Source organism: Sapajus apella, unplaced genomic scaffold (genome assembly GCF_009761245.1).
Source record: "Sapajus apella isolate SASKATOON/1434 unplaced genomic scaffold, GSC_monkey_1.0 scaffold152, whole genome shotgun sequence".
NCBI lineage: Eukaryota > Metazoa > Chordata > Mammalia > Primates > Cebidae > Sapajus > Sapajus apella.
The window spans coordinates 2,095,715-2,164,504 of record NW_022437092.1 but is presented as its reverse complement, the minus strand read 5'-3'; the positions used below and the strand labels follow the sequence as shown (position 1 = coordinate 2,164,504).

The following is a 68,790-nucleotide window of genomic DNA, read 5'->3' as shown; positions in this document are numbered from 1 at the left end:
CCAGACCTGTGAAGGCTGCAGCGGGCAGCCATCCACTTTGGAGGAAGCAGTCAGCCTAGGCTTCCCTGAATGGCTGATACTGGTGTGAAATTGAGAAAGACAAGCTAGGAAATTGCAAAGTGAAAGCTGGGCATGGTGGCTCACGCCTGTGATCCCAGTGCTTTGGGAGCCTGAGGCAGGAGGGGCACTTGAGGCCAAGAATGGTCACTTGAGACCAGCCTGGGCAACATAGCAAGACCCTATCTCTGAAAAAAAAAAAAATTAGCCAGGTATAGTGGTACGAGCCTGTACTCCCAGCCACTTGGGTGATTGAGACAGGAGGATCAGTTGAGCCCAGGAGTTCCTGCTTGGGTAACAGAGCAAGACCCTGTTTCCATAATTTAAAGCAAAAAGAAGAAGGAGGAAAGAAAATGAAATAAAATTGCTAGGTAAAGAGCAAAAAGGTGTCTGATAGAAGGAAGAGCAGGGGCAAAGGCCTAAGATGGGCAAGAAAAACTTGGCACTTTCTGGGACCTCCTTGCTCCTCTGAAAATGAGGCCTGTTCCCACCTCCAGGCTTTGCATTGGTTATTCCCTCTGCCTGAAATGCTTTTCCTTTCATTTTCCTTCCTTCCCTTCCCTCCCCTCCTTCCCTCTCTCTCTCCCTCCCTTCCTCTTCTTTCTCTCTTTTTTTCTCTCTTTCTTGCTTTCGTTCTCTTTTTTCTTTTCTTTTTTTTTTTTTTTTGAGATGGAGTCTGGCTCTGTCGCCCAGGCTAGAGTGCAGTGGCGCGCCCTCGGCTCACTGCAACCATCCACCTTCTGGGTTCAAGTGATTCTCCTGCGTCAGCCTCCCAAGTAGGTGGGATTACAGGCACCTGCCACCACGCCCAGCTAATTTTTGTATTTGTAGTAGAGACGGGGTTTCACTGTGTTGGCGAGGCTGGCCTTGAACTTCTGACCTCGTGATCCACCCGTCTCGGCCTCCTAAAGTGCTGGGATTACAAGCGTGAGCCAACACACCCGGCCTTCTTTTCTTTTTCTTTTTTCTTTTTTTTTTTTTGAGACAGGGTCTCACTCTCTCACCCAGGCTGGAGTGCAGTGGCGTGATCATAACTCACTGCAGCCTGAAACTCCTGGGCCCAAGTGATCCTCCTGCCTCCTGAGTAGCTTCCTGAGTAGCTGGTACTGCAGGTACACACAATCACACCTGACTGGTATTTTGTTGTTGTTGAGACAGGGTCTTGCTATGTTGCCCAGGCTGGTTATGAACTTCTAGGCTCAAGCAACGCCCCCTGCCTGAGCCTCCAAAATGCTGGCATTACAGGCGTGTAGCACCTCGCCTGGCCTGCTCTTCTTTTTCTTTTCTTTTTTTTTTTTAAGACGGGGTTTCACCATGTTGGTCAGGCTGGTCTTGAACTCCTGACCTCAGGTTATCCGCCTGCCTTGGCCTCCAAAGTGCTTGGATTACAGGCGTGAGCCACCATGCCCGGCCTGCTCTCCTGGCATTCTCTTTTTTTTTTTTTTTTTTTTTTTTTGAGACGGAGTTTCGCTCTTGTTACCCAGGCTGGAGTGCAATGGCGCGATCTCGGCTCACCGCAACCTCCGCCTCCTGGGTTCAGGCAATTCTCCTGCCTCAACCTCCTGAGTAGCTGGGATTACAGGCACGCGCCACCATGCCCAGCTAATTTTTGTATTTTTAGTAGAGACGGGGTTTCACCATGTTGACCAGGAAGGTCTCGATCTCTTAACCTCGTGATCCACCCGCCTCGGCCTCCCAAAGTGCTGGGATTACAGGCGTGACACCGCGCCCGGCCAATCCTGGCATTCTCTCTTCCTCACTTCATTTCCACCTTTGCTCAAAGGTCGCCTCCTTAGAGAAGTCTTCCCTGACTGCACCACCACGGAAAACAAGCCCAAGCCCCACCTCATCCCTACCAAACACCACTCCTCACATGGCTTGATTTTTCTTCCTTGCACATTTAAATGAATTTTTTTCTACTATTTTGTTTCTTGCTGTCTCCCAGGAGGATGTCAGCTCTCCAAGGACAGGGATCTATTTTGTTCACGGCTGGGTCCCTGGCTCCTAAAACAGGGTCTAGCACATAGTAGTTGTTCAATAAACAGCCACATGGTGAATGGATGAACAAACCCCGCATCAGAAGTCAAGGCTACAGTTTTTAGGGCTGATGAAACTGGAGCGGGGGCTGGTTCCAGATGCTGCAACCTTGGCTTCCTGCAATCTCCACCTCGTGGGTTCAAGTGATTCTCCTGCCTCAGGCTCCTGAGTTGCTGGGATTACAGGCATTCGCCACTACACCTGGCTAATTTTTGTATTTTTAGTAGAGACGGGATGTCACCATGTTGGTCAGGCTTGTCTTTTCTTTCTTTCCTTCTTTTTTCTTTTTCTTTTTTTCTTTCTTTCCTGCCTCTCCTTCTTTCTTTCCTTTTTTTTTTTTTTTTTTTTTTTTTTGATACACTCCTTCTCTGTCGCCCAGGCTGCTGTGCAGTGATGTAATCTTGGCTCACTGCAACCTTTGTCTCCTGGGTTCAGGCAATTCTCATGACTCAGCCTCTCGAGTAGTTGAGATTACAGGTGCCTGCAACCACGCCTGACTAATCTTTCCATTTTTAGTAGAGATGGGGTTTCGCCATGTTGTTTAGGCTGATCTCTAACTCCTGACCTCAAGTGATCCACCAGCCTCGGCCTCCCAAAATGTTGGGATTACAGGTGTGAGCCACCACACGCACCCCTCTTTTAGAGACGGTCTCACCCTGTTCCCCAGGCTGGAGCGCAGTGGCATGAACATGGCTCACTGCAGCCTCGACCTCCTGGGCTCAAGGAGGCTCACATTTCAACATGAGATTTGGAAGAGACAAAATCCAAAGTATATTAAATTCCGCGATGTTCATACAATGAAGAAATTGCCTCAGGAGACATTCCTCATCATGTCCCTGTCATTATGTGACCCCATGACTGTAATTTTTTTTTTAAGTCCCCCTCCCCGACTGTAATTCTTGTAAAGTTGAGTGCAGTAATTTTTCACTAAAACTGTTTTTCTTTAGGATGTTGTTTCTGTACTGACAGTAATGGAATTGGAGTGAAGCACAGGTGACTTCAACTTTACGACGTGTTATTTATTCATTTATTTTGGATAACTGGATCTTGCTCTGTCACTCAGGCTGGAGTGCAGTAGTGCAATCATAGCTTACTTCAGCCTCAAACTCCTGGGCTCAAGCAATCCTCCTGCCTCAGCCTCCCCAGTAGCTGGAAGTACAGGTGTCAGCCAACCATGCTTGGCTAATTTTTATATTTTATTTGTTTATATATTCAAAAAAATTTTCTTTTTTAGAGACGGGGTTTCACCATGTTAGCCAGGCTGGTATCAAACTCCTGACCTCAGGTGATCCGCATGCCTCAGCCTCCCGAAATGCTGGGATTACTGGCATAAGCCACTGTGCCCGGCCTTATTTATTTATTTTTTTTGTAGACATGAGGTCTCACTATGTTGCCTAGGCTGGTCTTGAACTCCTGGCCTCAAGCGATCCTCCCGCCATGGCCTCCCAAGTCGATAAGACTACAGTAGCCTGGCTGGTCTTTTGCTTTTTAGCCTTTCAGGTGGGCTAGTTTAAAATTTTTTGTATCTTTCAGGTTGGGCACAGTGGCTCAGGCCTATAATCTCAGCACTTTGGGAAGCCGAGGCAGGATCACCTGAGGTCAGGAGTTCAAGACCAGCATAGCCAACATGGTGAAACCCCATCTTTATTAAAAATACAAAAATTAGCTAGGTATAGTGGTGTGTGCCTGTAATCCCAGCTACTTGGGAGGCTGAGGCAGAAGAATTGCTTAAACCTGGAAGATGGAGGTTGCAGTGAGCCGAGAGTGGGACACTGAACTCCAGGCTAGGTGTTGTAGACTCCCTTTTATTTATTTATTTATTTATTTATTTATTTATTGAGACGGAGTTTCGCTCATTATCCAGGCTGGAGTGCAATGGCCCGATCTCGGCTCACCGCAACCTCCGCCTCCTGGGTTCAGGCAATTCTCCTGCCTCAGCCTCCTGAGTAGCTGGGATTACAGGCACGCACCACCATGCCCAGCTAATTTTTTGTATTTTTAGTAGAGACTGGGTTTCACCATGTTGACCAGGATGGTCTCGATCTCTTGACCTCGTGATCCACCCGCCTCGGCCTCCCAAAGTGCTGGGATTACAGGCTTGAGCCACCGCGCCCGGCCCTCTTTTTTTATTTCTTAGGCCAAGAAAGTGGTGAATAGACTCCCTTTCAAAAAAAAAAAAAAAAAAAATACCTCGGCAGCTGGGTGTGGTGGCTCACACCTGTAATCCCAGCACTTTGGGAAGCTGAGGAGGGTGGATTACCTGAGGTCAGGAATTCAAGACCAGCCTGACCAACATGGTGAAACCCCATCTCTACTAAAAATACAAAACTAGCTGGGAGTGTTGGTGGGGGAGGTGCCCCTGTAATCCCAGCTACAGTACTTGGGAGGGTGCGGCAGAAGAATTGCTTGAACCTGGGAGGTGGAGGTTGTAGTAAGCCAAGATTGGGCCGTTACAATCCAGTCTGGGCAACAAGAGAGAAACCCCATCTCAAAAATAAAAATTAAAATTAAAAATAAGCTGGGTATGGTGGCTCATACCTGTAATCCCAGCACTTTGGGAGGCCAAGTTGGGCGAATCACCTGAGGTCAGAAGTTCAAGACCAGCCTGGCCAACATGGTGAAACCCCAACTCTACTAAAAATAAAAAAATAAAAATTAGCCAGGTGTGGTGGCTCACACCTGTAATCCCAGCTACTCAGGAGGCTGAGGCAGAATTGCTCGAACCCCGGATGCAGAGGTTGTAGTGAGCCAAGATCGTGCCAGTGCCGTTCACCCTGGGTGACAGAGTGACTCTTGGTCTCAAAATAAATAAGAAGAAAAAGTAGGCCAGGCGTGGTGGCTCACGCCTGTAATCCCAGCACTTTGGGAGGCCGAGGCGGGTGGATCTCCTGAGGTCAGGAGTTCAAGACCAGCCTGGCCAACATTGTGAAATCCTGTCTCACATATATGTATTTAAAAAAAAAAAAAAAAAAAAGTAAAGTTTTTTATAACTTTCAGTGTGCAGGAAGAAGTGAAAAATGATTTTTTAAAAATATCTTAAACTATTCTGAAGTGAATCAAGCCAGCATGACGAATATTAACATTTGTTAATCTTGGGTGTGGGTGTACATTAGGAGGCTCTAATCTGTTCTGTATTTAACATTTGCTTTTATTTTGTTGAAGAAAACAGAAGCTCCTCCTGGTGTCATGGATGAGAGGTGAACTGGGGGTGTTTTCATGTTTTCTCAGACCTCTCAAATGGACTTAACTCGTTTTCACAGTCTCTTCTATTTATTTATTTTTTATTATTTTTGAGGCAGAGTCTTGCTCTGTCGCCAGGCTAGAGTGCAGTGGCGCCATCTCTGATCACTGCAACCTCTGCATCCTGGGTCCAAGCAATTCTGCCTCAGCCTTCCGAGTAGCTGGGATTACAGGCGCCCACCACCACGCCCAGCTAATTTTTTGTATTTTTAGTAGAGACAGGATTTCATCATATTGGCCAGGATAGTCTCTGTCTCTTGACCTCGTGATCCACCCACCTCAGCCTCCTAAAGTGCTGGGATTACAGGGGTGAGCCACTGCGCCCGGCCTATTTATTTTGTAGACAGAGTCTCACTCTGTCGCCCAAGCTGGAGTACAGTGGCACGTTCTTGGCTCACTACAACCTCCACCTCCCGGGTTCAAGCAATTCTTCTGTCTTAGCCTCTCGAATAGCTGAGATTACAGCTGTCTGCCACCACACCCAGCTAATATTTGCATTTTTAGTAGAGACGGGATTTCACCATGTTGGCCAGGCCATTCTCGAACTCCTGATCTCAAGTGATCTACCTGCCCGCCTCAGCCTCCCAAAGTGCTGGGATTACAGGCATGAGTCATCACACCCAGCCCGAGAGTCTCTTCTATAACTCAGCACAGATGATCTATGAGACTCCAAAACTGCCTCCACCTGCTTCCCTGGGGCATTTCTTCTCTCCCTCAGGGCTGGTTTTCCCCAGGCTCCCACATTGGCTAGGCTTGATCTCTGTCTCCACCTTCCAACAGTGCATTCCAACAGAGGGAGATGGCCTGGGCTTGGGTCCCTGCCAGCTGTATGATCTTGAGCCTGGGATTAACATGCCCTGAGTTTCACTTCACACACCTGGCCACAAATGTGTTAATGCCTTCATGTCATCTGCTTCACTTAAGGATTAAATGTTTTTAATTTGATTATTTTTTTGTAGTGCTTGGATTACAGGCGTGAGCCACTACGCCCGGCCAATTTTTGTATTTTTAGTAGAGATGGGGTTTCTTTCTTTTTTTTTTTTTTTTTGAGATGCAGTCTCGCTCTCGCCCAGGCTGGAGTGCAATGGTGTGATCTCAGCTCACTCCAACCTCTGGCTCCCAGGATCAAGTGATTTTCCTGCCTCAGCCTCCCTAGTTGCTGGGATTAAAGGCATGCACCACCACAGCTGGCTAATTTTTGTATTTTTAGTAAAGACAGGGCTTCTCCATGTTGGTCAGGCTGGTCTTGAACTGTTGACCTCACGTAATCTGCCTGCCTTGGCCTCCCAAAGTACTGGGATTACAGATGTGAGCCCCTGCGCCCCGCCACTTGTTTATCTTTTAATTTCTTCTTTCAGATGGGTCTTGCTGTGTTGCCCAAGGTGGTCTGGAATTCCTGGTCTCAAGGAATCTTTCTGCTTCAGCTTCCGGAGTAGCCCCAAATAACCGACAGTTTTTTTTTTTTTTTTTTATTTTTGAGATGGAGTCTCGCTTTGTTTCCGAGGCTAGAGTGCAGTAGCGCAATCTCAGCTGACAGCAACCTCTGCGTCCAGGTTCAAGCAATTCTCCTGCCTCAGCCCCCCAAGTAGCTGGGATGACAGGTGTCCACCACCATGCCTGGCTAATTTTTTGTATTTTTAGTAGAGACGAGGTTCCACCATGTTGGCCAGACTGGTGTAAAACCCCTGACCTCAAGTGATCCGCTCACCTCAGCCTCCCAAAGTGCTAGGATTACAGGCAGGAGCCACCAACAATAGTTTTTTTGAGACGGAGTTTCGCTCTTGTTACCCAGGCTGGAGTGCAATGGCGCGATCTCGGCTCACTGCAACCTCCGCCTCCTGGGTTCAGGCAATTCTCCTACCTCAGCCTCCTTAGTTTTTTAAAAATTAAAATTAATGCAACAAATCCAAATGAAGACAGGATTCTTGATTTCCCCTTTTTGCCTCAGGCACCAATAAGGCTCAGTCCACCCTTGTCCTTTTTTTTTTTTTTTTTTGAGATGGAGTTTCACTCTTGTCATTCAGTTTGGAGTGCAGTTGCGAGATCTCCACTCACCACAGCCTCCACCTGCCAGGTTCCAGTGATTCTCCTGCCTCAGCCTCCTTGGTAGCTGGGACTATAGGCATGTGCCACCACATCCAGCTAATTTTTTGTATTTTTAAATACAAAATAACACGGTTGTTAGCCAGGATGGTCTTGATCTCCTGACCTGGTAATCTGCCTGCCTTGGCCTCCCAAAGTGCTGGGATTATAGGTGTGAGCCACTGCACCTGGTCTTTTTTTTTTTTTTTTTTGAGACAGAGTCTGGCTCTGTTGCCCAGGCTGGACTGTAGTGGCGTGATCTCAGCTCACTGCAACCTCTACCTCCCCGGTTCAAGTAGTACTTCCCAGATTCTCCTGCCTCAGCCTCCTCAGTAGCTGGGATTACAGGTGCCCACCACCATGTCTGGCTAAATTTTGTATTTTTAGTAGAGACAGTTTCACCATGTTGGCGAGGCCAGTCTCAAACTCCTGACCTCAGGTGATCCACCCACCTCAGCCCCAAAAAGTGCTGGGATTACAGGTGGGAGCCACTACGCCCGGCCTGCAAAACCCCATCTTTACAAAATTTTTAAAAATTAGCTGGGCATGATAGGTGACAGAACGACACTCGGAAGGAAGGAAGGGAGGGAGGAAGACAGGAGGGAGGAACTGAGGAATGGGAAGAAGGGAGCATGGTAGGAAAAGAAATCTGTCAGGAATGACCTGTTCCACCTCACGTTTCAGGTGACCTATGGTCTACCATGCTACTCCTAGGTATTTAAAGAAATGAAAATTTATCTTCCCTAAAATACTTGTACAGTACAAGGTTTATTAACAGTGGCCAAAGACCAGAAACAAACAATTGGCCAAGAACAGATGAGTGAAACTGTATTGGCCACATTGTAATATGGCCACACAATGGAATATTACTCAGCAATAAAAAGAATGAGCTGTTGATATCCCCACACCATAGACAACTCTCAAAACCACTTTGTTGGGCTGGGCGCAGTGGCTCATGCCTGTAATCGCGGCACTTTGGGAAGCCGAGGCAGGCGGATCACAAGGTCAGGAGTTCGAGACCAGCCTGGCCAACAGGGTGAAACCCCGTCTCTATTCAAAATATGAAAATTAGCAGGGTGTGGTGGCAGGCGCCTGTAGTCCCAGGTATTCAGGAGGCTGAGGCAGGAGAATTGCTTGAACCCGGGAGGTAGAGGTTATAGTGAGCTGAGATTGTGCCATTGCACTCCAGCCTGGAGGACAGAGTGAGACTCCGTCTTAAAACAAACAAAAAAACCCACAATACTTTGTTGGGGCCAGGCATGGTGGCTGATGTAATTCCAGCACTTCGGGAGGCTGAAGTGGGCGGAGCACATGAAGCCAGGAGTTCAAGACCACCCAGGCCAACATGGCGAAATCTCATCTCGACTAAAAATATGAAAATTAGCCAGGCGTGGTGGCGAGCGATTTTAGTCCCAGCTACTCAGGAGGCTGAGGCAGGAGAATCACTTGAACCCGGGAGGCGGAGGTTGCGGTGAGCTGAGACTGTGCCACTGCGCTCCAGTCTTGGTAACAGAGCGAGACTCTGTCTCAAAAAAAAAAAAAAAAAAAAAAATTGTTGAGCAAAAGTCAGACACAAAAGACAACTCTACTTAGGTGAAATTGAAGGAGACAAAGTATCCTGTGGTGATAAAATACAAATAGTACAAAATGTCCTCTCCGCTTGAGTCATTCCAAGCTCCCTGTTCTTTTCAGAGCTTTCACTATGGAAGACCACCAGGCCGCAGATTGAAAGCAACTCCGACAGTTCCAGTTTCGGCTGCCAGCGCCAAAGCCGCGCTTCGAAAGGGTGGGGAACACGCCGTGGGGCAATCATCTGGTCTTCAGTAAATATGGCGGCACCCATAGAGCGCCACACCCAGATCACAAGACCGCGCGCAATCTGCGCTCGTCTCAGTCGGCTCACTGTGGCGCGCCTACTTTTAGATTGACCAATGAACGCGAGGCGTAAGGCATGCCCTCTTTCTTTTCCTCTCCACCAATAATCTCCCGGTCCCTTCCACGGGACCCAATCACCGCTTCGGTCTCTCTTGAATGAGAAGGCAGCGGCCCAGTGAGCAGAGCTGTAGCCTGACGCAAGAGGCAGGAAGCGCGGCAGCTCGTGCCTGAGCGCCCGGCGGATAACCGAAGTCGGAAGACTCCCCTAGCAGCACGCGAAGAACGGCGAGCCGGGTGAGCGGCGGATCCCGGGCGCGGGGCCGCGGTGTGGAGCCGTCTCACTTGAGAACGGGAGGACGAGGGGAGACGTTGGGAGCTAAGGAGAGGAGGAGAAGGGGTCGCGAGACGAGGGGGTCGGGGCGGTTGGGTGTCTGGCGCTGTGTAGTGGCCGTTGGGCACCGGGGCGCATGTGCAGGGGCTGGGGCCTGCCGTTGGTGCTCGAGTTTCGGGGCCCGCTTCCGGGAGAGGCTGTTATGGCCGCCTGCGCTCTGAGCTCTGTTTAAAGTCTGCCACTCCTTCCGAATAGACCCCGCGGCGGCCTGGGGCTGCTGGGAGAGGGACGAGGGGGAGACGTCGGGATCTGGGGCCTGGTGGGAGAAGTCTGAGCTTCCAGATGTCAGGGGTTTCTTTGGGTCCGAGGAACTTCCCCCTTTCCCAGCCTACCTTCTTCTTCTATTTTTACGGGATTCGAGATGCTGAGATTTAGGACAAATAAGACTTCCTTTTGGAAGTAGGAGTCCCCAGTAAGGAATAAACTCCGGGGTGGAAAGCCTGCCTGGGGACACTTAAGGGTAAATGGGTACATGTGGCGTGTCTGGATTGTCAGTTCCTTGCTGTCACATTTCAAGTTCACCCGCCTCTGGCGCCTCAGCGGTCATGGCCATCCACTTCGGCGGGGAAAACCCCTCCACATCCTTTCCTGGTCTAATCTGTTTTGAGCTTTAGATCCTGTCCTTCCCGCTTTTTCGAAAATTTTGTATTTTAACAAACTTAATTTGTCCCAATTTCTTTCTCTCTCTCTTTTTTGAGACAGAGCCTTGCTCTGGCCAGGCTGGTCTCGAATTCCTGACCTCAAGTGATCCAGCCGCCTCACCTTTCAAAGCGCTGCGATTATAGGCGTGAGTCACCACGCCCAGCCCCAGTTTCTTTTTTTAAATTTCTTTTTCTTGAGAAAAGGTCTCCCTCTGTCACCCAGGCTGGAATGCCATGGCGCCATCACGGGCAGCCTGGATCTCCTGTCTCAAGCGATCCTCTTGGCACAGCCTCCCAAGTAGCTGGGACTACAGGCCCGTGCCACCACACCAGCTTAACTTTTTTAAACATTGTTTTTGCATAGACGGGGTCTCGACTTACTGTCCAGGTTGGTCTCAAACTCCTGGGTTCAAGCCATCCCCCCACCCTGGCCTCTCAAAGTGCTGGGGTTACAAGAGTGTGCCACCATGCCTGGTATATTTCCTTAAAATATACAATTTCTTAGCCACCTGGATTTAGAGCCCAGCATAGACTGTGGCTCTTCTCTACCCATGGATTGCTCAGGGGATGGCCCTATCTTGTGGCATGTCTCACCCTTTCCTCCCCTACCTTGCTCTCCTATCTGGTTACTTCTCTTTCATTTGGTGACTAGTTTTCCCTGCTGCTGGTCTTAACCTCCCACTTCATCAGTGGAATAAATTACAGTACCCTTGGGCAGATCCTGATGAGTCACTCAACTCCAACTTAATTAGTAATTCCCTATTGCTTAACAAATTAAGTACACAAGCTCTGGCGGGCTGTGGTGGGTGGCTCATGCCTGTAATCCCAGCACTTTGAGAGGTAGAGGCTGAAGGATTGCTTGAGTCCAGGAGTTCATGAGCAGCCTGGGAAACATGATGAAACCATGTTTCTACTACAGATACAAAAGTTAGTCAAGCATGGTGGTGTGCACCTCTAGTCCCAGCTACACAGGAGGCTGAGGTGGGAGACTTACCTGGGCCTGGGATGTCGAGGCTCCAGTGAGCTATGATTGCACCCCTGCACCCCAGCCTGGGTGACACAGCGAGACCCTGTCTCTAAGTAAATAAATAAAAGTACACATGCCCTGTGCCCCCCAGCTCTTCAGCTTTGTCTTCTGCCCTGACTTCAGCCAGCTGGTCCTACTCTCCATACCCCGAAAGGCTCTGGTGCTTTTTGGACTGACCTTTCTTGGCTCCTGTTCTTTTCCATGCTGTCTGGGAAGTGACCCCTTCAGATTGCCTGTTTGAAGGGTCAGATAAAGAGAGATGCTCAACTCTGCCTGAATGCCTTTATTCTAGTTCTATTTATTCAGCCATTGCTATGGAGTGCTTATCTGCTGTTCTAGACACAGGGCAGGGCTGACTGGAAGCGGTGCTTTTCTAGTTGATGCTGTAAGGAAATGTCTTTTTGGAGCAAAGGAGGCTCAAAAGAAGTGGGGGATTTGTGACCCTTCCAGACAGCAGGAACAGCAAAGGCAAAAGTGCTGAGGTGTGTTTGAGACAGCAGCAAGGCTGGTGGGTGAGGGGCAATGGAGGAGATGAGGTCTGAGTATACAGGAGCTGGGTCAGGAGGGGCCTTGTAGGCTGGGTTTGTGTGGACTTGAGTTTTTTTTCTGAGCACTGTGGGAACCCATGAAAAATTTTGAGCAGAATAGTGATGTGCCCTTAGGGGTTTTTCTTTTCTTTTTTTTTGTGAGACAGAGTCTCATTCTGTTGCCAGGCTGAAGTGCAGTGGCACAATCTCGGCTCACTGCAACCTACACCTCCCGGGTTCAAGCGATTCTCTGCCTCAGCCTCCCAAGTAGCTTGGATTATAGGCACCCACTACTGCATCTGGTTAATTTTTCGTATTTTTGGTAGAGACAGGATTTCACCGTGTTAGCCAGGATGGTCTTGATCTCCTGACCTTGTGATCCGCCTGCCTCGGCCTCCCAAAGTGCTGGGATTACAGGTGTGAGCCACCGCGCCTGGCCGGTTTTTGTTTTTTTTCTGTCTCACACTGTTGCGCAGGCTGGAGTGCAGTGGTTCGATCTCAGCTTGCTGCCATTCTCCTGCCTCAGCCTCCCCAGTGGTTGGGATTGCAGGTGCCTGTCACCACGCCTGGCAAATTTTTTGTATTTTTAGTAGACGGAGTTTCACCATGTTGGTCAGTCTGGTCCCGAACTCCTGACCTTAGGTGATCGCCCGCCTTGGCCTCCCAAAGTGCTGGGATTACAGGCATGAGTCACCGCACCCGGCCGTGACTTAGTTGGATAGGATCTGTCTGGCTGTTCTGGCGAGGGGATGGGGGATGGCAACAGGGGGAGCAGGGAGGAGGCTGATGGCTTTACTCAGGCAAGAGATGATGGCACCTACGTGTCCAGCTGACAGTGGTTAAGCAAAATGGAGTATATTCCTCAGATGGAAAATTAGGTGACCATAGAAAGAAATGAGGCCAGGCATAGTATGGTGGCCCACACGTGTAATCTCAGCACTTTGGAAGGCCAAGGTGGGTGGATCGCCTGAGCACAGAAGTTCGAGATCAGCCTGGGCAACATGGTGAAACCCAGTATCTACAACAATTACAAAAATTAGCCAGGCATGGTTGGCATGCGCCTGTAGCTGCTGCTACTAGGGAGGCTGAGGTGGGAGGATCACTTGAGTCCAGGAGGCAGAGGTTGAAGTGAGCTTTGATTGAGTCACTGCATTCCAGCCTGGGCAATAGAGCACGACCTTGTCTCAAAGGGAAAAAAAAGAAAGGAATGGAATACTGATGATGTGCTAGAGCGAGATGAACCTCCAAAACATTTTGCTAAGTGAAAGAAGTCAGACACAAAAAGTCACAAATTGTAAGATTCCCACAACAAGCAAACCCATGGAAACAGAAAGCACATGAGTGGTTGCCAGGAGCTGGGGTGCGGTGTTTAGGGGCTGATGGGTAAACGGTACAGGAGCTTTCATTTCGAGGTGAGGAAGTATTCTAAAATTCCACATGTAGTAGTGGTTGCACATGTCTGTGACTACACTGAAAACCACTGAATTTGCCAGGCATGGTGGCTCACACCTGTAATCCCCAGCACTTTGGGAGGCCAAGGCAGGCACATCACGAAGTCTGGAGTTTGAGACCAGCCTGACCAACATGGTGAAACCACCCCCCACCCCCACCCCATCAGCCACCTGTAATCCCAGCTACTCAGGAGGCTGAGGCAGGAGAGTTGCTTGACTCCAGGAGGCAGAGGTTGCAGTGAGCCGAGATTGCTCCACTGCACTCCAGTCTGGGCAACAGAATGAGACCCCATCTTAAAAAAAAAAACCAAAACACTGAATTGTCTACCTTAAGTGATGAGTTGTATAGCATGTAAATATCTCCTTAAAGCTTTTTTCTTTTTCTTTTTTTTGAGATGGAGTCTCTCTTGCCCAGGCTGGAGTGAAGTGGTGTGATCTCAGTTCACTACAACCTCCGCCTCCTGGGTTCAAACACTTCTCCTGCATCAGCCTCCCTAGTAGCTGGGATTACAGGGACCTGCCACCCACACCTGGCTAAATTTTTGTATTTTTAGTAGAGACAGGGTTTTACCAAGTTGGTCAGGCTGGTCTCAAACTCCTGACTTCAGGGCTGTCAAAATGATAGGATTACAGGCGTGAGCCACCTGTCAAGCTGTTCTATGGCCTGGCTCGTATAGCTGTTCTAATTTAAAAAACTAACGAACAGGTGATATTATTGGGGCCTGCAGGGTAGCATAGGTGAGAACTGGCCGGAGGGCCTTGGTGGGATTCACTGCCTGATGGACGGGGAGGCTGAGAGAGAAAACAGCCATTAAAAGAATGGAATTGCTGTTTCTGAGCCGGGAATGAGTGACAGTGGGCCAGAAATGGCTCCGGATCCTCAGCATCCAGCCTCACGAAGAAGTGTAGCAGCTGTAGCCCTTCTGCTCTATCCCCTCCCCCGACTAGAGTCTAGGGTAGGGGAGGAGAACAAAAGACAGTTGTCCTCATGTTTGGGTTCCTTGCACCCAGCAGGCACTTGGTATGCATTAGATTAATAAAGCAAAGAGGTGAGCAGACTTTGTATTAATTCCATTTTCCATCTCAGCTTTATTTTTATTGGCCCAGGCCCAATGGGAGGCCTTTCATGAGAACACTTAATCATCCCCCCTCGCAGACTACAGAGAGCGGGAGAAGCTGGTTGGGCAGACACTGCTTGCTCTCTCGAAAACTTAGTTCCTGCCAGCATCCTGCAGCCCCACCCTTAGGGTCTTTGGGCTCCTGCACCATGCAGGCCCAGTGGGTTCCTTGGGGAGTGATGGGGAGGGGGCTTCTCTGGGCTCGGTAGTCTGAGGAGGTTCATAGGAGCTGAGGCTTATGTGTCAAGGAGGTATTCATGCAGAGACTGGGGGCAGAGCATTTCTGGTGGTGACAGTGGGGTTCAAAGGCTTGGGGCAGGGGCTCCAGGGGTCTGAGCAGCTGAATAAGTCTAGGGATAGTGTGGGATGAGGTGGGCAGGGGTCAGACCAAGGGGATTGCCTGGCCTGTGGTGAGAGTTGGGATTTTAACTCTGGGAATCATGAGAAGCCCTTGAAGGTAGAGAGTGTTGAGTGTGTGGGCGTGGCCAGCAGGGCTTGGGAGAAAGATGGGGTGGCTTGGGGGTGGGGAGGTGGAGACAGCAGGCTAAGCTGCAGGTGCAGCCTAGGTGGAGCTGATGGGCTTGTGGAAGGAGGCGGCAGAGAATTCTGTTTTGATGAAGCTTTATCGTCCTTCTGTGCTCACTTGCGGGGCCCTGCCTGTCTCTGTCCTCAGCAGCATGGCAGAACAGGATGTGGAAAACGAGCTTTTGGATTACGACGAAGAGGAAGAGCCCCAGGCTCCTCAAGAGAGCACACCAGTTCCCCCTAAAAAAGACATCAAGGGATCCTATGTTTCCATCCACAGCTCTGGCTTCCGGGACTTTCTGCTGAAGCCAGAGCTCCTGCGGGCCATCGTGGACTGTGGCTTTGAGCATCCATCTGAGGGTACGCCTTCCGGGTGTCATCCTCTTGCCCAGGTTCTCTCACCAAGACAAGACTGGCGCTGCCCGCCCAGAGTGGTGCTGCATTGGGTGTGCCGTGGGTGAGGGAGGGGCCTTCCTGCCCCGAGGATCAGTTTTGCCCAGTGGGGCCTATGGCTGCCCTCGGCAGCAGGGTGCTCTGCTTTGACCAGGCGGATACCCTAGCCCTGCAGGTGTCTATGGCCTGGTCTGGACTTGGCCTCTTCTGATTGCCCTCACTGTGGGCCCCCAGCCACCTGGTGAGGAGCCTCCACGGGGGCACATCCAAGTTCTAGTTCCTCATGCTGTCCTTCTCCTACAGTCCAGCACGAGTGCATTCCCCAGGCCATCCTGGGCATGGACGTCCTGTGCCAGGCCAAGTCTGGGATGGGGAAGACGGCAGTCTTTGTGCTAGCCACCCTGCAACAGATAGAGCCCGTCAACGGACAGGTGGGTAGCCTCCTCCCTTCTCAGGCCCACCCTGCCTGTGGTGGCCAAAGTAGAATAGGCTGGATGCGGTGGCTCATACCTGTTACCCCAGCACTTTGGGAGGCTGAAGCTTGGAGGATCGCTTGAGCCCAGGAAGTTGAGGCTGTGTGTACTATGATCGTACCACTGCATTCCAGCCTGGGACACACAGGGAGACTCCATCTCAAAAAATAGTAAGAGTGTCTGGGCATAGTGGCTTACACCTGTAATCCCAGCACTTTGTGGGGCTGAGGTGGGTGGATCACCAGGTCAGGAGTTTGAGACCAACCCTGACCAACATGGTGAAACCCCATCTCTACTAAAAATACAAAAATTAGCTGGGTGTGGTGGTGGGTGTCCATAATCCCAGCTACTCGGGAGGCTGAGGCAGGAGAATCACTTCAACCTAGAAGGCAGAGGTGGCAGTAAGCCGGGATTGCGCCACTGCACTCCAGCCTGGGCAATAGAGCGAGACTCTTTTTATTTATTTATTTTTAAAGATGGGGTTTCACCATGTTGGTCAGGCTGGTCTTAAACTCCCGACCTCAGGTGATCCACCCGCCTTGGCCTCCAAAGTGCTTGGATTACAGGCGTGAGCCACCACGCCTGACCTAGAGTGAGACTCTTAAAGGAGTGCTTAGTTATAGCAAAAACCAGAAATTGATAATGCCAAAATAACTGGAAAGCACCCACAGTTTGCTCCTTGTCCCAGAGACGTGGCTGTGGTTTTGCTATGCCACTTACCTAGAGAGTGTTCATCTATGAAGGTAGGGTTGCCCCGACTACAGCTGTCACCTGTCCTGGCTGTCTTTGATCATTGTCTTGTTGTGCACCACCATCTTGGGGGAAAAACTCGAGTGAATTCTGGAGTCTCGCTCCCGAGTCATGCCAGGTGCACGTCATTGGGCTTTGTATTGGCCCACGTGCCCTCGTTATCTCGGTATATCCTGAAGGATGAAGGTGCTGTGGGGGGCTGTGGTGTGGTCCAGTATCTGGTAGCATGGGCAGGAAGGCCAGGGCAGCCCCAGTGCCGAGACTCAGGAAACCCTTAGAGAACTGGTCCCACATCCACTGGGCAGGCCAGATCTAACCATTATGCAGGCCATTTTCTTTCCTCATTTCGGGTCCTGATGTTAGGAGGCTGGGGTTTCAGTAGCTGTGGGAGGATGTAGGGAGTGAGGGGTGAGGAAGGGCTGTGGTGGGGGGAGGCATTTGGACTGCGCCTTCAAATGGCCTATGATGTGGGGTGCAGTGTGTCAGGGGGACTGGTGGGGTGGACTCTGGTGGGGAAGGGGTTAGGACACTGCTGACAGGAGAGACGCTCAAACACAGGCGGCAGAGGTTGCAATTAGCCGAGATGGCACCATTGCACTCCAGCGTGGGCAACAATAGCGAAACTCCATCTCAAAACAAGAAAAGGACACTGCCTGAAGGCCCTCTTTCCTGCTATACCCCAGGTGACGGTCCTGGTCATGTGCCACACGAGGGAGCTGGCCTTCCAGATCAGCAAGGAATATGAGCGCTTCTCCAAGTACATGCCCAGCGTCAAGGTGAGCCCCTTGCGCTGGACTAGGCCACGTCTTGGTCTCTGCAGCTTTGTTAGCCTCGGCTCTGGCCCAGCCAGCCTTTACCAAGCTTGGCAGGGGCAGCAGCCTTTGAGGTTTGTGGTGGTTTTTGCTCCTTAAAAGCCTGATGAATTATGCATGGCTCCCAGGAGCCTGCGCAGGTCCCAGCCTGGGGCTGCCTTTGAGTGGAGCCCTGGGAGGCACTCGGGCCTGCCTTGGTCCCCCGAGACTGCCTGTTCACAGGTGTTGACTAGGTATTGGCTGCTGGGGCCGTGCAGGTCGGGGCCTTGGACCAGACATCACCGTGGAACAACTTCCTCCTCATCCCTGTAGGTGTCTGTGTTCTTTGGGGGCCTCTCCATCAAGAAGGATGAAGAAGTGTTGAAGAAGAACTGTCCCCATGTTGTGGTGGGGACCCCGGGCCGCATCCTGGCGCTTGTGCGGAACAGAAGCTTCAGCCTAAAGAATGTGAAGCACTTTGTGCTGGACGAGTGTGACAAAATGCTGGAGCAGCTCGGTGAGTCCTCTGCCCTCACAGCGCCAGCTGGAGAGTCAGTGGCTAGGCAGGCCCATAGCAGGCAGAAGGCTCTTGAGTGGGTCACGTGGGCGGCCAGCACGTGGGGCTCCGTGCGTAATCTTAGGGAAAGCTCTGCCGCTGGCAGAGGGATGTGCTGCCTCTGAGCCTGAGCCGAATGGGACCGCAGGGCCCAAACAAACCCCTGTCCCTGCCTGGATGTAAAGGCACACACCCGTACCTCTAAGAGTGTGAGGCTTCAGCTACCTGTTGGGTTGGTTCTAGGCCCCACCTGCCTCAGACCTGTCAGGGCTGGTGGGAGATGGGCTTGTGTCCTGGGAGGCAGCTGCAGCTCTCACCCCAGCGGCTGTCTCTGCCTCAGGCTCCCCTCCCTGAAGCCTGGCTCGAGGCGCACGGGCACGGCTGCTCCGCGCCAGCGTGTAAGTGGATTGCAGCTCTTCCCGCGCCTGTGCTCACTGGCCACCCCCAACCCCTCAGGCACCAGGACTGGCCCCTCCCTCGGCTCACTCTGCCTTCATCGCAGTGCCACTGGCTCCCTGGCACAGGTTGGGAGGGGTCTGGGTCTGGTCTGGGGTGGGGGTCCTGCCTGGCAGGTGCTCATGCCCACCTGTGTCTTGCCCTCCCCACCCAGACATGCGGCGGGACGTGCAGGAGATCTTCCGCCTGACGCCACATGAGAAGCAGTGCATGATGTTCAGCGCCACCCTGAGCAAGGACATCAGGCCTGTGTGCAGGAAGTTCATGCAGGATGTGAGTAGGGCAAGAATGGCAGCTTCGGCCCTCCCCAGGGTCACGGAGCCTGGGGCCCCAGGACACCCACACGGCCCACATGGCACAGAGGATGCTGGGAGCCGGCGGAGCCTCCTTCCCTCCCCTCGGTCTTGTCAAACTGGGAGTCAGGCTTGGTCCACACCTGAGCCGGACCAGAGCTTACATCCAGCTTTTGGTAGAGCGATGTTTACTGAGGTCCGGTGCAGCAGGCCCTCTGGGAAGCGTCGCACAAAGGAGTCGCCTGCTGGAAAGTTCTGGGCGAGCGAGATGCCCAGAGGTGATCCCTGCCTGCCCCTCCCACCTCCCTTCCCACACAGCCCATGGAGGTGTTTGTGGATGATGAGACCAAGCTCACGCTGCACGGACTGCAGCAGCACTACGTCAAACTCAAAGACAGCGAGAAGAACCGGAAGCTCTTCGACCTCCTGGATGTGCTGGAGTTTAACCAGGTGACGCTTCCTTCAGCCCATCCTGGGGCTCTGGGCCGCCGGGACTGTGGCCCTGACCACCCCTCCTTCCCCAGGTGATAATCTTCGTCAAGTCAGTGCAGCGCTGCATGGCCCTGGCCCAGCTCCTCGTGGAGCAGAACTTCCCGGCCATTGCCATCCACCGGGGCATGGCCCAGGAGGAGCGGTGAGTGCCAGCCACCCGCCAAGGCTGCAGGGAGCGCCACCCAGGAGCCAGTGTCTGACGGCCTCCACTTGTTTCTTCTGCACCCAGCCTGTCGCGCTATCAGCAGTTCAAGGATTTCCAGCGGCGGATCCTGGTGGCCACCAATCTGTTTGGCCGAGGGATGGACATTGAGCGAGTCAACATTGTCTTTAACTACGACATGCCTGAGGACTCGGACACCTACCTGCACCGGGTGAGGGCCTCACGGGCGTGTTGCTCTCCGCTGGCGGTGGGGTGGGGCCCAAGTCCTGAGGAGGCATCTGTGGCCTGACCCTGATCCTGTGTGCCTGCAGGTGGCCCGGGCTGGTCGCTTTGGCACCAAAGGCCTAGCCATCACTTTTGTGTCTGACGAGAATGATGCCAAAATCCTCAATGACGTCCAGGACCGGTTTGAAGTTAATGTGGCAGAGCTTCCAGAGGAAATTGACATCTCCACATACAGTAAGTGCCTTGGGCAGGGTGGGGTTCTGGGGCAGAGGGTCCCTCCCTGGGCCCTTCGGCTCACTGCATCCTCTGTGTCTTACAGTTGAGCAGAGCCGGTAACCACCACGTGCCCTGCAAGTCCAGAGCCGCCAACCTGGAGCCTCCCGCATGCAGCTGTACCTCCTCCTTCCAGATGCCCCTGTTCAGAAGCTATAGATTGTGTAAGAATAAACTTGTATTATGGAAGCCTGGTTCCCACACCATCTGTTTCTTGGTCACCTCGGCCTTTCACGGACACCCTGGGCCTGGCCTCTAAGTCACCACCAGCGGTCGAGGCCATTTTCTGTATGCGTGTGTTTAATTTTAAGTGTCAACATTGAAAGGTTTAAACAGATAAAAACACATTACACAACATCCACAACCTTCACAACAGTGAGAACCTCCAGCCTGGCCAGGCAGGGCAGGCCTCTGTACCGTGAGCCTCAGGCAGTGGCCCCAAGGGTCCCTGCTGTGGGGCCTCTGGACATCAGTCTTAGCTTAAGAGGGAAGCTAAGCCCCAGCGCCTAGTCTGCAGCAAAGACTTGAGAGGAAAAGGCTAGGCCAGGACAAGAGCCCTCAGTCTGTCCCGAGTGCTGGCCACAGGTGCCAGGGCAACAGGCCGCAGTCCTGGGCCAGCCTGTCCCCACCCTGAGTCATAAGGTGGGGGAGAGAGGCAACCAGCAGCAGGACCAGCGGCTCCGACTCCACCCCACTGGGTGTCCTGGGCTTTGGTGCCAGACTATAGCTGCCACTCCCTTCTGGTGGCACACATGGGCTCAAGGAGGGAGGGTGGAGGGAGCAGAGTGGTGGATGGAGGGAGGACGGATGGTCTTCGTGTGCGAAGCTGCTGCGGCCACAGGAGCTGCTGGCCCATCCAGAACGGTGCATCCTCACATGCCAGACTCTGACGCCCTGAGGGCCTGGAGAGGGGAGCCTGGTGAGGCCTAACCCAGCCCTGGTGTCTTCCTGCCCACACACCCGCCTTAGGCACAGCCCCTTACCCGTGTCTGATTGTGGCCGGTGCCAGACGTACTGGAGGTGAATTCTGAGTACTTGCTCCCCCCAGCAACTAGGCAGGCCCACTTCCGGTACTCCTCCCGAACCTGCCGGCCCAGGACACCCAGTCAGGCCAGGAGCAGGCCCTGGGACCCTGCATGTCCCTCCCGTGCTCTGCCCTCGGCCCCGCCTTGGTGTTTTTCTGGTTTTTTTTGAGATCAGTTCTCCCTGTCGCCCAGGCTGGAGTGCAGTGGTGCCATCATAGCTCACTGCAACCTGGAACTCCTGGGCCCATGTGATCCTCCTGTCCCAACCTCCTGAGAAGCTGAGGTTACTGGTATTCACCACTGCACCTGGCTATCTGAATTTTTTGTAAAGACGGGATCTGGTTATGCTGCCCAGGCTGGTCTCGAACTTCTGGGCTCAAGCAGTCTTCCCCCCTTGGCCTCCCAAGTAGTTGGGAGGATAACAGGCATGCGCCACTGTGCCCGGGCCCCCACCTTCTTGATCTTAGCCAAAAGGCTGAGAAGCGATGCCCCCACCTTCTTGTTGAGCAGGCAGTGCAGCACGTAGAGGAAGGCGCCCTGCAGGCAGTTGAGGATGGTGAACACATAGGTAAGCACCAAGCTCCGACTGTCAAAGATGAACAGGCCAAACACCCAGGTGCAGCCCAACAGGAAGAGCTGTGCGATGGCCGTGATGGTCAGCACCCTGCGGGAAGGGGGTTGCAGTGTGGGCCCCCACCTCACCTCCAGCTTCACGCCCCTTGTCCTGGCCCCACCTCCAGGTCCTCCCAGCCCCTCCTCACCTGGCCTGCTTTAATTTCTTCATGTCTGGATTGATTTCAGAAAACTTCTGAGCAAGCTTCCAGACAGTCGTCACGAAGATGACAGCATTGCACTGGGCAGGGAGCAGATTGTGGGTTAGAGGGTGGGAGAGATGGTTCAGCCAGGCCTGGGCCCTTGGCGCTTGAAGGGGGAGTGGGTACTTACCAAAATGATGAATGCCACAGGTCCCAGGAAGCTCCAGAGGAAGCCTTGCTCAAAGTCCAACCAGCAGCTGGGATGGAAGGGAGGGGTCCCATCAGTGCCCCAGGAAGCCAAGAGCAGAACCCAGGGCAGCGGGGCATGGTATGTGACATTGCCTGTGAGCCCCGGGCCTGGCACCCCGCCCTCCCCCTGCCCCACCTCACTGCACTCACTATCTAGGGCGGCCGTAGCCCTTGCTGTAGACGGCAGCCGAGACGCCCACTATGAGCAGGGGCACACCGTAGCCGATCAGGCAGAGCCAGCGCGTGCTCAGGCCCTGGCCCTGGAATACGCGCACCACGAGAAAGTAGAGCTCCAGGCCTTCGAGGCTCATCCAGCAGAAGGCGGCCAGGAAGCAGTAGTGCAGAAGCCCAGCCACCAGGCGGCAACGCAGCCCCACCTGCAAGGTGGGGACGGAGAGGCGGGGCGATGTCAGCAAGGGGCGGGGCATATGGGGCCAAAGCCGACGGGTGGAGTGGGCGGGACCACGGCCGAAGGGTGGGCGGGTCTGGGGTAGGGCCAGGCTCTCAGGGCCCACCCCCAACAACGTTCAGAAGCCAGCAGTGACTCCGGGCAGGGCCAGGCGGCTCCAAAGGTAGAGCCCTTTAAAGAGACAACGCTACCCCCAGGTGGGCGGGGCCAGATCCCGGGCAGGGGCGGGGCCCCAAGCCTCCAGGGCCCGCCTCCCCGACCGAGCCCCGGGAGTGGGCGGGGCTAACCCCTCCCAGGCTCCCCTGACCCAGAGCTCAGGTGGGAGCGGGACGGGACCTCACCTGGCCGCCTTCGTTCTCGATGCCGGCCAGGAAGATGGTGGAGCCCACGAAGAGACAGACGCAGAGGTGCAGGTGTATGGTGGTACGCGAGCCCTGGATGGGCCGCACCAGCAAGAAGGTAAGGATGCACAGCAGCAGGCAGAAGAGTGACAGCGCCAGTCCCACCCTGGTGATCAGGGTCAGCTTCCAGTCCTAGGAGCAGCACCGGGGACTCAGGGTTCCTTCAGGGCCTGACGCCTTCCTGTCCTCTTTTTGGTCCCTTTTTCCCCCACACTCTCTGACAGGCCCACCTCTCTGACCTCCTCCCTTGTCCCTCCTACATCTGGCCACGCTTACCAGCTGGTAGGTGAGTCTAGGCATTTCACATTTTTGTGCTTGCCGGACTTTCGGCCTGGACCACAGGGGTCCCCCTTCTCTGCCTGGTTAATTACAGTTTTCGAAAAGGCCCAGCTTAATTATGGATTCTACTGAAGTCAAACAGCGGTGCGGTGGCTCACACCTGTAATCCCAGCACTTTGAGGGGGTGAGGTGGACGGATCACCTGAGGTCAGGAGTTCGAAACCAGCCTGCCCAATATGTTGAAACCCCATCTCTACTAAAAATACTAAAATTAGCCGGGCGTGGTGGTGTGCGCCTGTAATCCCAGCTACTCGGGAGGCTGAGATCAGGATAATTTTTTGAACCTGGGAGGCAGAGGTTGCAGTGAGCTAAGATCACATCACTGCAGCCTGGGCAATAGAGCAGGACCCTGTCTCAAAAAAAGAAAGAAAAGAGGCTGGGCTGGGTGGCTCACACCTGTAATCCCAGCGCTTTTGGAGGCCAAGGTGGGCAGATCACCTGAAGTCAGGAGTTCGAGACTAGCCTGGACAACATGGTGAAACCCGGTCTCTACTAAAAATACAAAACCTTAGAAAACGAGTTTTCAAAGAAAAAAAAATACAAAACTTATCCAGGCATGGTGGTGGCAGGCCTGTAATCCCAGCTACTTCAGAGGCTGAGGCAGGAGAATGACGAACGCAGGAGGCAGGGCTTGCAGTGAGTCAAGATCCCGCCACTGCACTCCAGCCTGGGCGACAGAGTAAGACTCTGTCTCAAAAAAAATAAAAGAAAGTGGTGCTCCCTTGGAATGCTCTACACGGGGAGCTTTTAGTGACACCTCACAACTGGTACAGGATGGATAGGCAAATGGGCCACTGGCTGCACCCAATTTATAGTTGCAGGGTCGCAGAGAAGAGGCCAAGGGAAGAGGCTGCGAGGGGGGTGACATGGGGACACCTGGGCTGTACAACCCTGCAGATGTATCTGAGCAACCGGTGGGGCTCCATGGAGAACTGGCTGCCTGTCTGGCTGCAGCTGGACATTGTTACCTGTGGGTGCTTGAGGATGGCCCCAGCTGCTCACCTCCACGTCATAATGAGCCATGAGGATGGCAAAGCTGCTCAGGTGGCTGCATTGGCAGGTGGTGCTGCCGTTCTTGCTGCCCAGCACCTGGCAGCCCTCAGTGGCCCAGTGCCCTCCCCTGTTGCTGTCACTCTTCCAGAAGGCACAGATCAGCTCCTGCCGTGGCCCGGGTGTCACGTCCTGTGGGCAGATGGGGGTGGTCAGAGAGGTTGGCCTGGAGCTCACTCTTAGGTCCTGGGTGTGGCTGAGCACAAGAGGGCTGTTTTTCACTAATGAGCATTTACTGAGCGCCTACTGAATGTAACAGGTTTGGAGACACAGCAGTGAACAGGGCAGACACAAGTACCTACCCTTGTGAGGTTGACATAAGAGTGGGAGAGATGGCAGGCACAGTGGCTTACGCCTGTAATCCCAACACTTTGGGAGGGCAAAGCAGGAGGATCATAAGGTCAAGAGATCAAGACCATCCTGGCCAATATGGTGAAACCCCATCTCTACTAAAAATAAAAAAATTAACTGGGTGTGGTGGTGCCTGCCTATAGTCCCAGCTGCTTGGGAGGCTGAGGCTGGAGAATTGCCTGAACCCGGGAGGCAGAGGTTGCAGTGAGCTGAGATCGCACCACTGCACTCCAAGCGTGACAACAGACTAAGACCACAACTCAAAAAATAATAATACTAAAAATAAATAAAATAGGCCAGGTGCAGTGGCTCACGCCTATAATCCCAGCACTTTGGGAGGCCGAGGCAGGCGGATCACCTGAGGTCGGGAGTTCAAGAACAGCCTGACTAACATGGAGAGAGCTCGTCTCTACTAAAAATACAAAAATTAGCCAGGCCTGGTGGCACATGCCTGTAATCCCAGCTACTCAGGAGGCAGAGGTTGTGATGAGCCGAGATCACACCATTGCACTCCAGCCTGGGCAACAAGAGGGAAACTCTGTCTCAAAATAAAATAAATAAAGTAAGTAAATAAGTAATGAGGTTAAGAAAGGCCCAAATGGGGTCAGAAACACGAGGGGTAAGAGCCTCCCAGGCAGAGGCCCAGCACGTGCAAAGGCCCTGGGTTCTCTTTGAGGAAGGTGCAGAGTAAGCAGAGACCTTGGCTCCGGGGCGAGCAGGAGGGTCTCTTCCTGCCTCCCCACTGGAGGACTCAAGGTGGGAGAAGGCGAAAAGGATGGGGGAGCTGAGTTCCTTGGTGTTCTTGTGGCTCAGAAAGACGGAGTTGACGGCTGAGAGGCATGTGAGTTGAACGCCACGGACGTTGCTTTCGTATATCTCTTCCAGCTCGGCTTGCTTCTTGGAATCCAGGTCCAAGGAAGCGTTGGCCAGCAATGTCGTCATGTTCCGGATGGAGAAGATTCCCACCATGGCGGAGCCTGGGAAACAGACAAGCTAGATCGCTGCCCACTCCTGCCATCCTCCTCCCATGCTCTATCCTCCCTCCCAAGATGGCCCAACTCAGGCTCAGCCAATCCACCACGATGATGCCAGCAGCCCCTCCCGATGGGTCAGTTTCCAGTTGTTCCTTTGTGTGTGTGTGTGTGTGAGATGGAGTTTTGCTCTTTCGCCTAGGCTGGAGTGCAATGGCCCGATCTCAGCTCACTGCAACCTCCACTCCCAGTTTCAGGAGGCTAAAGACAATTCTCCTGCTTTAGCCTCCTGAGTAGCTGGGATTACGGGCATGTGCCACCACACCTGGCTAATTTTTGCATTTTTAGTAAAGACAGGGCTTCACCATGTTGGCCAGGCTGGTCTCGAATTCCTAATCTCAGATGATCCGCCCGCCTCAGCCTCCCAAAGTGCTGGGATTAAAGGTGTAAGCTACCTTGCCTTCGCGCCAGGCCTTTTTTTTTTTTTTTTTTTTTTGGAGACAAAGTCTCGCTCTTGTCACCCAGGCTGGAGTGCACATGGCACAATCTCGGACCACTGCAACCTCCGCCTCCCAGGTTCAAGCGATTCTCCTGCCTCAGCCTCCTGAGTAGCTGGGACTACATGCACCTGCTACTGCGCCCAGCTAATTTTTATATTTTTAGTAGAGACAGGGTTTCACCATGTTGGTCAGGCTGGTCTCGAACCCCTGACCTCAGGTGATCCACCTGTCTTGGCCTCCCAAAGTGCTGGGATCACAGGCATGAGCCACCGTGACTGGCTTTTTTTTTTTTTTTTTGAGACGGAGTTTTGCTCTTGTTGCCCAGACTGGAGTGCAATGGCACGATCTCGGCTCACCACAACCTCCGCCTCTTGGGTTCAAGCAGTTCTCCTGCCTCAGCCTCCCGAGTAGCTGGGACTACAGGCACGCACCATCATGTCCAGCTAATTTTTGTATTTTTAGTAGAGATGGGGTTTCACCTTGTTGACCAGGATGGTCTCGATCTCTTGACATAGTGATCCACCTGCCTCGGCCTCCCAAAGTGCTGGGATTATAGGCGTGAGCCACTGCGCCCGGCCTTTTTTTTTTTTTTTTAATTGAGACAAGGTCTCACTCTGTCTCCCAAGCTGGAGCTCCTTGGCACAATCATAGCTCACAGCAGGCTTGACCTCCTGGGATCAATTGATCCTCCCCACTCAGCCTCCCGAGCAGCTGGGACTATAGGTACATACCACCACGCCCGGCTAATTTTTGTATTTTTTGTAGTGACAGGGTTTCACCATGTTGCCCAAGGTGGTCTAGAACTTCTAATCTTAAGTGATCTACCCACCTCGGCCTCCCAAAGTGCTGGGATTTGTAGTTGTTCCATATTTCAGAACCTTCCCCTGCCCCCATCCCAGCTCCTCCATCCTCCCACGGGCGGACGGCTGCTGGTACCAGTGTTCTCGGCTCCAGCTGCCACAGCCCAGTTCAGCTTCATGCGTGCGTTGCTCTGACCCATAGTGACATTCTTGTCCCCCGGCTCCTGGATCATCAGGGTCAGCTCTGAGGGGAGAGGGGCAGTCATTGGGGACCCCAGGTACCAGGCGGGGCCCAGGGCTAGGGCAGGGCAGGCCAAAGCCTCACCTGTGTTCGAAGGGGAAAGGTAGGTGAAGGGGCCTTTAGGCAGGGTCTTGGCCAGGATCCTCAAGATATCTTCAAGATTCGAGAGCAGCTGGGTGGCTATGAGGTGCCGGACAGGTGGGGCCAGGGCCTCTATGTCCCCAGGGGCTTCCATCAGTTCGTCCACCAATTTGATGAGGTTCTAGGGGGTGGCGAGTGACAGAATCGCTGGAGCATCGGACCATGGGGGTTGCCTAAAGGACCTGGATATCACCCCTGACCAGGGGACACACCACCCTGGAGATCCACAGGCCCAAGGGTCACTGAGATGACGCAGCAACCAGAAAACAAGCGGCGGACTGAGTATACACCTGCACACGTGTGGGATCTCAGCGCCACCACACACAGCTAATTTTTGTACGTTTAGTAGAGATGGGGTTTCACCATCTTGGCCAGGCTGGCCTCAAATTCCTGACCTCATGATCCACCAACCTCGGCGCCCAACATGCCAGAATTACAGGTGTGAGCCACTGAGCCTGGCCAGCTCTGTTCTAACTCTATCTGTACGACACTTGCAATGTATTTGAACCTGCTATGAAGTGTAAAATACACATCAGATTTCAAAGACTTATTTTTAGAAAAAGAATACAAAATATCGCAGGGTTTTAAAAAATCATTCCATGTTAAAGTGGTGAATGTGTTGGGTTGGGTTAAATGCAATCTTTTTTTTTTTTAAGAGACAGGATCTTGCTATGTTGCCCAGGCTAGAGTGCAGTGGCTATCCACAGGTGCGATCCCACTACTGATCAGCACGGGAGTTTTTACCTGCTCTGTTTCTGACCTGGGCCGGTTCACCCCTCCTCAGGCAACCTGGTGATCCCCGCTCCTGGGAGGTCACCATATTGATGCCGAACTTAGTGCGGACACCCGATTGGCATAGCGCACTACAGCCCAGAACTCCTGGGCTCAAGCAATCCTCCAGCCTCAGCCTCCTGAGTAGCTGGGACTACAGGTATGGGCCACTGCTCCCAGCTGATGCAATATTAATTAATTAACTTATCTGAGACAGAGTCTCACTCTGTCTCCCGGGCTGGAGTGTATTGCACTATCTTGGATCACTGCCACCTCCGCCTCCCCGGGTTCAAGTAATCCTCCTGCCTCAGCCTCCTGAGTAGCTGGGACTACAGGTGCCTACCACCACACCTGGCTAAATTTTTTGTTTTGCTTTGTTTTGTTTTAAGACGAGGTTTCACCATGTTAGTCAGGCTGGTCTTGAACTCCCAACCTCAGGTGATCCACCCGCCTTGGCCTCCAAAGTGCTTGGATTACATGTGTGAGCCACCACGCCTGGCCATCTTTTTTTTTTGAGACAGAGTCTCGTTCTGTCACCAGGCTGGAGTGTAGTAGCAGGATCTTGGCTCACTGCAACCTCTGCCTCCCGGGATCAAGTGATTCTCCTGCCTCAGCCTCCCAAAGTACTGGGATTACAGGTGCGAGCCACCGTGCCCAGCCTCCCCCGGGCTGCTTGAACCCTAGGGGAGGTCCTGCCCTTACCTGGATGGTGTCCTTGGCTGAGCTCAGCTTGAAGTTTCTGACCAGATCCTGGACTTTGTTGAAGAAGCGAGAAAGTGTCTGCAGAGAGGGGAGATGTGGGGGTCAGAGAGCTTTGACGGTGGGTGGGAAGTTTCGGACAAGGCTGTGGATGGAGTTCCCACCTCCTGGTCCCTCCGGGGGCCACTCACCTGGCTGTGGACTCCAGGGGGCAGGGTCCACGTGGGGAAAGTCGTGTCTGTAGGGAACAAGACAAGCGGCTCACTAGGCGGGAGAGTGTCTGTTTGTGTGCTGGGGGTTGGGGAGCTTCTAGGGTCCGGTCTTACCTTCACAGACAGTATCCTTTTGGTTATCCCGGATTCCCTGTTTGGGCTTCCAGCCTGGGCGGCAGCGGCAGTTGTATGAACCCACAGTGTTGATGCAGACGGTGGAGTTGTCACACTGATGCTGGCCGGAGCTGCACTCGTCCACATCTGAGGACAGACACAGGAGGGGTCAGGCCCTGTCCCAGCCTGGAGAGGGTCCTGTCTCCTGTCTGCGCCCCCACCTCATTCTTCCCGGCATTAGTGCCTGCCTCGGAGTGGTGGATGGTGGATTATGGAAACGTGGAGAGACCTGGGCACAGCAGGTAGGCCGCGTGCAGATGTACAGGTTATGAAAACAGTGAAACGCCTTCCTCCCAGGGAGTCATCAGCTGCTGCCTGGGGTTCCCCTGAGCCTCCCCCTCAGTACCCCAGCTCCTTCTCCAGGACCCCTGCTCTTTTCTCATCTAGCCTCAGAAAAATGAACGCCTGGCACAGCTGGGTGCCTCCAGCGTTCGTTCTGCTTAGTTTGTGTGGGCGCGTGGACCATGTGATCAGATGTTTGTGGGTCTCTGAGAACATGGGATCTGAGCTCTCGACCTTCACAGATGGTATTGTTTGGGCCACTGGGGGACCCCGGAATCGGTTGCCAGCCCGGGCGACAGAGGCATTGATAGGTGCCCACTTTGTTGAAGCAGTGGGTGGAGGTGTGGCATGGGTTTTTTCCAGAGGTGCATTCGTTCACATCTGAGGACAAAGTCAGAGGGTCAAACCCTGTCCCCGACCAGCCCAGGCCTGCCCTCCAATCACTGTACCCACTCCCTGTCTTTTCATTGCCCCAGACTGAACACCATTATTACAAGTGCTGCCATTTGGTGACCTTCAACTTCACCTTCAAAGCATTTATGATGGTCTCCCTACAAGAAGGGCAAGCAGGGACCATGGTCCCCAGTTTATAGGAGATGAAACCAAAGGGGAAACTGAGTCATGAGAGCTGGACTTCCATGACTAAAAGCTAAAATCTCTCACCTGCTCCCTCCCTCACTATGGTGGAGGTTCTTTTTCTTAGAACTGGGAGTGACACCTTCTTCCACTCGCATGTGACAGATGAGGAAGGGGCGAGGTCTGGGGGTCCCACAAGGGCACTCTGGTCCCCAGAAGTCCTGCCACCTCCCTGCTGTGGCCGGGACCTTCCTGGGAGGTGAATGCTTAGGCAGGGGCTTAGCAGGTCCTTGGGCTCGTGGGAACCTGTGGATCTTCTCCCTCCTCCTTGGCTGCTTTGTGGGACCTGCTTTGGTTCCATCCCAGCTCCTGTCCAGCCTCACAGCCTTCTCCCAGGGCCTCTACCTTGGCAGAGCTTCGGGTCCTCAGGGCTGGGCTCAAAGCCAGGCAGGCACTGGCAGGCGTAGCTGCCGAGGGTGTTGGTGCAGGTGCTGTGGCTTTTACAGACCCTTGGGCTCTGCTGACATTCATCCACGTCTGCAAGAGGAAGCAGAAGGTGAAGACGCCCGTAGCTGTGAGCAGCTTTCGGGGCTATGGGTCCGCCACGTTTCCTGGCACGGAAGCATCTGGAAGGCACCACTGTTTCCTCCCTTTTCCAATCCACACTGAGGCATCCCATGGTGAGCACAGTGGCCCAGGCCCTCTGTTGTCCAGATGTGGCTAGAAGCCGCTGAGTTCTCCCTCTCTCCTCTGCCTTCCTGGGCAGCTCCCAGCTAGGGTGTCCCAGCCTGAGGATTCGGGGCAAAGGCCAGGGTGGGGCCTTCCTGAGAACCAAACGCAGGGATGTGCCGTGCACCCAGGCAGGATGCATCTTGGCTCCCAACGGTGGCCCTGGGCCCAACTCCCACAGGGTGGCAGCTCGCTGGCTGAATTCTCAGAATCCTGGTGGCCCTAGCAGGATGGCGCTCTCCCATCCAAACGAGCTCTGAGAGCCCAGCTTCATGGGCAGGGACCAAGACCCCTCCTGAGCCAGGGCCCCCCCATGCGGCTCAACAGCAGGGGTGGGAGAGTCAGGGACGCTGCGGGACAGGCCAGGGCCCCCCGGACAGTGGGCAGCAGGCTGGGGTGGACAGTGAGGGCTGAGGTCCAGCCTGGCAGCCTGGGTCTATGAAGATGCCTTTTTTCTGATACCCAGGAAGGGATCTATGGACAAGGGACTAGCAGGAGATGGTGAGAATCCACATCTGAGCAGAGCCGGCAGTGAGCGAGGGCTTGGTGGCTGGAAAGGATGCAGGTGCTGATAGGTGAGGGGTGGCAGATGAATTTGTCCTCCTGTTCCTCGTCGTTCCCCCCGGGGTGGAAACCTGTGGGGCCTGCTGAATGGGGTTCGAGCTTCTATCTCTGCCCCTGAGCGGTCCAGACCAGGACTGACCTCGGGAGAGGATCAGGCCGGGGCAATAGCCCTCAGTGACGTTCTCTCTTGCCGTCTAGTCCAGACTGGAGCCCCTTCCTTCATCCAACCCTCCGAGTATGGTTTTTTGTTTTTTGTTTTTTGAGATGGCTTCTCACTTTGTCATCCAGGCTAAAGTGCAGTGGCACGATATTGGCTCACTGCAACCTCCACCTCCTGGGTTCAAGCAATTCTTCTGCCTCAGCCTCTTGAGTAGCTGGGATTACAGGCACTCGCCACCTCACCCAGCTAATTTTTGTATTTTTAGTAGAAACAGGGTTTCACCATGTTGGTCAGGCTGGTCTCGAACTCCTGACCTCAGGTGATCCTTCCATCTTGGCCTCCGAAAGTTCTAGAATTACAGGCATGAGTCACAGCTCCCGGCACTCTGAGTGCATTTGTGGGGTCGATGTCCCCCTGCTCACCCCTGGCCACAGCATCCTCCCAAGCCTCGGTCATCGGAGGTGCCTTCAGGCTCAGAAATTATCAGGGTGGGTCAGGGTGGAGCCTTGGATGGGGAAATGAACTCAGGCTAAAAGGCCAGGAAAACGATCAGGAGGCATCTTCTTCAGGCAAGGTGTCCTGTCCTTGAGACTTCCTCCTCCTGAGTTCCTGGATAGGGTTTTGGGGTTCATTGTGGTAGGGGTGGGAGTCAGAGGGGTTCCTGGTGCTGCTGAGCCTGTGTGAGCCGTGGCGGCAAGCTTCATCCTGGCAGTCCCCCGCGATGGCGAAGAGGACTGATACGGTGCTGGAATGCACCACGCCACACCATGTCGTGAGCTCCTGAAATATCCTGAGTGCCAACCCCCTTTTGTTTTGTGCAAATAAGGTGCCAGAGGTTCAGGGAAATGTTCTCAGCTTCCGGAAGTGGCCCCCTCTGGAGGGTCCTGAGTCTCAGGATTAGGACAAGCACAGGTGATCAGGTGTCTAGGACACCCCTGAGATGCCTGGAGACAGTGGGTGAGGAGTCAAGGGAACTGCCCCAGGTCTCCAGCCCCGATGTCAGAGGCCCCATGGGCTGTGATGCCGGGTGTGTGTGTCTTCTGGTGCAGTAGTGAGATCTGGAGTACTGAGGGTTAAAGGGAGGGGCCCAGGTGCCTCTGAGCATCTCACCTCTGGTGGTAGGTCCTGCTCCAAACCAGCAGCTGTCTCCATCACCTGCCTTGATGTCCATGGAGGTCTCTCTAACACCTCAGCCCTGCTGTCCATGTCTCTGCCCAGCCGCCTGGCTGAGTCCCCCTCTCTCCCCCTCTCTCAGCCCAGGCCTGTTTCTAACACAGCAATACGCCTCCCCCATAATCACAACCACCATCCCATGCAGGGGGCTCACAGCATCAGGTGGGCAGCACCCCTAGCCACAGCACCTTGGGAGGGTACCATGATTGCCAAGTACAGTTGTACAGGTTGCTCACTGCACAAAGATATTAGGCAAATGAGATGAGCAGGGGCTGAAAATCAGTCCACTCTTTGTGTGCCAAATGTGTCCACTGGGAGAAGGGAGTTTTTTTCCAATTCACAGGAAGACTCTGTCCTCTGGTCAAGTCACATGCATGTGGAACCACACAATGTCCGCTTGCAAGGGGCTCCTGGGGCTAGCAGTGTGGCAGGCAGAAGCCTCCTGCTGGGATCCACGCAGGTGCATGTCCCAGGTACATGGATCTCTGCCTTGTCCCCCACCCTACCTCCCTCTTTGTCCCTCTGCCTGACTGCTGGGCAGGAGGGGTGGGGCTGGGATCGGGCAGTGGGCCCTTTCTTCTCTCTACAGCAGGGGCCCTCCTGACCTTCTGAGTCCTGAGTCTCATCACCTCCCAGCTCTGCCCCAGTCCTCTTCCTGATCGTGGTAGCCTGCACTAACTCCCTCTCTTGGAATGAGTTGTGGCTCCCAGCTGTCCACTGCCGGCTCCCATCTGCCCCAGTGGATCTTGGAAGCCCCTCCCCTGCCCGACCGGCTTCCTTGGAAGACAGGCAAAGCCTGGAGTCCCTGTTTCTCTTGGCCTGACCTGGTGCCTCAAGCAAGACCGTAGCAAAGGCTCCGCGCCTCTGTGCAGGGCTGCAGCCTCGCATCTGCTCTCTGATCCTTGCACCCTAGGGAAACCCATGCTGGGGTCGCATCAGAACAGAATTACAAAAAAACCCAACAGTCATCAAGGAAAGAGTGCGCTCTGCAAGCCAGGGGCTGTTATGTGTTTTTTCTTTAATTGAGACGGAGTCTCACTCTGTCACCTAAGCTGGAGTACAGTGGCACAATCTCGGCTCAGTGCAACCTCCGCCTCCTGGGTTCAAGCGATTCTTGTGCCTCAGCCTCCCAAGTAGCTGGGACTACAGGCGTGTGCCACCACCTCCAGCTAACTTTTATATTTTTAGTAGAGATGGGATTTCACTATGTTGCCCAGGCTGGTCTCAAACTCCTGACATCAGATGATCCACCTGCCTCGACCTCCCGGAGTACTGGGATTACAGGTGTGAGCCTCTGTGCCTGGCCTGTTAAGTGCTTTTTTAATATAATTTACGTTCCCAGCAACTCTACGAGATAAATGCCGTTACTCTCCTTTTACAGATGGGTAAACCAAGGTGCAGGGAGGTTAAAGTCACTTGTCCAAGGTCATAAGTTTAACAAAGGTCAAAGCTACTTTCGTTGTTATCTTTAAAAGATAAGGACTCGGGCATGGTGGCTCACGCCTGTGATCCCAGATACTTGAGAGGCTGAGGCATGGAATAGCTTGAACCAGGAGGTGGAGGTTGCAGTGAGCTGAGATTGTACTACTGCATTCCAGCCTGGGTGACAGTGAGACTCTGTCTCAAAAGCAAACAAACAAAAACAAGTGAAAGATAAGGACTCTTTCTTCCCCCATCTCTCTCTATATATGTTAGCCAGGCTGGTCTTGAACTCTTGGCCTCAGGTGAAGTGATCCTCCCACCTTGGCCTCCCAAAGTGTTGGGATTACATGTGTGAGCCATGGCACCCAACCTATCTGTTTTCTTTTTTTTCTGAGATGGTGTCTCATTCTGTCGCCCAGGCTGGCACACAGTGGCACAATCTTGGCTCATTGCAACTTCTGCCTCCTGGGTTCAAGCGATTCTCCTGCTTTAGCTTCCTGTGGCTGGGGTTACAGGCATGTGACACCATACCTGGCTAATTTTTGTATTTTTAGTAGAGACAGGATTTCACCATGTTGGTCAGTTTGGTCTCGAACTCCTGACCTCATGATCCACCTGCCTTGGCCTCCCAAAGTGCTGGGATTACAGGTGTGAGCCACCGCGCCTGGCCAGTTCTTTTTTTAATGTTTTTAATTTTTTGATACTTAAAAATCCTGCCTCCAAGAAAGATTTTTTTTTTTAGAGGCAGGATCTCGCTTGCTGTGTCACTCAGGCTGGAGTGCAGTGGCGTGATCACGGCTCACTGCAGCCTTGACCCTCCAGGCTCAAGCAGTCCTCCCACCTCAGCCTCCCGAGTATCAGGAACTACAGGTGCCAGCCACTGTACTTGGCTAACTAATTTTTTTTTTTTTTTGGTATTTTTTGGGGGTTTCACCATGTTTCCCAGGCTGGTCTCAAACCCATGCTCAAACAGTCTACCTGCCTTAGCCTCTCAAAGTCCTGGGATTACAAGCATGAGCCATGGCACCTGCCAATATTCATATTCTTCTTAGGGGTGGGGTCTTGCTGTGTTGCCTGGCCTGGTCTTGAACTCCTGGCCTGAAGAGATCCTCCCGCCTCAGCCTCTCAAAGCACTGGGATTAAAAGCGTGATAATGTTATCACATCTCACATGTGGGCAGTGATTTCTGAATAAGTACCCTGGCCAATGTCACACACGTGGTCATGAGGATTTGGCCCAGGCAGCTGGTCCCAGAGTCAGCCCTTAATCCTCACGTTACTCTGCCTCTGGGCTGGTCGGGCAGGTACATGCACACCTGTCCCATCTTAGACCCCAGGCACTGACCCTGCTCTCTGGAAGACCCTGTTCTCTGGAAGCTGCCAGAATGGCTCTGGTGACCCCAAACCTCATGGATGGAGCGTCAGAGGACATGGGGTGTTTCTTACCTTGACACGTGTTCTGGCTCTCATTCATGAATTGTTCTTTTCCAGGAGCAGGCTTATATCCCGGGCTGCACATGCAGTAGTAGCTTCCCTCCGTATTCACGCAGTCCGAGAATTTTCCGCATGATGGTTTGAATGGTGACACACACTCATTCGTGTCTGGAATACAACAGGACAGGGAGTCACCTCCTAAAGATGTGAGTTCCCTCAGGGCAGAGGCCCCTGTCCTTACTCCCCAACATGGGGCCTGCTTCTTCGTATCTTGTGGAAAGAATCTCAAGTTGCATTGCATAGGCTGTGCTGCAGCTGGAGCAAGCCATTCCTGAAGACCACACTTGATCTCAGTTCTCTGGCTGGCGTCCTAGATTTGGACAAGGTAGACAGCGCTGAGGTGGGGGATGGGCAGGAAGCTCCACATCCCCCTCCCCAGTCTTTTTGTAGAAAATTAAACCCCATCACAGCCAGGCGAGGTGGCTCACACCTGTACTCCCAGCACTTTGGGAGGTCAAGGCCAGCAGATCATCAGAGGTCAGGAGTTTGAGACCAGCATGGCCAACATGGCGAAACCCGATCTCTACTAAAAATACAAAAATTAGCCAGGCATGGTGGTGGATGCCTGTCATCCCAGCTACTCAGGAGACTGAGGCAGGAAAATCACTTGAACCTGGGAGGTGGAGGTTGCAGGGAACTGAGATTGGGTCACTGCACTCCAGCCTGGGTGACAGGGTAAGACTCCGACTCAAAAAAAAAAAAGAAAGAAAAATAAGGAAGAAGAAAACATGGCCAGAATGTACCTTCTCCCCAGTCTTAAGGGTAAACTGAGGCACGACCTGAGATTCCTGAGCACCCAGCTTCTGTCTCTCCAGGAAGTGACGCCTATTCACTTCTTACTTCTCCTCCTTCATATTTTTTCCTTCCCTCCCTCCCTCCCTCCCTCCTTCCTTCTCTCCCTCCCTCCCTCCCTCCTTCCTTCTCTCCTTCCCTCCCTCCCTCCCTCCTTCCTTCCCTCCCTCCCTCCCTCCTTCCTTCCCTCCCTCCCTCTCTCCCTCTCCCTTCCTTCCTTTTCTCTTTCTTTCCCTCCTTTCCTCTCTTTCCTTTCTGTCTTTCTCTCTTTCACTCTTGTCACCCAGGCTGGAGTGAAGCGGCATGATCTCGGCTCACGGCAACCTCCACCTCCCAGATTAAAGCGAATCTTCTGCCTCCGCCTCCCAAGTAGCTGGGATTACAGGCAGGCAATCACGACCATGCCTGGTTATTTTTTTGTGTTTTAGTATAGAGATGGGGTTTCACCCACATTGGCCAGGCTGGTCTCAAACTCCGGACCTCAGGCGATCTGCCCACCTCGGCCTCCCAAAGTGCTGGGATTACAGGCGTGAGCCACTGCGCCTGCCCTCTTTCTCCTTTCTCTGCCCACGATGATCATCTGGAAGGTGAGGCTGAGGCCCCTAATAACAACCTCTGGTCCCCACTGGCACTGGGCAATTCTTCACAATCTCGGAGGCGCCCTGCGCTGCCCCCAAGCCACTGTACCATCACATATCTCTGTGAGGCTGGTGAAGACCTCAGCTGAAGATAAAGTGGTGAACCCTGGATTGCAGCGACAGGCGGTGGCATTGACACACTTGGAGTTCTGAGGGCACAGACGGTTACAGCCTGCAGGAGCAGAGAGCATGGTCAGAAGGTGAGGGGCAATGGGAGCCACAAAAGGGGCCCTGGGGGAGACAGGGAGGGCTCTGAGGCTCCAGTGCCTGGGGCCTCTCTTTCCCTGGGCTGAAAGGGGCTGGGTGGGGGTCCAGGGCCCTCCCCGGGCTCTGGCTGTGGACTGTGCTGTCTGCTCCCAGCAGACTTACCCTTGGAGGCCTGGGTTTCAGCTCCCAGCAGAGTCAGCCAGACACAGAATGCTGCAACAGAGACAGGAAAGGGGGTCAGAGGGGACCCCAGAGTTGGGAAAGGAAGCTGAAGGGGGGGCATTTTGGGGGAGGAGGATGCTGACCACTCTCAGGCTCAGATCCTGTCAGTCGTTCAAACAATGAGCAGATGTCACATCCAACTTGGGTGCTCAAACCAGAGAGTCTGTCATCCTGTCCCCATGGGGGTGGGTTTTTTGTTTTTGTTCTTGTTTTGGACACAGGGTCTCGCTCGGTCACCAAGGCTGGAGTGCAGTGGTGCAGTCACAGCTCACTGCAGCCTCCAATTCCTAGGCTCAAGTGATCCTCCTGCCTCAGCCTCCCGAGTACCTGGGACCACAGGTATGCACCACCATATTTTGAATTTTCTCCCTTCCTTCCTTCCTCCCTCCTTCCCTCTCTCCCCAACCCCCCTTTCTCTCTTTCTTTCTTTCTTTCCAGAGTCTGGCTTTGTTGCCCAGGTAAGTGCAATGCTTTGATCTCAGCTCACTGCAATCTCCACCTCCTGGTTTCAAGCAATTTTCCTGCCTCAGCGTCCCACGTACCTGAGATTACAGGAGCCCTCCACCATGCCCAGCTAGTTTTTCGTATTTTTAGTGGAGACAGGGTTTTACCATATTGCCCAGGCTGGTCTCGATCTTTCAACCTCAGGTGATTCGCCCACCTCAGCCTCCCAAAGTTCTGGGATTACAGGCATGAGCCATGGCCACTGGCTCAAAAATTTTTAAATACTTTATTTTTTATTATTTGTTTATTTTTTGAGACGGAGTCTCACTTTGTCACTGGAGTGCAGTGGTGCAATCTCGGCTCACTGCAGCCTCCACCTCCTGGATTCAAGCGATTCTCCTGCCTCAGCCTCCCGAATAGCTGGGACTGCAGTCATTAGCCACCACGCCCAGCTAAGCTTTGTATTTTTTCAGTAGAGATGGGGTTTCTCCATGTTGGCCAGGCTGGAGTCCAACTCCTGACCTCAGGTGATCCACCCGCCTGGGCCTCCCAAAGTGCTGGGGTTACAGACATCAGCCACCGAATTAAAAATAATTTAAAAAATTATTTTAGAGACAGAGTCTTGCTCTGTTGCCCAGGCTGATCTTGAACTCCTGACCTCAAGTGATCCTCCCACCTCAGCCTGCTGAGCTCGGCTTGGGGATGGAATTTCAGGAACTGAGGAGTAGGGAAGGGCCGTGAGCTTGGGGGTGGTTCTCAGTGCCAGCTGCTGCTTTTCTGACCTGGAGGAGGGGATGTGGGGAGCGGCTAAGGAAACAGACTGGAGCCAGGCAACCCCAGTTCAAATCCCAGACCGGGGGCCTCTCTGCCTCAGTTTCCCCTTCTGCAGAATGGGGATGATGATGGCACCCACTCCCCAGTGTAGTGTGGGAGTGAACTGCACGACTGCTGTCTGGTGTGCCTCAGCATTTACTGCTGTCTACATTTCTTTAGGTAAAAACGAAGGTGTGGTCGGTTGTGGTGGCTCAGGCCTGTAATCCCAGCACTTTGGGAGGCAGAGGCGGGTGGATCACCTGAGGTTGGGAGTTCGAGACCAGCCTGCCCAATATGGTGAAACCCCGTCTCTACTAAAAATACAAAAAATTAGCCAGGTGTGGTGGTGCGTGTCTGTTATCCCAGCTACTCGGGAGGCTGAGGCAAGAATCGCTTGAACCCGGGAGGAGGAGGTTGCAGCGAGCTGAGATCGTGCCACTGCATTCCAGCCTTGGAGACAGAGGGAGACTCTGTCTCAGAAAAAAACAAAGTGAAGGCTTTGGATCCTCCAGGCTCTAAGATGCTCTGGACCCGCAGGCTTCCTCAGGGACACAGGTGCACACACAGCACACCCACAACCACCACCAGCCCTGGCGGCCCATCCCGCGAGCCAGCAGTGATATTTCACCCCGGGGCGCCCCGCCCACAGGAAGACACATGGCCGCCTGTGGGGTGCACGTGCAGCAGTGGTTCCCAGCACTCAGGGCATGTTGGGGGACCCTCCTCAGGTCACCAGGGGCTTTAGAGACCGGGACCTAGGGATCTCCTCGCTGTTCCCCAGAAACAGAGACAAAGAGGCAGAAGTGGAGAGAAAATAGAGATTAGAGAGAGAGACACAGAGAGACAGAGAGAGATGAGACAGAGAGACAGAACAAGACAGAAAAACAGAGAGAGAGAGAGAAAGGGCCAGGCGCGGTGGCTCACATCTGTAATCCCAGCACTTTGGGAGGCCGAGGCAGGCGGATCACCTGAGGTCAGGAGTTTGAGACCAGCCTGGGCAACATGGTGAAACCCCATCTCTACTAAAAATACAAAAATAAATTAGCTGGGTGTGGTGGCAGGCGCCTGTAATCCCAGGTACTCAGGAGGCTGAGGCAGGAGAATCGCTTGAACCCGGGAGGCGGAGGTTGAGGTGAGCTGAGATCACACCATTGCACTCCAGCCTGGGCAACAAGAGTGACACTCTGTCTCAAAAAAAATTTTTAAAAAGGAAGGAAGGAAGGAAGGAAGGAAGGACAGAGAAGGAGACAGAGATAGAAGGATGAGAGACAGAAATTACATGATGATAGAGAGAGGTGGAGAGAAACAACAGAGAAAGCAGGAGAGAACACAGGAGGAGACGGGACAGAGAGAACAGAGAGGCAGAGAGAGAAACAGTGAGGCAGAGAGGGAAACTGAGGCAGAGAGAGAAACAGGCAGAGAGAGACAGCGAGGCAGAGAGAGACAGGCAGACAGGGAAACTGAGGCAGAGAGAGACAGCAAGGCAGAGAGACAGACAGTGAGGCAGAGAGAGACAGTGAGGCAGAGAGGGAAACTGACGCAGAGAGAGAGACAGGCAGAGAGAGACAGCAAGGCAGAGAGAGAGACAGTGAGGCAGAGAGAGACAGTGAGGCAGAAAGAGACAGTGAGGCAGAGAGGGAAACAGTGAGGCAGAGAGAGACAGTGAGGCAGAGACGGAAACTGAGGCAGAGAGAAACAGTGAGGCAGAGAGAGAGACAGTGAGGCAGAGAGAGACAGCGAGGCCGAGAGAGACAGTGAGGCAGAGAGAGACAGTGAGGCCGAGAGAGACAGTGAGGCAGAGAGAGACAGAGAGAGGCAGAGAGAGACAGAGGCAGAGAGAGAACCATGAGAAAGGAGGGTGAATGGAAACAGAAGGGAAGTGGGGGACGAGAGGGCGTTGGGATCTGAGTGGCAGGTGGGGCCTGGGGAGGACGGGGAGGGGACATCCAGTCCTTGCCAATCTGGAAATACTGGGGACCCCAATAATCCAGGGAGACCTGAAGGGGGTTGTTGGGCAGAGGAATGGGGACCAGGACAACGGCTGCGGCTGCGTGTGAGTCACTTCCTGGGCCTAAGGGAAGGAATGACTCACCACTCATCTGCCCCAATTCAACCCTGGAGGGGGCTCCCAGGGAAATTCTGGGGTGGGTTGTGAGCACTGCTTCGGAGGGGGGTGTCTGGGGTGCAGATTGGAGGTGCCCGGACCACTCAGCCCCCGTGTCCAAATTTACTACCCCTTAGGTGGGTGGGAGGCAGAGAATCCCACTCCCACCTCCACGCTCCTTCTGGCTGGGTTAAACCGAGGCCGAAACACCCCAGCCCAAGCCTGTGTCCCCTCCCCAGCCAGCGTCAGGCTTTCCCTCTTCCTCCTCTCCAGCCACAGGGCTTGGCTAGTTCCTCCCTCGGCCAGGACCCAGTTCCTCTTTGCAGATCAGACCATGAAATGAGCTTCCCTGGCAGGACTGATCTAGGCAGATTCGTCTCCAACTCCCAAAGCCCTGGGTAACTCCATTAAAGCTCAAAACCGCTCTAGGAGGCAGGGGCTGTGTTGACACCCATTCTACAGATAGAGAAACTGAGGCTTGGAGCCCAGAAAAAGATCAGGAAGAATCCAGTGACCGGAAGAGGCTGGGGAAGGAGGAATGGAGGGATTGAGGTCCCCGGGTCCCCAGGCAGGGTTCTTTTGTGCCTCGCCCGTCTGCATGGGCTGAGCTGGGTTCTCCACCCCCACACTGAGGCGACAGGGCCTAGCTGCCTCCATCTGGGGCTTTGGAAGTGGCCCAAACAGAAGCCGGGAGAGAAGCTGCTGTTCTGGGTTGAGTTCCATCTGGTTTGCATTCTCTGGGCGGAGCCCTCAGCCGGAAGTTTCCTGCAGAGAGACCCTGGGGCGGGGGACGGGGCAGTCACCCCTTCTTTAGGCTTCCTGCTAAGGACCTCCAGATGATTTCCCAAACCCACCGGGGTCTTACCAGAATTTAATAATCATCATAATTTATTGTTTATTCATTTATTTTGACACAGGGTCTCACTGTCCCCCAGGCTGGAGTGCAGTGGTGCAACCTCGGCTCACTGCAACCTCTGTCTCCCAGGTTCAAATGATTCTCCTGCCTCAGCCTCCTGTGTAGCTGGGACTACAGGCACAGGCTACCACGCCCAGCTAGTTTTTGATTTTAGTAGAGATGGGGTTTCGCTATGTTGGCCGTGCTGGTCTTGAACTCCTGGCCCCAACCAATCGGCCCACCTCGGCCTCCCAAAGTGCTGGGATTACAGGCATGAGCCACCTGGCCCAGCCTTATTATTTATTTATTTTTCGAGATAAGATCTTGCTCTGTCACCCAGGGAGGAGTGCGGTGGTGCAAAGACAGTTCACTGCAGCCTCAACCTCCTGGGCTCAAGGGATCCTCCCACCTCAGCCTCCAGAGCAGCGAGGACAACAGGCACACAACACCAAGCCCGGCTAATTAAAAAAAATTTTTTTGGCCAGGTGCGGTGGCTCACACTTGTAATCCCAACACTCTGGGAGGCCGAGGCGGGTGGATCACGAGGTCAAGAGATCAAGACCATCCTGGCCAACATGGTGAAACCCTGTCTCTGCTAAAAATACAAAAATTAGCAGGGTGTGGTGGCACGTGCCTGTAATCCCAGTGACTCGGGAAGCTGAGGTAGGAGAATTGCTCGAACACGGGAGGCGGAGGGTGCACTGAGCCGAGAGAGTGAGACTCCATCTCAAAAAAAAAAACTTTTTTTTTTGGTAGAGACATCTTGCTATGTTGCCCAGGCTGGTCTCCAACCCCTGGGCTCAAGAGGCCCACCTGCCTCGGCCTCTCAGTGCTGGGATTGCAGATGTGAGCCACTGCACCCAGCCAACAATGTTGCAATGCTGCCCACCGACTTCTCACTGTGAACCAGGAACGGTGTGCGTCCTAACTCAACCCTGAAAACATTCTTCCATGGAGATGGGCTGTGCTCCACCTTACAGATGAGAAGTTAGGCGCAGAGGCTCTGTGATTTGGCCCGGGTAACACAGACAGGGCAGGGAATCCCCGGGAAGCTGGGTCTTGGCAGCTGCACCCCCCCAGGTGTGACCCCAAGAACCCCTGCCACTTGGGGCTGGCCCAGGGGAGCTGAGTCCCTGTGGTCCGGGAAGTTCTGGTTTTTGCCCCAAATGTCATTTCTTCACTCTCTTTGTTGCCCCGTTGCTGAGGCAACCAGCTGACCTGATAACCGTTACAGTCACCTTGGGTGGGGCGGGAAAGGGAGTCAGGGGAAGTCACAACCAAAGTCAAATTCAAACCCACAGCTGCCGAAGTCCCTTCCACCTGCTGCTGAGCCCCAGCCAGGTCCGTGGGGAGCAAGAACTGCGGTCTCTGGGGCTACCCCTGCCGCTGAGACCGTGAGAGACAAATTGGAGGTACCCTGGCTTGGAGAAGTCCCGGCCTCTGGCTTCCCCACCTTCACCCATGTCCTTCTATGCACTGTGCTAAGAGCAGCGGCATTCCAGGTCCCAGCACTCACTTTTTGCCCCTTTCCTTCCCCCGTGCCTCAGTTTCCCCTATTAGGGAGCAGGTGCCAAATTGACTCCAGTAGAAAGCTTGAGGATCCCTCCAGGCAGGGGAGCAGGCTCCGAGAGCACCCTGGCGTTCCTGCCGGGGTGTGTGAGTGCCCAAGGACCAGCGAGCAGCCCCTCTCCCCATGGGCCCCTGACTGCCTGCCTGACCATGTGGCTTCCTCCATCACAGGCTCCACAGCCACCAGCAGCGCCTGGCGTTTCTCAGACGCAGCCATGGGATCCCAAGGGACCTTCCTCGCCCCTCCCAGCTGGGCCCCGAAGTTCTTACCGAGAAAGACGCGGCCTCCCATGGTAGGAGCTGCGGGCAGGAGCGGCTGGATCGGCCCAGCCCGGGAATGAGTGGGTGGGACAGGGCTGTCCCGTCTCGCAGGCTGGGCAGCTGTGCAGGGTGTCCCAAGGCCAGGACTTTATGAAGGAGGGGGGCGGACAGCCTCTGGCCCAGGGCCCTCCCCGGAACTGGCGGGGCAGCTGGAAGCCCAGCAGGAAAGTGCAATGAAAACACAGAGCCGGGGACTCTGCACACACACACGAACACACACACGCGCCCACACACACACACGAACACACACACGTGCACTCGCTCAGCAAGAATGAAGCACAACCTGCTTGCAAAACCCTCTGCTGGAGTTTCCACCCTGTGGCTCTGACGAACCCTCTGGCCTCCGTGTGTCGTGTGTCGGGGCTGGCTGCTGTGGACAGGAAGGTGTGGCAGCCGGGAGGGCGGGCGGGGCGGTCTTGCCCCGGGCCACTTGGCTCTTGCTGGGGCAGGCGCGCAGGGGCCTGGTCAGAAATAGCTCTGGGCTCCCACGTTGGCGGGGCTCACCCTGTGCCTGGAGTTTTGGCATGCCAGAGTTGGCAGAGCCTGCATCTCAGCTGGCCGTACCTTCTCCTGCTGTTTTCCCAATGAGGAAACTGAAGCCGAGTGCAGAGGTTCACACCTGTGACCCCAGCACTCTGGGAGACTATGGCAGGAGGATCGCTTGAGCTCAGGAGTTTGAGACCAGCCTGGACAACGTGGAGAAACTCCATTTCTACAAAAAAATAAAGTAAAAGGCCGGGCGCGGTGGCTCACGCCTATAATCCCAGCACTTTGGGAGGCTGAGGCGGGTGGATCACGAGGTCAAGAGATCGAGACCATCCTGGTCAACATGGTGAAACCCCGTCTCTACTAAAAATACAAAACATTAGCTGGGCATGGTGGCGCGTGCCTGTAATCCCAGCTACTCAGGAGGTTGAGGCAGGAGAATTGCCTGAACCCAGGAGGCGGAGGTTGCGGTGAGCTGAGATCGCACCATTGCACTCCAGCCTGGGTAACAAGAGTGAAACTCCGTATCAAAAAAATAAAATAAAATAAATAATAAAGTAAAAGTACAAAAAATTTTTTTTTAAAGATGGGGTTTCACCATGTTGGTCAGGATGGTCTTGAACTCCCGACCTCAGGTGATCCGCCTGCCTTGACCTCCAAAGTGCTTGGATTACAGGCGTGAGCCACCACGCCCAGCAAAAGTACAAAATTTATCCAGATTGGTGGCAGACATCTGTGGTCCTAGCTACTACTACTCAGGAGGTTGAGGCGGGGAGGATCACCTAAGCCAGATAGTTTGAGGCTGCAGTCAGCTATGATGGCGCCACTGCACCCCAGCTTGGGTGATAGAGGGAGACCCTGTGTCAAAAACAGAAAGGACTGGGTGCCGTGGCTCACACCTGTAATCCCAGCACTTTGGGAGGCCAAGGACGGGGGATTACCTGAGGTCAGGAGTTCAAGATCAGCCTGACCAACACGGTGAAACCCCACCTCTACTAAAAATTCAAAAGTAGCTGGGCGTGGTGGCACATGCCTGTAATTCCAGCTACTTGGGAGGCTGAGGTGGGAGAATCGCTTGAACCTGGGAGGCAGAAGTTGCAGCGAGCCGAGATTTCACCATCGCATTCCAGCCTGGGTGACAAGAACAAAACTCTGTATCAAAAAAAGAAAAAACAGAGAAAGAAGGAAGGAAGGAAGGAAGGAAAGAAAGAAAACTGAGGCACTACAGTGTCCATGTAAATAGGAGCCAGGGAGGGAGAGGGGGCCCTCTTCCGATGCCAGGCAGGTGCCAAGAAGAGAAGCTTCACTTCACAGAGCGGACCCCCTGATCTTTCTGGTCTTTCTTTTTTTTTTTGGAGCAGAGTCTCGCTCTGTCACCAGGCTGGAGTGTAGTGGTGCCACCTCGGCTCACTACAACCTCCGCCTCCTGGGTCCAAGTATTCCCTGCCTCAGCCTCCCGAGTAGCTGGGACTACCAGCGTGCACTACCACACGAAGCTAATTGTTTGTATTTTAGTAGATGGGGTTTCCCCATGTTGGCCAGGCTGGTCTCGAACTCCTGACCTCATGATCCACCTGCCTCAGCCTCCCAAGGTGCTGGGATTACAGGCATGAGCCACCATGCCTGGCCTTTCTGGTCTTTCTAAGCCGGTTTCCTGCTGTGGGAAATGTATTTTTCAGAGGCCCCTGGGCACTTCGATAATCAACAGAGAATCATGTGATAGGAGTGTTCTTTCCCTTTTGGATAAATCACATGATTAGCTTGTCTCTTGGGCTAACTAATGATTTTTTAAAACGCTGGTTTTTTTTAAGAGAGATCTTACTCTGTCACCCAGGCTGGAGTGCAGTGGCAACATCATAGCTCACTGCAGCCTTGAACTCCAGGGCTCAAAGGATCCTCCTGCCTCAGCCTCCTGAGTAGCTGGGACCTCAGCTGTGCACCATCACGCCTGGCTAGCTTTTTAAAAATTTTTTAAAAAAATCTTTATAGAGATGAGGTCTCACTATGCTGCCAAGAAAACACTATTATTTATAGAGCACTTAATCTGCACCAGGCCTGGTCCTAAATTTTCAAAAAATCTATTTTAACTCATTGACTCCTGAAAACATCTGCAATCATGTTGCCATTCCCGTTTTACAGAGGAGGAAACTGAGGCACAAATGACTCACCCAGTCGAGAGATTCACAAGCAGGCAGCCCAGCCCCGGAGAAAGTCTATGCTGGGTGCTAAGGTGTCTAATGCCTCCATGACCCTGAGGCTTAGCAGGCGTCTGTATCCAGCCAGCATTCAAGGACTTGGTTTTGGGTTCCTTATATTCGTATTTATTTTTAGGTTTCCCTACTATTTGGGGCAACGAGGAGGGTTTTTCAGTGAGGATGCCGAAATCAAGTCTCCTTGTTACATGAATAAATTCAAGATGCAGAAGTGATGAACGCTATGGAAAATATAGTTCAATTGTTCAAAGGGGGAGATTGTAGCTATGGGGAAAAAAGTCACTAATGACTGAAGTCAGAGAACCATTGTCCCGGGAGTAACCAAACATCCCCAGTCCTAGAATTTACCCCTTCCTGTCCTGGGCTCCAGCGGGGTGGGGGTGGGGGGAAGGAGGGGTAGCCAGGGGCTGCGGAGAGGGGAATGAACACCAGCAGAAGCTGGAAGGAGAAGTGGCCAGACCAGCTCTGGAGGGATTTTGCCTTTTCTTTTTTCTCAGCCAGAAATCCCAGCTCAAACCGCAGGGCTCAGTGTCCCTTCTCTGCAGATGAGACAGGCAGGTCAAACAGCGGTGCCTGCAGTCTCAGGGAGGCCGATGCCTGGTTTCGGCCCTACACCCCATTCACGGTGATCATTGACACTTTTTTACTGTATTTTATTTTACTTTATTTTACAGACAGAGCCTGCTGTTGCCCAGGCTGGAGTGGTGCGATCATAGCTCATTCCAGCCTCTAACTCCTGGGTTCCAGGGATCCTCCCACCTCAGCCTCCCAAGGAGCTGGGATTACAGGTAAGCATCACCAGGTTTTTAATATTTTCTTAAAATTATTTTCTTATTTTTATTTTTTTCTTTTTAAATTTTTTTTATAGAGATGGGGTTTCACCGTATTGGTCAGGCTGGTCTCAAACTCCTGACCTTGGGTCATCCACCCACCTTGGCCTCCCAAAGTGCTGGGATTACAAGTGTGAGCCACTGCCCCCAGCCTTTAATTCTTTTTTCTTTTTCTTTTTCTTTTTTTTTTTTTTTTTTTGAGACAGAGTCTTGCTCTGTCGCCCAGGCTAGAGTGCAATGGCTCAATCTCGGCTCACTGCAACCTCTGCTTCCTGGGTTCAAGCAATTCTCCTGCCTCAGCCTCCCGAGTAGCTGGGATTACAGGCATGTACCACCATGCAGCCTATTTTTATTTTCATTTATTTTATTTTTTGAGATGAAGTCTCACTTAGTTTCCCACGCTGGAGTGCAGGGGCGCAATCTCAGTGCACTGCAACCTCCACCTCCTGGGTTCGAGTGATTCTCGTGCCTCAGCCTCCTGAGTAGCTGGGACTACAGGGACCCACTACCCCATCTGGCTAATTTTTGTATTTTTGTTTTATTTATTTATTTATTGAGACAGAGACTCAATCTTTCACCCAGGCTGGATTGCAGTGGTGTGATCTGAGCTCACAGCAACCTCTGACTCCTGGGTTCAAGCGATTCTCCTGCCTCGGCCTCCCAAGGAGCTGGGACTACAGGCGCGTGCCACCATACCTGGCTATTTTTTGTATTTTTAGTAGAGATGGAGTTTTCCTGTGTCGGCCAGGCTGGTCTTGAATGTCTGGCCTCAAATGATCCACCTGCTTTGGCCTCCCAAAAGTGTTTGGATCACAGGCGTAAGCCACCATGCCCAGTCTGAAACATTCTTTTAAAATTTTTACTTAATATTTATTTATTTATTTATTTATTTTCTGGGAGAGTCTTGCTGTCACCCAAGCTGAAGTGCAGTGGCGCAGTCTCGGTTCACTGCAACCACCCCCTCTCAGGTTCATGCAATTCTCCTGCCTTGGCCTCCAGAGTAGCTGGGATTACAGATGCCTGCCACCACACCTGGCTAAATTTTGTATTTGTTTTAATTATTATTATTTATTATTATTATTATTTTTGAGCCAGAGTCTCACTGTATCTCCTAGGCTGGAGTGCAGTGGCGTGACTTTGGCGCACTGCAACCTCCACCTCCTGGGTTCAAGCGATTCTCCTGACTCAGCTCCATAGTAGCTGGGATTACAGGTGCACACCACCATGCCCAGCCTCATTTTTGTATTTTTAGTAGAGACGGGTTTCACCATGTTAGCCGGGCTGGTTGCGAACTCCTGACCTCATGATCTACCCGCCTCAGCCTCCCAAGGTGCTGGTATTACAGGCATGAGCCACTGGGCTCTAAATTTTGTATTTTTAGTGGAGACGGGGTTTCACCGTGTTGGTCAGGCTAATCTTAAACTCCTGACCTCATGATCTGCCCCTCTCAGCCTCCCAGAGTGCTGGCATTACAGGCATGAGCCACTGTGCCTGACTTTATTATTTTTTAAGTGGAGATGTTACCAGGGCTGCTCTCCAACTCCTGACCTCAGGTGATCCTCCCACCTTGGCCTCCCAAAGTGCTGGGATCACAGGCATGGGCCACCGCTTACCTGAATAACCTCAGGGTTTGCTCCCTTCTCTCTTCAGCTTTTGGCTCAGACATGTTTTCACCTACACGCCTTGTCCAAAATGTAAACCCCTCCCATCCTGAGCACTCTGAAACCCTTCCTGGTTTTCTTTTATTCTTTCTTTCTTTTTTTTTTGGAGAGAGACTCTTGCTCTGTCGCCCAGGCTAGACTCACGGCAACCTCTGCCTCCCAGGCCAGGTTCAAGCAATTCTCCTGCCTCGGCCTCCCGAGTAGCTGGGATTGCAGGCATGCACCACCACACCCGGCTGATTTTTAAAATATTTTTAGTAGAGACAGGGTTTCACCATGTTGGTCAGTCTGGGCTCGGACTCCTGACCTCAAATGATCCACACGCCTCGGCCTCCCAAAGTGCTGGGATTACAGGCGTGAGTCACCGCACCCAGCCTGGTTTTACTTTTTTCTTTTCTTTTTTTTTTTTTAGATGAAGTCTTGATCTGTCACCCAGCTGCACCCAGTGTGCAGTAATGCGATCTTGGCTCACTGCAAGCTCCACCTCCCAGCTTCAAGTGATTCTCCTGCCTCAGCCTCCCAACCAGCTGGGATTACAGGCCTGCACCACCATGCCTGGGTGGTTTCCTGTATTTTTAGTAGAGATGGAGTTTCACCATGTTGGCCAGGCTGGTCTCAAACTCTTGACCTCAATTGATCCACCTGCCTCGGCCTCCCACAGTGCTGGGATTACAGGGGCGAGCCCTGCCCCCAGCGGCTGTCTTGAGTCTCTCCAGTACTTCTCAGCATCTCCCTTCTTCCTTTGCAACCATCTGCCCTGGAGCAGCACTAGGCTGTCAGCCCGGAGAGTGACTTTTGTCTTGTTCTCTGCATAGCGCCAGCACAGAGCCTGTCCTGAGTGGGGCCCCGTATGGTAAACCCTGCAAATTAGCAGCTCTCCTGCCCCTCCACTCCTCCGCCCCCAGCTAAAGGAAGCCTCCTCCAGCCTGGCGGATCTGGTCCCTGCTGGGGTGTCTGCCTATGTTCCTCCTCCTTCTCTTTGACCCGAAGTCACAGTCCCGCTGACCTATTGTGCAGCTTCTGGACAACCTCGGGACTTTTGTTCTGGTCCTCATTTATTAAAAGGGGAACTGGCACCTGGGGGCTTCAGGCCACTGGCCCCAGGTTGCTCAGCTCAGAAGTAACCCAAGATTGCCTGTCATCCCAGCTACTTGGGAGGCTGAGGCAGGAGAACTGCTTGAGCCCAGGAGGGGGAGGTTGCAGTGAGCTGAAATCACACCACTGCACTCTAGCCCAGCCAACAGAGTGAGACTCCATCTCAAGAAAAAAAAAAAAAAAAAGAAGCAACCCAAGATTATCCAACCAATAATAACAATGGTATTATTAATTATGTTAGTATATATACATATATATATATATGTGTGTGTGTGTGTGTATATATATATATATATATATTTTTTTTTTTTTTTTTTTTTAGGCGTTTTGCTCTTATTGCCTAGGCTTGAGTGCAATGGTTCGATCTCGGCTCACCGCAACCTCCCTCTCCTGGATTCAAGTGATTCTCCTGCCTCAGTCTCCTGAGTAGCTGGGATCACAGTCATGCGCCGCCATGCCCGGCTAATTTATTTTTATTTTTATTTTTAGTAGAGACGGAGTTTCTCCGTGTTGGTCAGGCTGGTCTCCAACTCCTGACCTCAGGTGATCCTCCTGGCTTGGCCCTCCAGAGTGCTGGGATTCTAGGTGTGAGCCACCACGCCTGGCCTAATTTATTATTATTATTTTAGAGACAGGGTCTCTGTTGCCCAGGCTGGAGTGCAGTGGCACAGTTATGGCTTCAGCCATCCTGCACCTCCAGGGCTCATGCAGTCCTCCCACCTCAACCTCCCAAGTAGCTGGGACTACAGGTACTTGCCGCCATGCCTGGGGCTAACTTTTTACTTTTTTTTTTTTTTTTTTGAGACAGAGTTTCACTCTTGTTGCCCAGATTGGAGTGCAGTGGTGCGATCTCGGCTCACTGCAACCTCTGCCTCCCAGGTTCAAGCAATTCTCCTGCCTCAGCCTCCTGAGTAGCTAAGATTACGGGTGCCCAACACCACGCCCGGCTCATTTTTTGGTATTTTTAGTAGAGACAGGGTTTCACCATGTTGGCCAGGCTGGTCTTGAACTCCTGACCTCAGGTGATCCACCCTCCCCAGCCTCTCAAAGTGCTGGGATTATACGTGTGAGTCACCACGCCCGGCCTCCCTTTTGGGCTGTATGGTCTCAGGCAGGTGATGTGGCCTCTCCGTGCCTCAGTTTCCCCATCTGTGAAATGGTCAGAACTTCTCTGGGTGCCCATGAGGATGAGACCGGAGGGAATGCATTGCAGAAGTGCAGCTGGGTGTAGACGCTCAATAACAAGAGGAGCTGGTGTTAGGTTGATCTCAGAGTGGGGTGAACTGTCTCTTTGCTGCCCTCTGCAAGGGGGAGGGAGACCAGGAGACCCCAGCGCCCCGTTTTTGGGCTTCTTATTTTGCCAGCCCATGCCCAGCACCCGCACAAGCCTGGGCTGAGATGGGGGGTCAGATGGGGTCTCCGGTGGAGGGGGGCAAAACAGGATGCCCCCTGGCTGGGAGACAATGGCAGAGGAAGAGGCCGGGCAGCCCCCACGCGGATGAGCCCCGCAGCTGGCTCCAGGAGGGCGGCGCAGCTATTGTGAGACTAGACAGATGTCCCTGCGCCAGGAAGCCCCAGAGAACGGGAAAGAGGGCGGGAAGCTCACTGGCCAGCCCTGACCCCCCACCCGGGGCAGGTCCCACTCTGGTCTCTGTCTCCTCCAGCATGCTGAACACCTGGGCTCCCCGGAGCCTGGCCTGTCGACATGCACCTGGCCCAGGGGGTCCTCACTGCAGACCCCAGCTAGCCCCACTGATGTTTCCCTAACCTCTTGCTCCCCACTCATCCCAGCCCGGCCTGGGGATTTTGGAGGCTGCACTGATCTGGGCTGTATTTATAGTTCTCTGGTGCTGCTGAGCCAGCTTCTAAATATAGAAGTCCAGCTATCTGGGGCCTCAGCCCTGGAGCAGAGTGGGAAGGAGCCATTCCTGCCCATCCGTGCCTCCCCGCCCACCCTAGAGACCACCCAGGCCTCTCAGGCTCCTGGGGTCAGGGCTGGAGACCCCTCCAGGCTGCAGGGGTCTCTGGTGCTGAAGGGGAGTCCAGGAGGAGCCCAAATATAGTGAAGCAAGAGGCCAAGATGCCTCAGAGGGACAAGGCGGCCAGGCCGGGTGCTCCGGGGCCGAGGGGGAGCACATGCGTTTATGCCCTGGGGTCCCCGAACCTGGCTCCTCTTCTTCCTTCTTTGCCCCATGAGCCACTATGGGAAGAAAAGGGGGTTGCAGGCTGGGCGTGGTGGCTCATGCCTATAATCCCAGAACTTTGGGAGGCTGAGGCAGGCAGATCACCTGAGGTTGGGAGTTTGAGACCAGCCTGGCCAACATGGCGAAATGCCGTCTCTACTAAAAATACAAAAATTAGTTGGGCGTGGTTGTGGGCACCTGTAATCCCAGCTACTCGGGAGGCTGAGACAGGAGAACCGCTTGAACCCACGAGGTGGAGGTTGCAGTGAGCTGAGATCACACCACTGCACTCCAGCTCAGTGAACAAGAGCAAAACTCTGTCTCAAAAAAAAAAAGAAAGAAAAGGGGGTTGAGCTGTCAGCTTAGTGTTCTTGGCTTCTAGGAAATGAAGCACTTCAGGAAGTGGCAGGGGCACCCCCAAACCCCAAACAAACTCTAGCGCCTAGTAACCCACTTCCCCTTCCCCACAGGCACTGAGTTCACTGGTTCCCTAGCAGGGGCTGTGACATGGGGTGGGGGGTGGGGCTATAAATAGACTGTATATAAGCAGCTCAGGCACAGCTGAGCAGAAGTGGCCGAAGCAGAGGCCAGGTCCTCATGGGCAGCTGGACCCAAAAGTGTCCCCAGTCTTGGCCCCCCCAGAGATCACAAAGATTTGGGACACTAAGGAGGAGGTGAGGGGTGAATTGCTTAAAAGCGTATCATGAGTCCTTCAAGGCAGTCTATGAACACAATGGTCATTAAATCATTAATAAAACCCTAAGGCTTTCTCAGCGGTAACTTTATAAAGCAATTGGAGTGTTACACAGCTGTGAAAAAAACCTTCAGGGATGTGCAGTTTTTTTGGAGAGGGGACAGAGTCTTACTCTGTCTCCCAGGCTAGAGTGCAGTGGTAAGATTTCAGCTCACTGCATCCTCCGACTCCCAGGCCGAAGCAATTCTCCTGCCTCAACCTCCCTCGAAGCTGGGATTATAGGCACATACGACCATGCCTGGCTCATTTTTCTATTTTAGTAGAGATGGGATTTCACCATGTTAGCCAGGCTGGTCTCAATCTCCTGACCCTCACATAATGTGTCCACCACAGCCTCCCAAAATGCTGCGATTACAGGTGCATGCCACCATGCCCAGCCACACCCCTTTCTTAACTTTAAAACCTGAATGAAGTTGGGGGAAAAAAATCTTAAATTGCAGCATGACAGATTCCATGGTAGAATCTTGAGCAGAAAAAGTCTCCAAAGCCCCATAGGAAAAAGGCACCTTGTGAAAAAGCTCAGACACAAAGATAATAAAACGAGATTTGTTTCAGGATACAAATATATGCAAGACTTTAAAAAATAAACAAGGAATCCAGCTGCAGTGGCTCACACCTGTAATCCCAGTACTTTGGGAGGCTGAGGCGGGCGGATCACCTGAGGACAGAGTTCGAGACCAGCCTGGCCAACATGGTGAAACCCCGTCTCTACTAAAAGTACACAAAATTAGTCGGGCATGGTGGTGGATGCCTGCAATCCTAGCTACTCAGGAGGCTGAGGCAGGAGAATCACTTGAACCTGGGAGGCGGAGGTTGCAGTGAGCCAAGATTGCACCATTGCACTCCAGCCTGGGTGACAAGAGTGAGACACTCTGTATCAAAAAAATTAAAATAGGCTGGGCGAGGTGGCTTACACCTGTAATCCCAGCACTTTGGGAGGCTAAGGTGGGTGAATCATGAGGTCAGGAGTTTGAGACCAGCCTGGCCAACCATGCTGAAACCCTGGCTCTACTAAAAAGACAAAAAATTAGCTGGTGGTGGTGGATGCCTGTAATTCCAGCTACTTGGGAGGCTGAGGCAGGAGAATCGCTTGAACCTGAGAGGCAGAGGTTGCAGTGAGCCCAGGTCACACCACTGCACTTCAGCCTGGGTGACAGTGCAAGGCTCCGTCTCAAATAAATATAAATAAATAAATAAATATAAACAAGGCTGGGCCGAGCGCAGTGGCTCATGCTTGTAATCCCGGCTACTTGGGGAGGCCTAGGCAGGAGGATCTCCTGAGCCCAGAGGTTCGAGACCATCCTCAGCAATATAGTAAGACCCCCCCATCTCTACAAAAATAAAAATAAAAAATTTGCCAGGTGTGGTGACTGGCACCTGTGGTCCCAGCTACTGAGAAGTCTGAAGCAGGAGGATGGCCTGAGCCCAGGAATTCCAGGCAGCAGCGAGCTGTGATTACACCACTGCACTCCAGCCTGGGGAACAGAACAAGACCCTATCTCAAAAAAAAAAAAAAAAAAAGTAACTGAGGAAACGAATAGGGGTAAGAATATTCAGGGTGGTGGTGGTCAGCAGGATGAGGATGGGAGCATGGGGACAAGCTCATGTCTCAGTTCTTGGTGGGGGGAGGCTCATGCTGTGCCTTCCTTCCCTTTTTAATTTTTTAATTTACATATTTTTTGCAAAGTAAAATTCTTTATTCCAGCAAGTTGTGAACAGTGCGCATAGAAGTTTCCACATATAAATATTTCCTAAAATGATGGCTTTTTTGTTGTTGTTATTTTTTTTTTTTTGAGACAGTCTTTTGCTCTGTTGCCAGACTGGAGTGCAGTGTCACCATCTCGGCTCACTGCAACCTCTGTCCCCAGGTTCAAGCGATTCTCCTGCCTCAGCCTCCCAAGTAGCTGGGATTACAGGCATCTGCCACCACGCTTGGCTAATGTTTGTATTTTTAGTAGAGACAGGGTTTCACCATGTTGGCCAGGATGGTCTCAATCTCCTGACCTCAAGATCTGCCCACCTTGGCCTCCCAAAGCGTTGGGATTACAGGTGTGAGCCACCGTGCCCAGCGTCTCTTGCTCTGTTGCCAGGCTGGAGTGCAGTGGTGCGATCTCAGCTCAGTGCAACCTCAGTCCCTCGGGTTCAAGCGATTCTCCTGCCTCCCAAGTAGCTGGGATTATAGGTGCGCGCCACCATGCCCAGCTAATTTTTGTGTATTTTTAGTAGAGTCGGGCATGAGTCACTGAGCCCAATCAAAATGATGGCTGTTTAACATAATGTCATATGACACAGGTATGTGGTGTTTTGAGGTTATATTCAGATGTGATTTTTTCAGAAACCAAAGCAAAAACAAAAAGAGTTTGTATCAAGGAAGACAAAATGACCCAGGCAGAGTGGCTCATGGCTCTAATCCCAGCACTTTAGGAGGCCGAGTCGGGAGAATCCCTAGAGCCCAGGAGTTCGAGACCAGCCTGGGCAACATGGTGAACCCCATCTCTACAAAAAAAAAAAAAATGCAAAAATTAGCCAGGAGCGGTGACGTGTGCCTGTAATCCCAGCTACTCAAGGGGCTGAGGTGGGAGGACCTCTTGAGCCTGGGAGTTTGAGGTTGCAGTGAGCAATGATCTCACCACTGCACTCCAGCCTGGGTCACAGAGTGAGACTCTGCCTCAGAAAATAAGTAAAACAAAACCGATCATGTTTCACGGAGTCTGTAAACCTGAAGCTCTATACAAACATTTAAAAAAGAATTTTAAAATGTTTAAAGGTTTTTTTTTTTTTTTTTTTTTTTTTTTTTTGAGACGGAGTTTCGCTCTTGTTACCCAGGCTGGAGTGCAATGGCGCGATCTCGGTTCACCGCAACCTCCGCCTCCTGGGTTCAGGCAATTCTCCTGCCTCAGCCTCCTGAGTCGCTGGGATTACAGGCATGCGCCACCATGCCCAGCTGATTTTTTTTTGTATTTTTAGTAGAGACGGGGTTTCACCATGTTGACCAGGATGGTCTCGATCTCTTGACCTCGTGATCCACCCGCCTCAGCCTCCCAAAGTGCTGGGATTACAGGCTTGAGCCACCGCGCCCGACCTAAAATGTTTAAAGGTTTTAAGGAGAAGCGTTTAGAGGAAGCAAAGGAGAGAGTAGGGTGAGGGAGGAGAACAGCTGGGGTGGGAGTCGGGGGGCTGGATGCAGCCAACAGGAAGCCCCGAGCTGGGCACGCTGTGTGACACTTAGTGGTGTTTTTGTCACTTTCTTGCAGCTCTTGCTACCTTCCGCATTTTGCAAGGGCTTCAGAGCTGGGTGGTGCTGATGTTCACATAAGGATGAGGTCGGGCTTCTGGGCGCACTGTGAGGAGAGGGGTCTCAGAATCCTGCCCTTGACTTACGGTGGGCGGGGAAGGGCAGGGAAGAAGGGGCTTATTTAGGCTGGTGCCCACCTGGGTCAAGCCCTCCTCATGCCGCTGGGCCTCTTCTGTTGTGGGCTTGTGGGTTCCCGAGAAGTAGGGCCACAGATGGCTCTGGCAGTCACAGCCAGTCCTGCAAAGAAGCGATGCGAAGGCGTTGGTGAGAATCAGCCCATCCCCGGGGCTCTACCCCTCGGATGGAGGCCTCTCTTTCACTTCTTTCCAGGCATGGAAAACTGTTTGGGGCTCCTCAAAAAGTTACGTGTAGCGTGACCTTGTGATCCAGCCATTCCATTCCTGGGTATACACCCGAGAAAACCGAACGGAGACACTCAAATGAATACTTATTTTTAATTTTTGAGATGGAGTCTCACTCTGTCGCCCAGGCTGGAGTGCAGGAGCGCGATCTCGGCTCACTGCAACCTTCACCTACTGGGTTCAAGCGATTCTCCTACCTCAGCCTCCAGAGTAGCTGAGATTACAGGCATGTGCCACCATGCCCAGATAATTTTTGTATTTTAGTAGAGATGCGGTTTCACCATGTTGGTCAGGTTGGTCTCGAACTCCTGACCTCAAATGATCTGCCTGTCTCAGCCTCCCAAAGTGCTGGGATTCCAGGCGTGAGCCGCTGTGACTGACCTCAAACAGATACTTATACACCCATATTCATACCAGCACGGTTCACAATTGCCATAAAAAGCAATTTTTAATTCAGCCATAAAAAGGAATGGGGCTGTGACCCATGCTACAGAGTGGATGAGCCTTGAAAACATGATACTGAGTGAGAGAAGCCAGACACAGAAGGTCGCATAGTGACGATTCCATTTGTGTGAAATGTCCAGAATAGGCAAATTTGTAGCCAGAAAGCAGATTGGTGGTTGCCAGGGGCTGGGGGAGGGGGAATGAGGAGTGACTGCTAATGAGGACGGGGCGTTTTGGAACTAGATGGAGGGGTGGGTGCTTAACTCAGGGAATATACTAAATGGCACTGAACCATGCACTTTTTAAATTTATTTTTCTTTTTTTTCATCTTGGGGGCAGTCATCTTTTCTTTTTTTGGGGGGGCAGTCATCTTTGACAGGAACCATGCACTTTAAAAGGGTCTATTTTATGACATGTCAACCTCACCTTCATTAGAAAGAAAAAAAAAAAAAAAAAAAGGCTGGGTGCAGTGGCTCGTGCCAGTATTCTCAGCACTTTGGGAGACCGAGGCGGGCAGATTACTTGAGTCCAGCAGTTTGAGACCAGCCTGGGCAACATATTGAGACCTTATCTCGGCAAAAACTGCAAAAATTAGCTGGGCATGGTGGTGTGTATCTGTAGTCTCAGCAACTTGGGAGGCTGAGGTAGGAGAATTGCTTGAACCTGGGAGGCAGAGGTTGCAGTGAGCCAAGATCGCACCACTGCACTGCAGCCAGGGTAACAGAGTGGGACTGTCTCAAAAGAATTAGATAAATAAATAAATAAAATAGACCAGACACGGTGGCTCACTTCTGTAATCCCAACACTTTGGGAGGCAGAGATGGGCGGATCACCTGAGGTCAGGAGTTCAAGATCAGCCTGGCTAACATGGTAAAACCCCGTCTCTACTAAAACTGCAAACATTAGCCGGGCGTGGCGGCGCATGCCTGTAATCCCAGCTACTCAGGAGGCGGAGGCGGGATAATTGCTTGAACCTGGGAGGCAGAAATTGCAGTGAACTGAGATTGTGCCACTGCACTCCAGCCTGGGCAACAAGAGCAAAACTCTGTCTCCAAAAAAAAAAAGTCTGAGCTTTTCACAGCTATATCTCTGACACCTCTAAACACTTTAGTCTTCTCTTTCTGTTTTTCATTTCCTTTTCCCCACTTTTTTTTTCTTCTTTTCTTTTTTCTTTTTTGAGATGGAGTCTCACTCTCTTGCCCAGGCTGGAGTGCAATGGTGAGATCTCAGCTCACTGCAACCTCTGTCTCTTGGGGTCAAGCGATTCTCCTGCCTCAGCCTCCTGAGTAGCTGGGATTACAGGCACATGCCACTGCACCCGGCTAATTTTTGTATTTTTAGCAGAGATGGGGTTTTACCATATTGGCGAGGCTGGTCTCGAACACCTGACCTCAGGTGATTCTCCTGCCTCAGCCTCCCAAAGTGCTGGGATTACAGGCATGAGCCACCGCGCCTGGCTTGCTTTCTTTCTTTATTTTTTTTAATAGAGACAGGGATCTCATTATGTTGCCAGGCTGGTTTTGGACTCCTGAGTTCAAGCAATCCTCCCGCCTCTGCCGCTCAAAATGCTGGGATTGCAGGCGTGGGCCACTGCGCCTATTTCTTTCCCTGTTTGTCTCTTTTCCATTTTTTTTTTTTTACACCAAAAGAGCAGTCTCTGATCCAGATCTTCACTGGAGGATGAGGCTATGGCCCTGAGGGTCGGTCCTGCCAATCGGTGACACCTGCGCACCTCCCTCTCCACACCCTAGTCCCAGGCTCTGAGGCTTCAACCAACCAGGTGGCGCAGGAAGCAAACGTAATTTCACCCCCAAACCTACCAATATAGGTCCTTTTGCTGTTGCTGCTTTTTCTACTTATGGAAATGGCCCTGGTTTCCTTTTGTGGTAGTGGCATAAAAGTTCCTTCCCAAATAAATTCATTTAAGACTTTTTTTTTTTTTTTTTTTTTTTTTTTTTTTTTAAAGGAAAAGCAAGTTGATTGAAGGAAAAATCTGTGGTCCGGGGAGACGTTCCAAATCCTGGAGGTGGAAAGGAATGAATGACGTTTGTGGGCTCGCAGATCAACTCCCCGCAGCGGGGGTGATGTCGCTGCAGCCAAAATTGTCCTCTGTGCGGTGCTACGGTGAGTCAGGGGATCGGGGCCCCTCTGGGCGGGCGGCAAGAGTCATTTTTGAGTGTATAAGGAGGCATTTTTCCAAGAGCATTTCCTGTCGGTACCCTCCTATCTAGGGGTGAAGGTGTCACTGGGACTTCCTGGGGCCTTTGGTGTGGGTCCTAGTGACAAAGTTCAGTGGCAATTTGGCATTCCCCTAGTGGAATTGCCACTCCCACCACCGCCTCTCATGTCCAGCTTCTGTCTGGTTTGAGGAGCCCGCCCCAGGCACCCTGAGGCCTGCCTGTCACCCACGAGGCCAGCCAGCCCTGACATTGGCAAGAAGATTGACACCCACGCTCTGTGCTTCCTTTGAAACAGAGTCGTTAAAATTCCAGGCTAGACAATTGGCCAATAGGCCCGTGAAAAGAAGCTCCACTGGATATTGTGGCTCACACCTGTAATCCCAGCACTTTGGGAGGCTGAGGCAGGCAGATCACCTGAGGTCAGGAGTTCAAGACCAGCCTGACCAACATGGAGAAACTCTGTCTCTACTAAAAATACAAAATTAGTCAGGCATGGTGGCGTATGCCTGTAATCTCAGCTACTTGGGAGGCTGAGGCAGGAGAATCACATGAATCCGGGAGTCAGAGGTTGTGGTGAGTTGAGATCATGCCATTGCACTCCCACCTGGGCCGCAAGAGTGAAACTCTGTCTAAGAAAAAAAGAAAGAAAGGAAAGGAAAGGAGGGGAAGGGAAAGGGGAAAGGGAAGGGCAAGGAAGGGAAGGGGAAGGAAGGGAAGCGAAAGGAAGGGAAAGGAAGGGAAGGGAAGAGAAGGGAAGGGAAAGGAGGGGAAACGGGAAGAGGAAAGAGGAAAGGAAAGGAGGCTCAAAGTCACAATCATTAGAGAAATGCATATCAAAACCACAGGCCGGGTGCAGTGGCTCACACCTGTAATCCCAGCACTTTGGGTGCTGGGTGGATCACGAGGTCAAGAGATCGAGACCATCTTGGCCAACATGGTGAAACCCCATCTCTACTAAACATACAAAAATTAGCTGGGCATGGTGGCACGCACCTGTAGTCCCAGCTACTTGGGAGGCTGAGGCAGGAGAATCACTTGAACCCGGGAGGCAGAGGTTGCAGTGAGCCAAGATCATGCCACTGCACTCCAGCCTGGTGACAGAGAGAGACTCCATCTCAAAACAAAAACAAAAACAAAATGAAAATTAGCCGGGTGTGGTGGTGGGTGTCTGTAGTCCCAGCTGCTCGGGAGGCTGAGGCAGGAGAATCACTTGAACCGGGGAGGTGGAGGCGGTGTTTGCAGCGAGCGAAGACCGTGCCACTGCACTCCAGCCTGGGTGACAGAGCCAGACTCCATCTTAAAAAAAAAAAAAAAATTAAACATAGAATTGTCACATGATCCATCAGTTCTACTTCTGAGTATCCACTTCGGTTCTCTTCTGAGAACTGAAAGCAATGTTCAAAGAGACATCTGAACACCTGTGTTCACAGAAGCATTATTTACAATAGTCTAAGTCAAAAGCAACCAGTTTCCATGGATGGATGAATGGGTAAACAAAGTGTGGTCCATCTATACAGTGGAACATTACTCAGCCTTAAAGAGGAAGGAAATTGTGGTACATATAACATGAATGCACCTCAAGGACATTACACTGAGTGAAATAAGCCTGCCACAAAAGAACAAATACCGTGTGATCAGATTTATAGGCAGTAACTAAACTAGCCATATTCATAGAAACAGAAAGTAGAATTGTGGTTTCCAGGAACCAGAGGGAGGAGGAACGGGGAGTGTTTTGTGGATACGAAGTTTTTGTTTTGCAAGATGACAAAGTTCTGGAGATGGACGGTGGTGACAGTGCAACTATGTGAATTTTTTTTCTGGTTTTTGTTTTGTTTTGAGACACGTCTCACTCTGTTGCCGAGGCTGCAGTGCAGTCACACAAGCTCAGCTCACTGCAACCTCCACCTCCTGGGTTCCAATGATTCTCATGCCTCAGCCTCCCAAGTAGCTGGGATTACAGGCATTGCACATGACTGCTGGCTAATGTTTGTATTTTTAGTAGAGACAGGGTTTCACCATGTTGGCCAGGCTGGTCTCGAACTCCTGATCTCAGAAGATCTGCCCACCTTGGCCTCCCAAAGTGCTGGGATTACAGATGTGAGCCACTGTGCCCAGCCGAGAATTTTCTTTTTCTTTCTGTTTTTTTTTTTTTTTTTTTTTTTTTTGAGACAGAGTCTCACTCTGTCACCCAGGCCGAAGTGCAGTGGCATGATCTTGGCACACTGCAGCCTCCACCTCCCCGGTTCAAACAATTCTCCTGTCTCGGCCTCCTGAGTAGTGAGACTTCAGATGCACACCACCATACATGGCCAATTTTTATATTTTTAGGAGAGATGGGGTTTCACCATATTGGTCAGTTTGGTCTCTAACTCCTGATCTCAGGTGATCCACCTGCCTCGGCCTCCCAAAGTGATGGGATTACAGGTATGAGCCACCACACCCAGCCTGATAATTTTCTTTTTTCTTTTTTTATTTTTATTTATTTATTTATTTATTTTAAGATGGGGTTTCACCATGATGGCCAGGCTGGTCGTGAACTCCTGACCTCAGGTGATCCACCCACCTCGGCTTCCCAAAGTGCTAGGATTACAGGAATGGGCTACCGTGCCCGGCCTGATAATTTTCTTAATGTAACTGAACTGTACACTTAAAATTGTTAAGATGAAACATTTTGTGTCATGTGTATTTTGCCACAAAAGTTATCCAGGCTGGAGGCCAGGCACAGTGGTTCACTTTGGCAGGCCAAGGCAGGAGGATCGTTTACAGACAGGAGTTTGAGGCCAGCTGGGGCAACATAGGGAGACCTGCCCCCATCTCTACAAAAAAAGTTTAAAAATTACCCAGACCCGATGGCACGTGCCTGTGGTCTCAGCTACTCGGCAAGCGGAGCCAGGAGGATCGCTTGAGCCCAGGAGGTAGAGGCTGCAGTGAGCTATGGTTGCACCACTGCACTTCAGCAAGATCCTGTCCAAAAAAAAAAAAGGCTGGGCAGGTGTCTCATGCCTGTAATCCCAGCACTTTGGGAGGCCGAGGCGGGTGGATCAGCTGAGGTCTGGAGTTAAAGACCAGCCTGACTAACATGGTGAAACCCCATCTCTGCTAAACATACAAAATTAGCCGGGCATAGTGGTGCATGCCTGTAATGCCAGCTACTCGGGAGGCTGAGGCAGGAGAATCGCTTGAACCTGGGAGGCGGAGGTTGTGGTGAGCCGAGATTGCACCAGGGCACTCCAGCCTGGGCAACGAAAGCAGAACTCCATCTCAAAAAAAGAAAAGAAAAGAAAAGAAAAGAAAGGCTGGGCGTGGTGGCTCACGCCTGTAATCCAAGCACTTTGGAGGCCAAGGCGGGCAGATCATCTGAGGTCAGGAGTTCAAGACCAGCCTGACCAACATGGTGAAACCCCGTCTTTAAAAAAAAAAAAAAAAAAAAGAAAAGAAAAAAAAGAAGAAAAATCCAGGGCTGGAGGATTCAGACAAGACTGGGGCAGGAATCCCAGCCTGTGGGTCCTGGCAGGTGACCCCTGTGTCTCCTCCACAGTAGGCAGTGATCAGGTCCTCCTTATGTTCCAAAGTCTCCACCTGGACCTCCCTGTCTACCTCCAGACATCCAACCCTTCTCTGGACCTCACCCAGGGATGCTGCTATGATCACCGAGCCATTCACCAAGACTCCAGTTCTCTTTCTCCCTCCTGGTACAAGGTAGGGAGGCATTGCTCCACCCATGTGACTTGCTCTGACCAATGGCATGTGGGCAGGTGTGACGTGTCACTTCCTGTCAGAGGCTTTAAGAGCTGGGCAGAGCATGCTAGATTTTGTTTTTCTTCTGCCTTGGCAACTGGCAACATGCCAGATGGTGGCCGAGTGAAAGTGAAACCTCTGATGTTTTCAGCTCCTGAGATTTGGGGCTTAAAGGGACGCATACCTGGGACTACAGGTATGTGCTACCACGCCAGGCTTATTTTTTCCCCAGGCTTGTCACTGCAGCAGGACTGAGCCTGCCTTGAGTCTGATGTGGCCGAAGAATCTGCGGGTGTCACTCTGCTATGCATGCTGATGGCTTCACATCATTTAGCCCTAGGGCTGGAACGAGAGGCAAGGTGGATGCTTGACGTGGAACGAAATTTCAGGGGGTGTCAAAGAACTCATGAGTCAAGATAAATATTATTTTAATGCGATATTTGGCAAAAGTCAAAATTAATGCAAAACCATGATGAATAAAATAGTAACATTAAATACACACACACACACACACACACACACAGGCCAGGTGCATTGGCTCACACCTGTAAGCCTGTAATCCCAGCACTTTGGGAGGCTGAGGCGGAAAGGTCACGAGTTCGAGACCAGCCTGGCCAACGTGGTGAAAGCCTGTCTCTACCAAAAGTACAAAAAATTAGCTGGTGGTGATGCTGCACACCTGTAATACTAGCTACTTGGGAGGCTGAGGCACAGGAATCCCTTGAACCTGGGAGGTGGAGGTTGTAGGGAGCTGAGATCACACCACTGCCCTCCAGCCTGGGCAATAGTGAGATTCCATCTAAACACACACATACACACACACACACTCACACACACGTGTATATATATAGAGAGAGAAAGAGAGAGAGACAGACAAGGTCTCACTCTGTCACGCAGGCTGGAGTGCAGTGGCGTAATCATAGCTCACTGCAGTCTTGACCTCCTGAGCACAAGTGATCCTCCCACCTCAGCCTCCCAAGTAGCTAGCTGGGACTACAGGTGTGCACCGCCACACCTGGCTAATCTTTTTTTTTTTTTTTTTTTTGAGACGGAGTTTTGCTCTTGTTACCCAGGCTGGAGTGCAATGGCGCGATCTTGGCTCACTGCAACCTCCGCCTCCTGGGTTCAGGCAATTCTCCTGCCTCAGCCTCCTGAGTAGCTGGGATTACAGGCACGTGCCACCATGCCCAGCTAATTTTTTGTATTTTTAGTAGAGACGGGGTTTCACCATGTTGACCAGGATGGTCTCGATCTCCTGACCTCGTGATCCACCCGCCTCGGCCTCCCAAAGTGCTGGGATTACAGGCCTGAGCCACCGCGCCCGGCCCCACCTGGCTAATCTTTTAATTTTTATAGAGATGGGGTCTTGCTATGCTGCCTAGGCTGGTCTTGAACTCCTGGGCTCAAGGGATCCTTCTGTCTCAACCTCCCAAAGTGCTGAGATTATGGGTGTGAGCCACTGTGCCTGGCCTACTTTGTCATATTCTATTGTTAGTAGCAAGCTATTGGGTCCAGCTCACACTCAGGGCATCACACAGGGTGCAGACATCAGGAGGTGGGCGTCATGGAGGAGTCTTGGATTTTGTCTGCCTCACCTCCTCTCCTCTAATATCCTAATCATTTTTTTTTTTTTTGAGACTTGTTGCCCTGGCTGGAGTGCAATGGTGCAATCTCAGCTCACTGCAACGTCTGCTTCCGGGTTCAACCGATTCTCCAGCCTTACCCTCCTGAGTAGCTGGGATTACAGGCGCCCGCCGCCACCATACACAGCTAATTTTTGTATTTTTAGTAGAGACAGGGTTTCACCATGTTGGCCAGGCTGGTCTCGAACTTCTGGCCTCAGGTGATTTGCCCACCTCGGCTTCCCAAAGTGCTGAGATTACAGGTGTGAGCCACCGAGACTGGTCTCATTTTTTTTTTTTTTTTTGAGACTGAGTTTCGCTCTTGTTATCCAGGCTGTAGTGCAATGGCGCAATCTCGGCTCATCTCAACCTCCGTCTCCTGGTTCAAGTGATTCTCCTGCCTCAGCCTTCTTGAGTAGCTGGGATTACAGGCATGCAGCACCACGCCTGGCTAATTTTGTACTTTTAGTAGAGATGGGGGTTTCTCCATGGTCTCAAACTCCTAACCTCAGGTGATCCACCTGCCTCAGCCTCCCAGAGTGCTGGGATTACAGCCGTGAGCCGCCACACCTGGCCTGAAGGTTACCTTTTAAGTGTTGATCACTTTATCTCCTCAGTAGCTACAGCAGGGACCAGGTGCTCAGGAGTCCATAAAAAGCAGGTGAATTAAGGAGACTCTGGGGCTTTGCGATGGAGAGGCACGAGGGGCTGCGAGTGGGGCTGGGGAAGAGGAGAGAGCCCAGAGGCTAGAGGATGAGAGAGAACCAGGGAGGGCAGGATGTCTGCCCGAGGCTCTGGCCACGCGCACAAGCCCTGCCAGGGTGACTTGGGGCTGCCTGTCCCACTAAGGTAAGCTGGTCCCTCTGTAGTCACCCAGGAGGAGGCCTGCAGGAGCCCAAGAGCTGAGTAGAGAGGGAAAGCTCTGGGAAGCCAAGTCCCTCGGATCTGGGCTTCCAGGAGGAAACGTGTGGGAGGTGGTGGTGGTGGAGGGGTCAGGGCAGCTGGAGCCGGGGCTGTGGTCAGGCGCTGGCCAAGCCCCAAAGAAAGCCTGTAATGGGCAGCGTCCTGTTTGGCCTGGTCTGGGAAGATGCCTCCCTGCTGCCGGGGCCGGACATAGCTCTGCATCTCCGGGAGGAATGTGACCCCCTCCCCACCCCCAGCCTCCAGATTTTTCCACATAAGGCTTCGGGGGTGCTCCTGCGGTATGAGTTCAGGACAAAGGAATCAAAAGCACATGGGCTGGATTCCCTAGGGAGGAGAAATTCTGGAAATAAGACGGGGAAGAGGACAAAGGGGCCCGGGGGTGGGGTCAGGGTGTTGGGAGGGGGGGATTGGGAGGCAGTGGGAGAAGGTGCCTGGCTCTGAGTGGCCTTAGACTGGGGACACACCTTGGCTGGGGATGAGGGCCACTGTGGCCCCGGGCCTCCAGAAAACTCCCGGGACCTCTCTCAGCCTTGTTTCCTTCCTACTGGCCCGGATGCTGGGGGCAAAATACTTGGAGTTCTCCATGTCTCTCTGTCTCTGTTTTCTTTCTTTCTTTTTTTTTTTTTAAGATGGGGTTTCACCATGTTAGTCAGGCTGGTCTTGAACTCCCGACCTCAGGTGATTCGCCCACCTTGGCCTCCAAAGTGCTTGGATTACAGGCGTGAGCCACCACGCCCGGCCGATCTGTCTCTGTTTTCTTTTCTTCTCTTTCTGTTTTCTTCCTTCCTTTCTTCTTTCTTTTTTTCTCTCTCTCCTTCCTTCTCTTACCTTCCTCCTTCCTTCTCTTACCTTCCTCCTTTTTTCCTTTCTTTTCTTTCCTTCCTTTCTTTTTTCTTTTCTCTTTTCTGTTCTGTTCTTTCTTTTTGACAGACTCTTGCTCTGTCGCCCAGGCTGGAGTGCAGCAGTGTGATCTCGACTCACTGGAAACTCTGCCTCCCAGGTTCAAGTGATTCTCATGCCTCAGCCTCCCGAGTAACTGAGATTACAAGCATGTGCCACCCCGCCCAACTAAGTTTTATATTTTTAGTAGAGATGGGGTTTCGCCATGTATACCACGCTGGACTTGAATTCCTGGCCTCAAGTGATCCGCCCACCTCAGCCTCCCAAAGTGCTGGGATTACAGGCATGAGCCGCCGTGCCCGCCCTCTGTCTCTGCCTCTGTCCCTTTCTCTGTCTCTATTGCATCAGCAAATCCCGAGGGCTCTATTTTCAAAATCTCCCCAGCATCTACCGACTTTTCACTTCCTCCACAGCCCTAGCTGGTCCAGCCCCATCACCTCCCGCTTCGTCCAGTGCAGACTCCTCTGTCCTCTCCCGGCTGCTGCCCTTGCTCACCCCCTCCATGCTGTTCTTCATTTGCTTCTAAATAGATGCACATATTATTTATTTATTTTGAGACAGAGTCTTGCTCTGTCGCCCAGCCTGGAGTGCAGTGGCACAATCTCAGCTCACTGCAGCCTCTGCCTCTTAGGTTCAAGCGATTCTCCTGCCTCAGCCTCCCGAGTAGCTGGGATTACAGGCATCTGTCACCACACCCAGCTAATTTTTGTATTTTTAGTAGAGACGGGGTTTCACCATGTTGGCCAGGACGGTCTCGAACTCCTGAGCTCAGGTGATCTGCCGTCCCCGGCCTCCCAAAGTGCTGAGATCACAGCGGTGAGCCCTGTGCCGGGCCCACCCTGATAAGATTTTAGTTCTTGAACTTGCTCCCCATCTGTTCCCTGTGAGAATGTCAGCCCCATGATTTTTGTCTGTTTCATTTCCTGCTATGCCTCCAGGGCTCAGAACAGGGTCAGGCCCTGCAGGAACTTGTTGAGTCAATAGATTGGATGGTGACAAGCCCATAGCCACATTTTTTTTTTTTTAAAGAAGGGGTTTCACCATGTTGGTCAAGCTGGTCTTGAACTCCCGACCTCAGATGATCCGCCTGCCTTGGCCTCCAAAGTGCTTGGATTACAGGTGTGAGCCACCACACCCGGCCCATAGCCAAATTTTTAAGGCAACTTTTTTTTTTTTTTTTTTAATTGAGATGGAGTTTCGCTGTTGTTGCCCAGGCTGGAGTGCAATGGCGCGATCTCGGCTCACCGCAACCTCCGCCTCCTGGGTTCAGGCAATTCTCCTGCCTCAGCCTCCTGAGTAGCTGGGATTACAGGCACGCGCCACCATGCGCAGCTGATTTTTTGTATTTTTAGCAGTAGAGACGAGGTTTCACCATGTTGACCAGGATGGTCTCGATCTCTTGACCTCGTGATCCACCCGCCTCGGCCTCCCAAAGTGCTGGGATTACAGGCGTGAGCCACCGCGCCCAGCCCAACAGCATTTTTATAGTCTAATTTAAGCTTTTTTTGAGACAGAGTCTCGCTCTGTCGCCCAGGCTGGAGTGCAGTGGCACCATCTTGGCTCACTGCAACCTCTGCCTCCTGGGTTCAAACAGTTCTCCTGCCTCAGCATCCTGAGTAGCTGGGATTACAGGCGTGCACCACCACACCCAGCTAATTTTTGTATTTTAGTAGAGACAGGGTTTCACCATGTTGGTCAGGCTGGCCTCAAACTCCTGACCTCATGATCCACCCGCCTCAGCCTCCCAAAGTGCTGGGATTACAGGTGTGAGCCACTGCATTGGCCACAGCAACATTTTTATAGCCTAATTGAGGCATAACTTATAGAATATAAGTTGCCCATTACAAACCTACAGTTAGAAGATTTTTAGTAAACTCACCTAGTGATTCAAGTATTTCCACAATCCAGCGTGTGAGGAACACTTCAATTACCCCCCAATCCAACATTTGCAGTCCATCCTCACTCCCAGCCTCCGCCCCAGGTAACCACTGGTCTGCTTTCCATCTCTAGAGCGCTGCCTTTTCTAGTCATTTCATATAAATGGAATCATACAATATGTAATATTTCGTGTCTGGCTTGTTTAACTCAGCATGATGTTTTTGAGGTTTATCATGTTGCTGTGATCATCAATAGTTTCTTGCTTTCTATTGCTAACCAGGGTTTCCTTGCATGGGGGGACCACAGCTGTTTGTCCATTCATCTGTTGATGGACACACGAATTTATTAATTTAAAAAGAAGAGGCTGAAACATAAAAGATGATTTAAAGGGTTCACTTAGGGCCAGGCACGGTTGCTCATGCCTGTCATCCCAACACTTTGGGAGGCTGAGGCAGCAGGATCACTTGGGCTCAGGAGGTGGAGATCAGCTTAGGCAACATGGCAAAACTCCGTCTCTATAAAAAATACAAAAAATTCAGCCACGCGTGGTGGCTCATGCCTGTTAGCCCAACACTTTGGGAGGCCGAGGCAGGCGGATCACAAGGTCAGGAGTTTGAGACCAGCCTGGCCAACATGGTGAAACCCCGTCTCTACTAAAAATACAAAAATCAGGTGTGGTGGCAGACGCCTGTAGTCCCAGCTACTCGGGAGGCTGAGGCAGGAGAATTGCTTGAACCCAGGAGGTGGAGGTTGCAGTGAGATGATTTCGACACTGCACTCCAGGTGGGCAACAGAACGAGACTCTGTCTCAAACAAACAAAAGAAAAATTGATTGGGCATAGTGACATGCCTGTGGTTCCCAGCTACTTGGGAGGCTGAGGTGGAAGGATCACTTGA

At 52.5% G+C, this 68,790-nt stretch overlaps 2 protein-coding genes across 10 annotated transcripts; one reads left to right on the top strand and one right to left on the bottom strand.

The window, feature by feature from the left end:
• The first annotated feature begins 9,389 nt into the window (after positions 1-9,389).
• DDX39A (DExD-box helicase 39A) lies at positions 9,390-20,025 on the top strand. Of its 4 annotated transcripts, XM_032265903.1 has the most exons (12): positions 9,390-9,577; positions 14,229-14,233; positions 15,120-15,331; positions 15,668-15,795; positions 17,271-17,363; positions 17,712-17,895; positions 18,545-18,663; positions 19,002-19,133; positions 19,208-19,317; positions 19,405-19,549; positions 19,650-19,797; positions 19,883-20,025. In XM_032265903.1, exons 3-12 carry the CDS (start codon positions 15,124-15,126, stop codon positions 19,897-19,899), a joined length of 1,284 nt encoding a protein of 427 aa, XP_032121794.1. In that variant the 5' UTR covers positions 9,390-9,577; positions 14,229-14,233; positions 15,120-15,123; the 3' UTR covers positions 19,900-20,025. The 4 variants fall into 4 exon arrangements, with proteins under 4 accessions (XP_032121794.1, XP_032121793.1, XP_032121792.1 ...); XM_032265902.1 differs by lacking the exon at positions 14,229-14,233 and having other exon boundaries at positions 9,390-9,585; XM_032265901.1 differs by lacking the exon at positions 14,229-14,233 and having other exon boundaries at positions 9,393-9,581; positions 15,116-15,331.
• A 95-nt stretch (positions 20,026-20,120) lies between these two features.
• On the bottom strand, positions 20,121-43,711 carry ADGRE5 (adhesion G protein-coupled receptor E5). Of its 6 annotated transcripts, XM_032265895.1 has the most exons (21): positions 43,278-43,711; positions 37,123-37,173; positions 36,803-36,925; positions 35,276-35,431; positions 30,188-30,319; positions 29,441-29,587; positions 28,865-29,011; positions 28,730-28,776; positions 28,542-28,619; positions 27,012-27,189; positions 26,823-26,930; positions 25,162-25,392; positions 25,115-25,125; positions 24,017-24,196; positions 22,616-22,807; positions 22,016-22,242; positions 21,807-21,873; positions 21,623-21,714; positions 21,357-21,525; positions 20,820-20,921; positions 20,121-20,738 (listed from the first exon to the last, which is right to left on the bottom strand). In XM_032265895.1, exons 1-21 carry the CDS (start codon positions 43,297-43,299, stop codon positions 20,709-20,711), a joined length of 2,490 nt encoding a protein of 829 aa, XP_032121786.1. In that variant the 5' UTR covers positions 43,300-43,711; the 3' UTR covers positions 20,121-20,708. The 6 variants fall into 6 exon arrangements, with proteins under 6 accessions (XP_032121786.1, XP_032121785.1, XP_032121788.1 ...); XM_032265894.1 differs by having other exon boundaries at positions 25,115-25,392; XM_032265897.1 differs by lacking the exon at positions 29,441-29,587 and having other exon boundaries at positions 25,115-25,392.
• Positions 43,712-68,790: the final 25,079 nt, after the last annotated feature.

Excerpts from the sequence above, each read along its gene's own strand:
- ADGRE5 (XM_032265894.1), bottom strand. The coding sequence starts at position 43,299 with ATGGGAGGCCGCGTCTTTCTCG. Across the intron at positions 37,174-43,277 it reads GGGAGGCCGCGTCTTTCTCG|CATTCTGTGTCTGGCTGACT; the intron begins GTAAGAACTTCG and ends TCTCTGTTGCAG. Across the intron at positions 36,926-37,122 it reads TGAAACCCAGGCCTCCAAGG|GCTGTAACCGTCTGTGCCCT; the intron begins GTAAGTCTGCTG and ends CTGCTCCTGCAG.
- DDX39A (XM_032265903.1), top strand. The coding sequence starts at position 15,124 with ATGGCAGAACAGGATGTGGAAAACGAGCTTTTGGATTACGACGAAGAG. Across the intron at positions 15,796-17,270 it reads TAGAGCCCGTCAACGGACAG|GTGACGGTCCTGGTCATGTG; the intron begins GTGGGTAGCCTC and ends GCTATACCCCAG. Across the intron at positions 19,318-19,404 it reads GGCATGGCCCAGGAGGAGCG|CCTGTCGCGCTATCAGCAGT; the intron begins GTGAGTGCCAGC and ends TTCTGCACCCAG.